The following is a 72,089-nucleotide window of genomic DNA, read 5'->3' as shown; positions in this document are numbered from 1 at the left end:
ACATCTAACTATATAAGGTCCCACAGTTAACAGTGCATGTCAGAGCAAGAACCAAGCCATGTGGTCGAAGGAATTGTCTGTAGATCTCCGAGACAGGATTCTGTCGAGGAACAGATCTGGGGAAGGGTACCAAAACATTTCTGCAGCATTGAAGGTCCCCAAGAACATGGTGGCCTCCATTATTCTTTAATGGAAGGAGTTTGGAACCACCAAGACTCTTCCTAGAGATGGCCGCCCGGCCAAACTGAGTAATCGGGGAGAAGGGCCTTGGTCAGGGAGGTGACCAAGAACCCAATGGTCACTCTGACAGAGTTTTTGTGGAGAATGGAGAACCTTCCAGAAGTACAACCATCTCTGCAGCACTCCACCAATCAGGCCTCTATGGTAGAGTGGCCAGATGGAAGCCACTCCTCAGTAAAAAGCACATGACAGCACTCTTGGAGTTCGCCAAAAGGCACCTAAAGACTCTCAGACCATGATAAACAAGATTCTCTGGTCGGATGAAACCAAGATTGAAATCTTTGTCCTGAATTCCAAGCGTCACGTCTGGAGGAAACCTGTCACCATCCCTGCGGTGAACCATGGTGGTGGCAGCATTATGCTGTGGGGATGTTTTTTAGTTGCAGGGACTGGGAGACTAGTCAGGATCGAGGCAAAGCTGAACGGAGCAAAGTACAGTAAGATCCTTGATGAAAACCTGCTCTAGAGCACTCAGGACCTCCGTTTGGGGAATATGTTTACCTTCCAACAGGACAACGACCATAAGCACACAGCCAAGACATCCTTGGTCTGCTTGGTCCCGGGGTGGCGATGGAGTGAGTTGCCCTTTCGTATTTTTTAGCATGACACCTGGATACAGCAAAGACTGTTTTTACTGAAAAGGGCAGTGTTACACACTGTAAAATGGAACAGTGCTTGGTGGTGACTGGCAATTTGCCTCCCTGTCCCGGCTGCTTGAACAAAATCCGGGAGTAGAGCCGTGATACGGAGGGCACACAGGGTTGAATTCCCTCAGTCTTCCTTGAGAGCGAACACATGGAAATGGATCGCTGCACAAAAGGAAGCATTCTAGGAGAATAGATGTGCCTCTGTGATGGGGGGTGAGAAGTCTGTGCTCGACCCGAGAGGTGGTAGGCCAGAACACGGGGTGAATTGTTGGCCACAGGGGGCGTACCCCTAGGTCAGGCACCCCTTCCACGTAGAGGAATCAGCTGGTCGGGACCTTGATGTGGCTGCAGTTAAGGACCGTTTTCACCACTTTTGGCCCGTTTGGGGATGTGAACAGCGGGGTTGATGCCTGCAGCATCTTTGAGGGCTTCGCATGGAAGGCCCTGGTGCCAGAAAATTGCCCTCGCCCTGCCATGAAGCCATGTAGAGGGGTAGGCCGGGTAGCCACGGTTCCCGGGTCTACGGGGCAGGCAGAAGTTAAAGGCTTCGTCCTTCTTCTTTCAAAGTTTGCACTTCTGTCTCATGGCGGTGACAGCCGGCCCAAACAGTTCCTTTCGGCTCAACAGGAGAGTCAAGGAAATCTGCTTTCTCAGAGCCACAAGGCTCTCTCCTCCACCATTGCAAGGCTCATGGCACGGCCACAGCCTTGAATGGCGCCTCTGGAGGCTCGAAGGTTGAGGTGTGTCACGACAGACACCAGAGATACCGATAGCTAGGAGATTATGCATCTCCAGCATCAAATCGGCCTGGTACGCCAGCAGTATGGATGTACCATTCAAGGCCTGTACAGAATGTCTGGTGGACACGTAGACCTTTCGGTAGATGGACGCAGAAAAGAGGTCAGTCTTACCAGGGAGGGAAGTGCCTTTCAGCCATGAGGCACTGGCATCGAGGTGGCTGGTGGCTTGCCGAGGCCCAGCTCCTCCATATCCTTGACATTCATGTTGGCAAAATTCCGGTATGGACTTTGCTGATCAAGGGTTTGTCCCAGTTACGTTTAGCTTCCGACACGCAAGCTGGGACGGCTGAGAGGAGTTGCTTGCCTGGGAAGGTGCGAGAGGAGAGCATCCTCCCATCATACCAGTCCCTCTCTGAGCTGCTACCCCCTCCAATTCAGGTCACTCAATGCTGAGTCTGGCCAATGCCTGTTCGCAGATATCGATGAGTTAGTTAGATAGTTAGCACAGTGCTAGTCAGAGAAAGCTATTCCTTTAACAATGTGAACGTGGCTAGCTGAGCTAGATAGCACAATGTTATCCACGGGAAGCTAGCGCTTTATTCGTCTTGGGGAAAAACAAAAACATGGCTCTCGACCGATAAGCAGTGAAGCTAGGACGGTTCATCTGGTCAACGTGGCGCAGTAGTGGGTTGAGCTAAACAAGAGCGTGAGCTAGAATTTCTACACTTCTAGGTAGAAAAGCTAGTCAGTAGGATAGCTAGCCTTGCAGCGAGCTAGCCAGGTTCGCTAAGCCTTACAGCTAAGCTAGCAAAGTCTCAGTAGCTAGCCATGTGACACTAGTAGTCAAAGTCAAAGTGAAGAAAAAGCTAATTCTTACCCGCAGCTCACCTCATTCGACACTCATTCTGTCTCTGACAGACGTGTGTGATAGGTTCTTCGAGCTTCTGAGATTCCAGTGATATCGAACCGAATAACAACTCCGTTGACCTCAATGGTATGATTACAAAATATTGACAGCAGGTTCCGACAACAGTAGCTTACTTTAATAAGTAATATTTCTGACAGAATCCTATATGAATAATTCAAACCATGCCATAGGCTATCACCGCTTACAGGGTAAGGTTAGTGAAAGGGTTAGCTAAAATGCTACAGTTGTACCCAACGCGACTCCAACACACAACTTTTGGATTGCTAGACGGTCATGGTATACACTCACCTATACTCCCTGACCAACCTCCTGACTTTAGTTTATGTCTTAAGTCACCAGAACACTATTCCATTTGTAACATTACATCAAACTAAATGAAGGGACCCAAATGTATACAACATATCCTACGTCTGTTTAATGTTGTCAGGCTAGTTAAGAAAGTCATTATGCCAAACAATGATACAATCATTAAATCTATAGAAAATCTATTTAGACTTTTAAAAAATGACCTCACAATGTGTCTGTATGCATTACCACAGGAAAAAAAAATTGGCCTACTGTTTTGTTTGCTTGGCAGTCTCCCCTCAGTAAAAAAACACAAATAGTTTGGGTTAGGCTATAGGCTACTGGCATTAAAGGTAGACTCAGCGATATGACTTAGATGTAAAATGTAAACAGCATAGTACAGTGGTCACCAACCGGTCGATCGATCAACAAACATTTCTGTAGAAAAGCCCACGATAAAGGCTTGCACTCTTTTTTTTCATGTTGTGCTGTTGGCGGTAGGTGCACTTGATGCTAAAGCCCTGCGCACCGGGTAGGCAAAGTGCTCCCATCTTTAACCATTTTATTTGTCTGCCTACCGGGCAGACTGGTAAATCTGTGGCTAAATCAAGTGTGTGTACTATGCTGGCCAATCGGATAGCTCAAATCACTGTGCCTACAACTTCCACAACCCTGACCACAGCAAGGTTTGATACTAGCTTATGTGAGATTTTATAACTTTTCAAAACATTACCAGACAGACTCAAAGAATACAGTAAATAGATTGTTTTTATGAGTGAGTGCATGTCAACATTTTTTTTAAATGTAACACTATTACCAAACATAAAATGGCTTGTCCCTACTTCCACTCATGCTGCAATGAATTAGCAGTAGCAGATCGTCATCTCTATTTTAATACCAAGGAATATTAAACTTTCTCTGGTCATAGGAACAAAATGAATTTGGGCATGAGGCAGATGCTGTGCGACTCGAGTTTCGCCATCAGGTGGAAGAGTGGAAGAAGGTGTCCACTCTCCCTGACCAGGCTCACCGGAGGAAAGAAAAGAGAGAGCAGGGACCGTGACACGTGGACCCTCTACCACTCTTTCCCTCCCTCTGCTGAGACTAATACCTTGTTCAAAACAACTGGAAACTCTGAAATTTCGGACTACTGACTTCAGTGAGCTCAAGACAACTGGGAACTTGGGAAAAAAATTAGATCCGACTGGGAAAAATCTTTTGAACAGTCATCCAACTCGGGATTCCAAGTCGTAAACTAGGTCATCTTTCCAGCGCTACAATTTTCCGACCTGAAGATCACTGACGTCATTTTTTTTTTTAAAGTCCCAGCTGTCTTAAAAGCACCATAACCATCAGATGCAGGTTTCATCCGTCCAGTAAAATAAAAAGGCAAATTATTAGCAAATTATTTAAATGCATGCTCAGCTGTGCTGCCTGGCAAGTGATACACCAAATTATCTATTTTGTTATCAAAGCTTTTTAAACTCTTTTTTTTAAAGATTCTGAGCGGTAGACCTCGGCTTGCTTTTTGACTACGAAAGTGATCTTGACTCGGAAAAGGTTGGTGACCACTGGCATAAGGGGTCAATTTGAGGGTCAACTTCTGCTGTTTTGGTGCCCTGGCTACCATGCTGTGAACAGCAAACCCGTGCACATGTGCAGACACTGTTTGTGACTGTGTGAGAGCCTTGCATGTTGCTCATCTCAATGCACGTATTCAAGAGGATCAAAACTGTAATGTATCATAGGTAAATTGATCTACAAATAATACCGAGTTGTTATTTATGATGCAAGGTTCTTTGCAGATCAGTCAGTTGGCAGTCGCCTGCACCATCGGCTGCAATGTTGAACGAGACCAATATCTGTGGTGCTGCCTGTGGCAACGTAATTTCACTGAGTCTACCTTTAAGCATTCAACAATTGCCAAAGGTTTGAACTCCTCATGCAATAGACCTACTAGTATAAAACGTTATATAGCTTATCCTAATAATGTTAGCCTAGAGTTTTAAAAGTCCGATATGAAACGCTACATAGGCTAACTGCATATTGATAAATAATCAATACATGTAGCCTTCACTGAGAGGCTTTGATTAATGTTATATCATCATATATTTATATATACACTGAACAAAAATAGATGCAACAATTTCAAAGATTTTACTGAGTTACAGTTCATATAAGGAAATCAGTCAATTGAAATACAGTTGAAGTCAGAAGTTTACATACACTTAGGTTGGAGTCATTAAAACTCGTTTTTCAACCACTCCACAAATTTCTTGTTAACAAACTATAGTTTTGGCAAGTCGGTTAGGACATCTACTTTGTGCATGACACAAGTCTTTTTTCCAACAATTGTTTACAGACAGATTATTTCACTTATATTTCACTGTATGAAAAATCCAGTGGGTCAGAAGTTCACATACACTAAGTTGACTGTGCCTTTATACAGCTTGGAAAATTCCAGAAAATTATGTCATGACTTTAGAAGCTTCTGATAGGCTAATTGACATACTTTGAGTCAATTGGAGGTGTACTTTTGGATGTATTTCAAGGCCTACTTTCAAACTCAGAGCCTCTTTGCTTGACATCATGGGAAAATCAAAAGAAATCAGAAAAAAATGTAGACCTCCACAAGTCTGGTTCATCATTGGGAGCAATTTCCAAATGCCTAAAGGTACCACATTCATCTGTACAAACAATAGTACACAAGTATAAACACCATGGGACCACACAGCCGTCATACCGCTCAGGAAGGAGACGCATTCTGTCTCCTAGAGATGAATGTACTTTGGTGTGAAAAGTGCAAATCAATCCCAGAACAACAGCAAAGGACCTTGTGAAGTTGCTGGAGGAAACTGGTACAAAAGTATCTATATTCACAGTAAAACGAGTCCTATATCGACTTAACCTGAAAGGCCGCTCAGCAATGAAGAAGCCACCGCTCCAAAACCACCATAAAAAAGCCAGACTATGGTTTACAACTGCACATGGGGACAAATATCGTACTTTTTGGAGAAATGTCCTCTGGTCTGATGAAACAAAAATAGAACTGTTTGGCCATAATGACCATCGTTATGTTTGGAGGAAAAAGGGGGCGGCTTGCAAGCCGAAGATCACCATCCCAACCGTGAAGCACGGGGGTGGCAGCATCATGTTGTGGGGGTGCTTTGCTACAGGAGGGACTGGTGCACATCACAAAATAGAAGGCTTCATGAGGCAGGAAAATGTGGATATATTGAAGCAACATCTCAAGACATCAGTCAGGAAGTTAAAGCTTGGTCACAAATGGGTCTTCCAAATGGACAATGATCCCAAGTATACTTCCAAAGTTGTGGCAAAATGGCTTAAGGACAACAAAGTCAAGGTATTGGAGTTGCCATCACAAAGCCCTGACCTCAATCCTATAGAAAATTTGTGGGCAGAACTGAAAAAGCGTGTGCGAGCAAGGAGGCCTACAAACCTGACTCAGTTACACCAGCTCTGTCAGGATTGTGGGAAGCTTGTGGAAGGCTACCCGAAACATTTGACCCTAGTTAAACAATTTAAAGGCAATGCTACCAAATACTAATTGAGTGTATGTAAACATCTGACCCACTGGGAATGTGATGAAAGAAATAAAAGCTCAAATAAATCTCTCTCTACTATTATTCTGACATTTCACATTCTTAAAATAAAGTGGTGATCCTAACTGACCTAAAACAGGGAATTTTTACTAGGATTAAATGTCAGGAATTGTGAAAAACTGAGATTAAATGTATTGGGCTAAGGTGTATGTAAACTTGCGACTTCAACTGTAAATTAATTTTGCTCTAATCTATGAATTTCACATGAATGGGCAGGGGTGCAGCCATGGTTGGGCCTGGGAGCCAGGCCCAGCAAATCAGAATGAGTTTTTCCCCACCAAAGGGCTTTATTACAGAGAGAAATACTCCCCCCTCTGACGATCCCACTGGTGTAGAAGCAGGATTCTCTAAAACGGCATTGGAGGCAGCGTATACTAGAGAAAAGAACATTCAATTATCTGGCAACAGCTCTGGTGGACATTCCTGCAGTCAGCATGCCAATTTCACGCTCCCTCAAAACTTGAGACATCGGTGGGTTTGTGCTGTGTAAGACAAATGCACATTTTAAAGTGGCCTTTTTTGTCCCAAGCACCTGTGTATTAATCATGCTGTTTAATCAGCTTCTTGATATGCCAAACCTGTCAGATGGATGGATTATCTTGGCATAGGAGAAATTATCAGTAAAAGGGATATAAACACATTTGTGCACAACATTTTAGAGACAAAAACTTTTTGTGAGTATGGAACATTTCTGCTAACGAAACATGGGACCAACACTTTACATATTGGGATTATATTTTAGTTCAGTGTATATATTAAATATTGCCCTATTCAAAATATGAAAGTGAAAGGCAGTGTATTTGTCGTGCTTCACGAATGATGCATATACTGTAGACTATGGCTGATCAAACCGACAGCATCATTGCGTACCATTTGCATCTATGCTGATACCTACACAACTATCCTGAACACATGTATCTACCATCTACCATACAATTCGATGCATATGTCGGATTTATACAATGTACTATACAATATGTACCACACAGAACGCACTGCAACTGCCTCTGCAATGTAATGCTGCAAGGCAAATGCAGAGTTCCACTGGAAATCAATGTAGCCCTACTTCAGGTGTATCAAAACGCAATGCTGCTGTTGGTCTGACAGGATGTCCCAAGGGGAAAATTGTCTTAGACACACAGTCATGCTGTATACAAAGTAAACACTGTACAGTACACACTCAACATAATACACACATGGTACGTAACCCTTATCATCATACACTTCTCATATAGTCAGATCAGTGGAGGCTGGTGCCGTTTAAGATGAGGGAGGACGAAGAATTTTTGATGAGCATGGCCTTATTTCTTTTACAGCATATTGGATGACTGTCATTAATATTCCATTAACCGAGCTCAAAGTAACATCGATAGGTTTAGGCTACTACATGATACTCAAATTTTCCCTATACCCATCACGAGGTTGCTACAACCTAGCCTATGAATGAAAGTTTACAACGTAGGTGCACAGGTAGGAATATTTTTTTTGTAATCAAGGTGACACACAGTGTCAATACCGCCTTGCATTCTTGCCTGCATCTAACTGATCTAGGGTGTAATCATTAGTCCAACAGTTGCAAAATAGAGTTTCTATTGGACAAATTCAGGTATGTTTATTTCCGTTTCGTTTGCTTCCGTGTAAGAAATGTTTGTCAACATAATCAGTAGAATGAATACACCCCTGATTAAAAGCAAACACAGTTCACTTTCAAAGCAGCCACATACAAACAGCATGATCACTTTGCTTGTTGTAATTCCTAACCGGCACAGACAGCCTACATCGATGTCACAATATTAGCTAGCTAACATCATAGTCAGCATAGCTAATAGAACTAAAATATTAGTAAACTAACACATTAGCAGTACAGTCAGCAATCAGTTTAGGAGTTACACTGGCGGGCCCCGGGTCAATAAATTAATAAAACCAAACGCTTACCTTGACTTGGAAAGGTTCCAGTGTTGGATAGCCATAGCCAGCTAGCTAACATAACGTCCCTCTCTGTTTGAGCCGGGTGTTTAAGTAGGCTAAACTAGCCAATTGCATTCGCTAGCTACCGTCTCTTATGACCGACATAACTTCTGGACATCATGACTGCGATTACTCACCACGTACTGGTAGAATCCTTTTTTTCCTTTAACGAGTCTGACAAGCGTGACGCAAACAATATACTGCTTTCTCGGGAACAGGAAGAGATCCCTGTGATTTGCGTGAAGAGGAGGCGGCAAAAAAGGGGCCGGAGAACGGGCTGCCTTCTGAGAATTCGTAGGCGATCGAATGAACCCCCACTTACTTCCATTCTGCTAGCAAATGTGCAATATTTGGAGAACAAAATAGATGACCTACGCAGAAGACTAAACTACCAACGGGACATTCAAAACTATAATATCTTATGCTCAAGGAGTCGTGGCTGAACGATGACACTATCAACACACAGCGGGCTGGTTATTCGCTGTACCTGCAGGATAGAACAGCGCCGTCTGGTAAGACAAGGGGCGGTGGAGTATGTATTTCTGTAACAGCTGGTACACGATAACTAAGGAAGTCTCAAGCTATTGCTCGCCTGAGGTAGAGTATCTCATGATAAGCTATAGACCACACTATCAACCTAGAGAGTTTTCATCTGTATTTTTTTGTGGCTGTTTTACATACCACCCCTGTCAGAGGCTTGCACTAAGACAGCATTGAATGAGCTGTATTCCGCCATAAGCAAACAAGAAAAGGCTCACCCAGACGTGGTGCTCCTTGTAGCCGGGGACTTTAAGGAAGGTAAACTTAAATCTGTTTTACCAAATTTCTATCAGCATGTTAAATGTGCAACCAGAGGAGAAAAAAAACTCTGGACCACCTTTACTCCACACACAAAGAAGCATACGACGCTCTCCCTAGCCCTCCATTTGGCAAATCTGACCATAATTATATCCTCCTGATCCCTGCTTACAAGCAGGGCGCACCAGTGACGAGATCAATAAAAAGTGGTCAGATGAAGCAGATGCTAAGCTACAGGACTGTTTGCTAGCACAGACTGGAATATGTTCCTGGATTCTTCCAATTTCATTGAGGAGTATACCACATCAGTCATTGGCTTCATCAATAAATGCATCGATGACGTCGTCCCCACAGTGACCGTACGTACATACCCCAACCAGAAGCCATGGATTACAGGCAACATCCTCACTGAGTTAAAGGCCAGAGCTGCGCTTTCAAGGATCAGGACTCTAACCCGGAAGCTTATAAGAAATCCCGCTATGCCCTCCGACGAACCATCAAACAGGCAAAGCGTCAATACAGGACTAAGATTGAATCGTACTACACCGGCTCTGACGCTCGTCGGATGTGGCAGAGCTTGCAAACCATTACAGACCTCAAAGGGAAGCACAGCCGAGAGCTGCCCAGTGACACAAGCCTAGACCCACTCCAATTTGCATACCACCCCAACAGCTCCACAGAGGATGCAATCTCTATTGCACTCCACACTGTCCTTTTCCACCTGGACAAAATGAACACCTATGTGAGAATGCTATTCATTGACTACAGCTCAGTATTCAACACCATAGTGCCCTCAAAGCTCATCAATAAGCTAAGGACCCTGGGACTAAACACCTCCCTCTGCAACTGGATCCTGGACTTCCTGACAGGCTGCCCCCATCCGCCACGCTGATCCTCAACACAGGGGCCCCTCGGGGGTGCGTGCTCAGTCCCCTCCTATACTCCCTCTTCACTCATGACTGCACGGCCAGGCACAACTCCAACAACATCATTAGGATTGCCGATGACACAAGAGTGGTAGGCCTGATCACCGACAACGACGGGACAGCCTGGCCGTGTGGTGCCAGGACAATAACCTCTCCCTCAACATGTTCAAGACAAAGGAGATGATTGTGGACTACAGGAAAAAGAGGACTGAGCATGCACCCATTCTCATCGACAGGCTGCAGTAGAGAAGGTTGAGAGCTTCAAGTTCCTTGGTGTCCACATCACTAACAAACTAACATGGTCCAAGCACACCTAGACAGTTGTGAAGAGGGCACGACAAAACCTATTCGCCTTCAGGAGACTGAAAAGATTTGGCATGGGTCCTCAGATCCTCAAACGGTTCTGCAGCTGCACAATCGAGAGCATCCTGACTGGTTGCATCACTGCCTGGTATGGCAACTGCTCGGCCTCCGACCGCAAGGCACTACAGAGGATAGTGCAAATGGCCCAGTACATCACTGGGGCCAAGCTTCCTGCCATTCAGGACCTCTTTACCATGCGGTGTCAGAGGAAGGCCCTAAAAATTGTCAAAGACTCCAGCCACTTTAGTCATAGACTGTTGTCTCTGCTACCGCATGTTAAGCGGTACTGGAGCGCCAAGTCTAGGTCCAAGAGGCTTCTAAACAGCTTCTACTCCCAAGCCATAAGACTCCTGAATACCTAATAAAATGACTACCCAGACCATTTACATTGCCCCCTACCCTCTTTTACACTGCTGATACTCTCGAAAATGTGTTTTGAAGTAAGTGAAAGTGAACACAAATATAATGAAATATAGCTAGCTATCACTCTCTCTCGCTTCTCCTTCATTTTTTAATAAACGTATTTGTTCCAAACGGTTCAACTATTGTCTTTCTCTTTGAGCCACCTACTCACCACATGTTATGCACTGCAGTGCTAGCTAGCTGTAGCTTATGATTTCAGTACTATTTTATTTTAATTTGCTTAGCATTTAGCCACTCTAGCATGGTGGTGGATAGTGGTGTTTCAAAAATAAAGTAGGCATATTTTCATTTTCATCGCCTTCTCTCCATTAAATAGAGTTGAGGAAATCGACACCTATGCAGTCCGAATGGAGAATGTTGTAGGTACGAATCGGTCCACGAGGGATACAAGTGTATTGCCGGCTGCATACAATGCATTTGGATGGCAAGATGACACGACTCAATATCGCCATCTATTGGCCTTTGGGGCTACATTTCCTCCAGGTCAGGAGTGACGCTCGAATTGTTACGAGCGAGTCGACTACAGGCAACATAAGTCACCTACCAATTCAGTTGCTGGTAAGCCTTCTCAAGGCTCAGATTCGGTCCGTACATATTCATTAAGAAAGTGTTTGTTTATTTGCAGCAGTGCTTTTGCGGTTTTGTTTAACGTTGCTGTTTTTTTTAAAGATACAGACTCACTCTTTAAACAGCCTTGAATTCTGAATAACGGTGGATTCGTCGCTTTGGTCCAAAATATGTGCTTTCATGCAAAATGCGGATATCAAGATCTTAAGTACAGCCTACTCAAAGAAAAGTATGCAAAAAAAATCAAGGAATGGCTGTTGATCCAGTAATCATTTTAAACGAATGCTCTTTACGCGCGACTCTGGGCATGCTGCAGTTTCGAGGAGAGTACAAATTAAGTTGTGAAAATGAGTAATGGACCACAAGATCTCTGACCCTTTACATAACCCACGAGTGCAATAGGAATTTTACTCTATAGTCAAGTGCAATTATTTTGACATGGACAATGGATAATATAAGAATTGCAGTAAATGGTGTTTCTTTTAACGAGACAGCCGAGATCTACAAACCACACGCTGATCCGTTCACTGGTCCAATAACACATCTTGCACCTTGGAATTTCGCAGTTTTGGCTACGTTGATGTTTGTTGTAACATCTCTGTCTCTCTTTGAAAATTTTACTGTTATGTTGGCCACTTACAAGTTCAAACAGCTGAGACAGCCCTTAAATTATATCATTGTTAATTTATCTGTCGCTGATTTCCTCGTGTCACTCACCGGTGGAACAATAAGTTTTCTAACAAATGCCAAAGGGTATTTTTTTCTTGGAAATTGGGCTTGCATATTGGAAGGTTTTGCTGTCACCTATTTCGGTAAGTTCAGCATGGATCATGGTAATGTTTTTGAATAAGTAACCTGGGATGCTGGTGTAACCGCACAGTTGCTGCAGGTGTCAGTGTTGGAGCTGTTTAGATTCTGAAATGTAGCAAAATAATAGCGTTTGAAAGTCAGACTGATTGTTTGATTCATTTGGTTTCTTGGACAGTTTTTTTTAAAGACGGATAATACATTGCAGAAAGGAATCATCCATCTTTTGTAGTGCATTTGGCAGTTTTGTAGTGCATTTTGTGGTGCTGAAAAATGGACATAAAACTGATGGCAAAATTACACAGACAAATAGATATGATCGTAATTTTTTAAAATTATAATAACTGATCTAATTTAGGAAACAAATGGGGTTTTTTGCACACAAGGGTGTCGACATTTCTACAAATTAATTAAAAATGAAAAGCTGAAATGGCCTTAATAAGTTCAGGAATAAAAATGTGCTTAACAAGTCACAGGTTGCAGGGACTCACTGTGTGCAATAATGACTACCTCACTTCTGTACCCCACACATACAGTTATCTGTAAGGTCCCTCAGTCAAGCACTGAAATTCAAACACAGATTAAACCGCAAAAGCCATGGAAGTTTTCCAATGCCTTGCGAATAAGGGCACCTATTGTTAGATGGTTAAATTAAAAAGCATACATTGATTATCCCTTTGAGCATGGTGAGGTTATTAATTACATTTTGGATGGTGTATCAACACACCTTGTCACTACAAAGATACAGGCTTCCTTCCTAACTGGGTTGCGGTAGATTTCACCATGAGGTCAATGGTGACTTTAAAACAGTTACAGAATTGAATGACTGTGATAGGAGAAAACTGAGGACGGATCAACATTGTAATTACCCCACAATACTAACCTAATTGACAGAGTGAAAAGAAGGAAGCCTGTACAGAATATATTCCAAAACATGCATCATGTTTGCAACAAGGCAATAAAGTAATACTGCAAAAAAATTGGCAAAGCAATTTAACTTGTTGTTCTGAAAACAAAATGTTTGGGGCAAATGCAATACAACACATTACTGAGTACCACTCCATATTTTCAAGCATAGTGGTGGCTGCATCATGTTATGAGTATCTTGTAATTGTTTAAGGACTGGGGAGTTCTTTAGGATAAAATATAAACTGAATGGAGCTAAGCACAGCCAAAATTCTAAAGGAAAACCTGGTTCAGTCCGCTTTCCTCCAGACACTGAGAGATTAATTCACCTTTCAGCAGGACAATATCCTAAAACAGTGGCAGAGTTTTGACTTAAACCTACTTAAAAATATATGGCAAGACCTGAAAATGGTTGTCTAGCAATGATCAACCAATTTGACAGAGCGTGAAGAATTTTGAAAATAATAATGGGCACATGTTGCACAATCCAGGTGGGGAAAGCTCTTGGAGACTTATCCAAAGACTTACAGGTGTAATCGCTGCCAAAGGTTGAATTCTTATCTAATCAACATATTCGTTTTTTTATTTTTTACAAATGTCCGAATTTTTCTCCCGCTTTGACAGAGTATTTTGTTTTGTTTTACAATTTAAGAAATTTTAATCCCACTAACAGTACAAAATGTGGAAAAAGTCAAGTGGTGTGACTACTTTCTGTACATACTCTTAGAAAAAAAAGGTCTACCTAGAACAAAGTGTTCTTCCGCTGTCCCTGTAGTAAAACCAAACCCTTTTTGGTTCCAGGTATAACCTTTTCACCAAAGGGTACTTTGAGTGTTCTACCTGGAACCTGACAGGGACAGCCAAATATAATTTTATGGTTGTGAAAAGGACCATTAAAATAGAACTCCGGTGCTGATTTCCAGGCTGGTAGTAAGTAGCCACTACAGCAATGTCCATCCAGAACAACGAGACAGTATTTCTAGTTAAGGGGTTTTTAATGGACAGAAAGGATCCACACAGACACACTCACGCCACCCTTGAAACTGACAGATTCTGGTTCTGTAAGGGATGTAATATAAATGTAGGCATATTTTCCTTCTGCAGGGCTAGTTTCTACTAAACAGGCTAGTGGAACTGTACATTAACAACAGCAATACAGGAAAGTCTACATAATACCAACACCAGAGCATGAGCGATTTACATATACAAAGGAAATAGCCTATCACCTCAAATGACAAATGCTAACAAACGGCTAAAGCTACTAGGCATGCTAACATACACTACTAATGCATTCTTTGTGTAAATGCTAGCGGCAGCGCGAGCTAGCCAGCAAACTCAACATATATGGAAAAATACAACAGACAATACTTAGCAACAAAACCAACGGAACATAAAAGATCTTAAAACACTTATGTTTTAGACGCACGCACAGTAAAATGTCAGACACCAAGGATATTGTACACAAGAGGAAAAGGGTAGTTCTTCAGGATGGAAAGCAATGTTATCTGATTTCTGCGCTGACAGGGCAGGGGTCCTACACGAATGAACCTGAAGTCTCAGGAATATAGGCTGCTGATTGGCTAATATAAGACCGTCTTGCGTGACCTTGGCCAATAAGGACACTAAATGTGGTTTATGGTCTGAAGAATAGGAGACTAAAACACCGTTTCCACTGGGATTTAAAATTAGGGGGCAGATTTCAGCTAGTCCAGCAAATCAACCTAAATCCGGCCTAGGTTGACTTCAAAGTGTCATTGGAAACGGGGCTTCAACTGCCTGACTAAACAAACCAGAAGGAAGTGCTAGACAACTGCAGTTTTTACAATGGTTCTTAGGTAAGCCATTTTAGGTAGAGTGAAGTGTAGAATAGTAGTGTTTAGCATATTTTATGAAACGGGTTGTTTCGATCATAGATGCTGATTGGACGAGCAGCATTCCAAGCGGTGCTGTATTCACCAACAGGCACACCTATGCCTGCTAACAGGTCCATCTGAATTATTTGTCACCCTCCATAAGAATATAATCATTTTCAGGTTGCTGTCCGAATCATCTCTTGCATTTATCTGATTTTACACACTATTTCCCCTTGCTTCTAGCCTTGCATTTAGTTTGGTAAAGCGGGGTTAATATAAGCGTGACTGAGTTTGCTGAAGTTGTCTAGCTAGCTAGCGACAACAACTATAGTCTGCATAGCAACCATTTTTGTTAACGGACGACCAGTCATTTTACGTAGCAACTATGCAAACATGATTTACGCATGGTGCGTGTCTGTGGAAACATGACCAAAATAACTAACACAGATTTTTTTTGTCCGGATTATATATTCTGGTGGAAGAATGAAAATGTATGAATTTACTTATCAAGATAATGTTTTTAATGAAGATATGTAATTCATTGTTATTTTAATGAATATAGTCACAGCCAAATGGGTAGACATGTTTCTTCTGGGCCCTACAGACTGTCTGTGCCTCCTCTTAGGGATTGTGGCTCTGTGGTCCCTGGCAGTCCTGTCATTCGAGCGTTTCTTTGTGATCTGCCGGCCTCTGGGGAATGTTCGTCTTAGGGGGAAGCATGCGGCAATGGGCCTGCTGTTTGTCTGGACCTTCTCCTTCATCTGGACGATCCCTCCTGTGTTCGGCTGGTGCAGCTACACGGTCAGCAAGATCGGCACCACCTGCGAGCCAAACTGGTGAGAGGCAGCAACTTCGACCTCCTGTTTGTATCATAAACGCACGCACGCACAACCAGGTCATTTTTGAATTGCGGTGGCATTTGGGCATGGCATTTTGTATTTATTTAAATGCATTTGGGTAAGTCTGCCCATTCTTAATCAACTAATATGACAGTTTAATGACTTTAAATCATTTTTACTATAATGATAACATTGTAATTTACCAACAGTAGCCGTAGGAACACCAATGACACATTTTAGGTAATTTTGGATTTTCTTAAATGGAATTCATCAACCCATAAAAAAATAATTGACAAACGTATTATCATAATAATTTTGCTCACATTGTAATTTCCCTTCATTTAAATCAAGTAACACCAATACCATTTTTAAAACAAGTATACACACAAAATTATCAATGGAATCCTCAAATTCATGACATACTAAAATTGTGTGATTAGCAAATTATTTTACTTCAGCATCACTCTGTAGCATTCATACAGCACCGTTCAGTGCATAGGAAGTAATGCCAAACTTGCACCAGTGTCCGCGCACTCTCAAATGTTGTTTTTTGCCATCATTGAAAGCCTGCCACACAAACACACACACACTATACGATACATTTATTAAACATAAGAATGAGTGTGAGTTTGTCACAACCCAGCTCCTGGGAAGTGACAAAGAGCTTTTTATAGGACCAGTGCACATATAATAATAATAATAAATAATTTTGCTCTTCAACCATCTTACATATAAAACCTTTATTTGTTCATTGAAAATTGTGAATAACTCACCACAGGTTAATTAGAAATGTGTGCTTGAAAGGATGCACATAACTCTGCAATGTTGGGTTGTATTGGAGAGCGTTTCAGTCTTAAATAATTTTCCACATACAGTCTGTGCCTGTATTTAGTTTTCATGCTAGTGAGGGCTGAGAATCCACTCTCACATAGGTTCGTGGTTGCAAAGGGAATCAGTGTCTTAACAGTGCGATTTGCCAAGGCAGGATGCTCTAAGCGCACCCCCAATCCAGAAATCTGGCAGTGGCTTCTGATTAAATTACATTTTCACAGAACCGCTTGTTGCAATTTCGGTGAGGCTCCCTTGTTCAGATATCGGTAAGTGGACTGGACGCAGGGCATGAAAGGGATAACGAATCCAGTTGTTTGTGTCATCCGTTTCGTGAAAGTACCTGCGTAATTGCACACCCAACTCACTCAGGTGCTTCGCTATATCACATTTGACATTGTCCGTAAGCTTTAGTTCATTTGTACACACAAAAGAAAAATCATACAATGATGGAAAGACCTGTGTGTTGTCCTCGTTAATGTAGGATGAAACTTCTTAATAGATTGATTATAGTTGCAGAGAGTCCCTGTAATCCTAGATTCAAATCATTCAGGTGAGAAAAAAACGTCACCCAGGCTAGTCGTGTGAGAAACTCGTCATCATGCAAGCGGTCAGACAAGTGAAAATGATGGTCAGTAAACTAAACTCTAAGCTAATCTCTCAATGAAAAAAAATGTGTCAATACTTTGCCTCTTGATAACCAGCACTTCTGTATGTCGTAAAAGCATTACATGGCCGCTGCCCATATCATTGCATGGTGCAGTTACTTTAACAAAGTCCAAAACGTCGTTCAAGCTCTCAGGCGTTCCCTTGGCAGCAAGAGCCTCTCGGTGGATGCTGCAGTGTACTCGAGTGGCGTCGGGAGCAACTGCTTGCACGCGCGTTACCACTCCACTATGTCTCCCTGTCATGGCTTTTTCGCCACCAGTACAGATACCAACATGAGCTGCAGCTACGTTTGGCTACATTGTGAAATTCCCGCGAGAGAGTAACGGTTAATGTGAATGGATGTTCAGTATTTGACTAGGCTACCTGTATTTGACATTGTGTTGTTATTTCACTGAACACTAGATGGTTTAATTTTATTTTTGGCAGTGAAATGAGGCCAACCAGGAGAGAATGAAACCTCACCCGAATGCATAGCCCAGTTGGAAAATATAAATGGACTGTTTGAAAATGTGAAGATAATAATATATATATATATATATATATATATATTTTTTTTTAAATGTGAATCACATTTTTATTTGGCGTACCCCCCCGATGGCATTGTGCGTGCACCCCAGTTTGGGAATACCTGCTCTATACAATATATTACATACATTAGTACTTTAAACAATGCCTTCAGGTAAAAGTTTTGCAGTATGAAGGAGTTGCAATACTGTGTAAAATAAAATATGAATGATGTGTAACTATTTGTCATTTTAAAGTGTTTTTCATGGTTGCAAAGCCAAGGGATGCAAATGCCACCACAATTCAAGAATGACTGTAATCCTCGCAAGGTGAGCTATTGAAAGGTATTGAAAACAGGGGTGTCAATAATTCTGATCCCTACCTTTTTGAGAATTAAATAGTTTTCAGTGCAATGGTATTAGTATAACATAACATACTTTTCAAATGTTTAATACAATAATGCTCAATATTTAAAATTATTTATTTAATATATTATTTTTCTCTCATATTTTTGGACCCCACTGTATAGCATTTTGCAAATTAAAAGATTGTCTCTCTGAAATGAAACCATCAAGTGATATGCACTGTTCAAAAAAATAAAGGGAACACTTAAACAAAACAATGTAACTCCAAGTCAATCACACTTCTGTGAAATCAAACTGTCCACTTAGGAAGCAACACTGATTGACAAATTTCACATGCTGTTGTGCAAATGGAATAGACAACAGGTGAAAATTATAGGCATTTAGCAAGACACCCCCAATAAAGGAGTGGTTCTGCAGGTGGGGACCACAGACCACTTCTCAGTTCCTATGCTTCCTGGCTGATGTTTTGGTCACTTTTGAATGCTGGCGGTGCTTTCACTCTAGTGGTAGCATGAGACGGAGTCTACAACCCACACAAGTGGCTCAGGTAGTGCAGGATGGCACATCAATGCGAGATGTGGCAAGAAGGTTTGCTGTGTCTGTCAGCGTAGTGTCCAGAGCATGGAGGCGCTACCAGGAGACAGGCCAGTACATCAGGAGACGTGGAGGAGGCCGTAGGAGGGCAAAAACCCAGCAGCAGGACCGCTACCTCCGCCTTTGTGCAAGGAGGAGCACTGCCAGAGCCCTGCAAAATGACCTCCAGCAGGCCACAAATGTGCATGTGTCTGCTCAAACGGTCAGAAACAGACTCCATGAGGGTGGTATGAGGGTCCGACATCCACATGTGGGGGTTGTGCTTACAGCCCAACACCGTGCAGGACGTTTGGCATTTGCCAGAGAACACCAAGATTGGCAAATTCGCCACTGGCGCCCTGTGCTCTTCACAGATGAAAGCAGGTTCACACTGAGCACATGTGACAGACGTGACAGTCTGGAGACGCCATGGAGAACGTTCTGCTGCCTGCAACATCCTCCAGCATGACTGGTTTGGCGGTGGGTCAGTCATGGTGTGGGGCGGCATTTCTTTGGGGGGGCCACACAGCCCTCCATGTGCTCGCCAGAGGTAGCCTGACTGCCATTAGGTACCGAGATGAGACCCCTTGTGAGACCATATGCTGGTGTGGTTGGCCCTGGGTTCCTCCTACTGTAAGACAATGCTAGACCTCATGTGGCTGGAGTGTGTCAGCAGTTCCTGCAAGAGGAAGGCATTGATGCTCTGGACTGGCCCGCCTGTTTCCCAGACCTGAATCCAATTGAGCACATCTGGGACATCATGTCTCGCTCCATCCACCAACGCCATGTTGCACCACAGACTGTCCAGGAGTTGGCGGATGCTTTAGTCCAGGTCTGGGAGGAGATCCCTCAGGAGACCATCCGCCACCTCATCAGGAGCATGCCCAGGCGTTGTAGGGAGGTCATACAGGCACATGGAGGCCACACACACTACTGAGCCTCATTTTGACTTGTTTTAAGGACATTACATCAAAGTTGGATCAGCCTGTAGTGTGGTTTTCCTCTTTGATTTTGAGTGTGACTCCAAATCCAGACCTCCATGGGTTGATAAATTTGATTTCCATTGATAATTTGTGTGATTTTGTTGTCAGCACATTCAACTATGTAAAGAAAAAAGTATTTAATAAGAATTTCATTCATTCAGATCTAGGATGTGTTATTTTAGTGTTCCCTTTTATTTTTTTTGAGCAGTGTATTTTAAACCAACACGTCTGTCATCGACAACCCCATGCCCTGATTAGACAGTGAAAAAAACAGACCAACCTCTTATAATTTCTTTCAATAATAAAAGCTAATTTACCAACATTTCTGAAAGTGGATTTATAGCATTTTGGAATTAAACTCTTCATATAACTACTAGCTTAAGGTTAAGACTAAGCCTTGTGTATGTAATTTAGTTGATGGCACCTTGCAAAAAATATCTCACCTTTACAATGGAAAAACACTTTCAAGTCAAGGAGCCAAGCTAATTTGGCCCTACGGGGTACCCTCCTAGAGATCATGGTAATGATGTTAAGCATTGCTAATCAAAGGGAGGCAGGTAGGGGGGCTGATGAGCACTGCCTTTGGTCCATTGAGAGAGCCAACGCTAAGGCAGTGAAATACAGTCAACAATGCAATTATTAGCCACATTCAAGGATGTACATAATATATCCGTGTCCTAACTTGTCCCTCTGCAAATACACAGCTTGTGTTCTGTCAGAAAACATTTGGGTCATGTTGACTTCCCAGCAGGGACTGAGGAAACACAGATCTAGGGGTCCACATGCATCCACTCATTTATTTATTCAACCCAAGTAGCATTAGAATGCACACTATTCACATGATTCAGAAGATTAAAAAGAGGTAAACTTTTCAATTCTAGGCATTGTGAAAGTTATGAATTTTATGAAAAATTATGCTGATTAGAGCGTACAGTATGTTATGTTGACCCGTGATGGAACACTGAAAGCAATTCTACCTTACAACGCAGTATTGCATTGACTTCCATTCAAATCCTTAAAACCTATGGGCTGTGACAGGCCGATAAGGCATGTGTTAGGCTGGGAATCTAAACTAGTAGGGCGCCTGGAGGACTGTGGGTGGGGACATTTTAGTTAGGTGCACCTCCCTAAACTCTGATTTAGACTTTGTCTCTGGTTCTGTGTGAATGAATCCCCAGCTTGTCACCTTTGGTATCGGTAACAGGTATTTATAATGGAAATGACACAATTAGTCTTCCATCAACTGGCCCCTGGGACCCCAATTTTTTCCCATAGATTTGCTTCAGCTGTAGAATTCCCACTTTAATTTAATCTCAAATGAGGTACAAAGCAGAATAAGCCTATCTGAACGGTCCAATACGACCCTCCGCCTCTGTCAACATTATGTCACACTCCTTTACGGTGTCCTTAAAGGCTGAATCTAAGGTTGAAACAATAATAAAGAGACACCCCGCCTATGTTTTGGTAAAAGGCTGAGGCATTGGCCTGAATAAATGTAGCCACTCTCAGATTAATACACAGAGCTATGGATGCAAGGACTGACCATCCATGATATCAAAATTATTGTTTTAACCATGTTTTGAGGCTAAACAGTGTTTGTTTACATTTACAATGTTTACAAACATTGGAGAAAAACAAGCTTATATGTTGGGTTCTCATGGGGTGTGACAGTTGAACTAAGCTCATGAGGCATTTATAAGTTAATAATGGGTATACACTGAGTGTACAAAACATTAAGGACTCTTTCCATGACATAGACTGACCAGGTGCATCCAAGTGAAAGCTATGATCCCTTATTGATGTCAGGAAGGTGTCCTTAATGTTTTGTACACTCAGTTCAAAAATGGATGCAACAACTACAGATGGCCCCTTCTTAAAGTAGCAGTTAACTTGAAAAAAAATATTTAGTTTATTTTTGACATTCCTGGGGTGTTTTTACAAAGCATTTTATACATTTCTTGTCTGGCTCAAAAAATGCTATATACTGGACATTGCTATATAAAAACAGTTTGAAAATCAACTTGAGCTTAATAAGAGGGAACTATCACTTTAAATACAGACTCAGCCATAAGACCAGGCCATGTAGCAAATGCTGGAAATGTCATTCAAATGTTTATGTTCTACTTTCCTCAGGTACTCCAACAACATTTCAAATCACATCTACATAATCACCTTCTTTGTGACCTGCTTCATAATGCCCCTGGGGGTGATCATCTACTGCTATGGGAAGCTCCTACAGAAGCTGAGAAAGGTCAGTTCCCATTTATAAAATACTGGAACTATTGGGAGTGGATGCAACTGAACCAAAGTAGTAATTGGCCAATCCTTGGCTTGTAATGTCTAGTCTTTATGTCCTGGTGTATTCAAGCCTTTCAGTTAAGTTCTTATAAGTCTTTAAATAAACTCACACGGCAGACTTTCTAGCTCAATAACTGAAGGTGTTTGTTTTCACGTAACCCTCAGGTGTCCCATGGCAGGCTGGGTAACGCCAAGAAACCGGAGCGTCAGGTGACACGTATGGTGGTGGTGATGATTGTGGCTTTCATGGTGGGCTGGACACCCTACGCAGCCTTCTCCATCATTGTCACAGCCTGTCCCACCATCTACCTGGACCCCAGACTTGCTGCTGCACCCGCTTTCTTCTCCAAGACGGCCGCAGTCTACAACCCAGTCATCTACGTCTTCATGAACAAACAGGTATCTCACTCTTTTCCTCCTGAACACATTGCTACTGAAGATATTCTCTGGTTTATTCATTTCACTGGAAAATAAACAGAGTATGGATATGCTATATTTCTGCTATTGTTGTCCAATGGTTTAGACAGCCATTCCCAGGTGTACTGGGAATAAGGCCAGGATACAATCAGATCAGCAGTAACACGGGTTAGCCGACAAACACATTGTTTGTCATTGCTTTTGTTTGGCCAGTGTCGGAGGTGTAACTGTGTTAGAGCTGTCAAATCCACAAGCGGTTCCTGGTGTTAGCGATCGTGGACATGCCATTGGATGCACTTAATTGAAGCCACGTTACAATGGAGCCATGTTACAAGTTCGAATATTGGAATGTGTGATGTAATCTACACCTTGATTAGGCTGATATAAATCCCTATTATTTTGTTTATTGAAATTGCATTTGAGTTTCATTATTTCGATGTAGCCTACACTTTCTTGTTTGGAACTTCTAACATGGGTCAGATTTAAGGACGGGTGTGGTTTCATTACAACTATCACAAGAACAGCCGCTTACTGATTGGACAGCTTTAACGCAATTACACGGCTGACACCGCCCAAACAAAAGCAATGATAAGCTATGCGTTTGTCGGCGAAGACTCAATACAATTTGGCACTGTTCAGCAGGAGAAATGCCCACCAGTTCTCTGACAAGTTGTGAGGAGTCTCACTCAACTGACACATAGCTTAGAGGCATCACGAAATCACATTTTATTTGTCACATCCGCTGAATACAACAGGTGTAGCCTTTAATGTCAAATGCTTGCTTATTAGCCCTTCCCAATGATGCAGAGATTTTTTAAAAATGGGTACTGGATATTTGAGGTAGAAATGTACATAAAAGCAGGGTAAAGTGATTAGGCATTAGGATATATAATAATAAGAGTAAAATAAAGAACAGAGTAGCAGCAGCATATGATGAGTGTGAAAGTGTGTGTGTGTAGCATCGGTACGCATATAAGTACAGTGGGGCAAAAAAGTATTTAGTCAGCCACCAATTGTGCAAGTTCTCCCACTTAAAAATATGAGAGGCCTGTAATTTCCATCATAGGTACACTTCAACTATGACAGACAAAATGAGAGAGAAAAAATCCAGAAAATCACATTGTAGAATTTTTATTGAATTGATTTGCTAATTATGGTGAAAAATACATATTTGGTCACCTACAAACAAGCAAGATTTCTGGCTCTCACAGACCTGTAACTTCTTCTTTAAGAGGCTCCTCTGTCCTCCACTCGTTACCTGTATTAATGGCATCTGTTTGAACTTGTTATCAGTATAAAAGACACCTGTCCACAACCTCAAACAGTCACACTCCAAACTCCACTATGGCCAAGACCAAAGAGCTGTCAAAGGACACCAGAAACAACATTGTAGACCTGCACCAGGCTGGGAAGACTGAATCTGCAATAGGTAAGCAGCTTGGTTTGAAGAAATCAACTGTGGGAGCAATTATTAGGAAATGGAAGACATACAAGACCACTGATAATCTTCCTCGATCTGGGGCTCCACACAAGATCTCACCCTGTGGGGTTAAAATGATCACAAGAACTGTGATCAAAAATCCCAGAACCACACGGGGGGACCTAGTGAATGACCTGCAGAGAGCTGGGACCAAAGTAACAAAGCCTACCATCAGTAACACACTATGATGAAAATTACAGGCCTCTCTCATCTTTTTAAGTGGGAGAACTTGCACAATTGGTGGCTGACTAAGAACTTTTTTGCCCCACTGTATGTATGTAGTAGTTTTGAGGCTACATGTGAATGTGTCTGGGTTTGTGTGAGAGTGTAAGTGTAGTGTGAATGTATATATAGTGTAAATATAGTCTTGTAAGGGTGCACAGAGTCATTGCAAGATAGTGTCAATGCAGATAGCTAATTAAATGGTTACCCAGACTATTTAGCAGTCTCATGGCTTGACAGAGAAGCTGTTCTGGAGCCTTTTTGTTCGAGAACCGATGCTTTGGTACCATTTGCCGGACGTTAGCAGAGTGAATAGTCTATGGCTTCGGTGGCTGAAGTCTTTGGTAATTTTTCAGGCCTTCTTCCTCTGACACCGCCTGATATAGAGGACCTCGATGGCTGGGAGCTCAGCCTCAGTGATGTACTTGGCCGTCCACACCAACCTCTGTAGCATTTTGTGGTCAATGGCGGTGCATTTACCATACCAAGCGGTGATGCAGTCAGTCAAGATGCGCTAGATGGTGCAGCGGTATAACTTTTTGAGGATCCAAGGGCCCATGCCCAAATCTTTTCAGCCTCCTGAGGGGGATGAGGCACTTTTATTCCCTCTTCCCAACTGTGCGGGTGTGTGGACCATGTTAAGTCCTTAGGGATGTGGACACCAAGGAACTTTTAGCTCTCGAACCGCTCCACTACAGCCCCGTCGATTTGGTTGGGGCCATGTTTTCCCCCCTTTTTCCTGTATACCAGATCAGTTACTTGGTCCTTGGCACCACACTGCCAGGTCTCTGACCTCCTCCCTGTAGGCTGTCTCATCACTGTCTGTGATCAGGCCTACTACCGTTGTGTCTTCAGCACACTTGATGATGGTTTTGGAGTTGTGTGTGGCCATGCAGTCGTGGGTGAACAGGGAGTACAGGAGGGGACTAAGCACACATCTCTGAGGGGACTCGTGTTGAGGGTCAGCGTTGCGGAGGTGTTGTTGCCTACCCTCACCACCTGGGGCCAGCCCGTCAGGAAGACCAGGATCCAGTTGCAGAGGGAGGTGTTCAGTCCCAGGGACCTGAGCTTGTTGATGAGCTTGGAGGGGACTATGCCTGTCCTTATACACTGCTCAAAAAAATAAAGGGACCACTAAAATAACACATCCTAGATCTGAATGAATTAAATATTCTTATTAAATACTTTTTTCTTTATATAGTTGAATGTGCTGACAACAAAATCACACAAATGATCAATGGAAATCAAATTTATCAACCCACGGAGGTCTGGATTTGGAGTCACACTCAAAATTAAAGTGGAAAACCACTACAGGCTGATCCAACTTTGATGTAATGTCCTTAAAACAAGTCTAAATGAGGCTCAGTAGTGTGTGTGGCCTCCATGTGCCTGTATGACCTCCCTACAACGTCTGGGCATGCTCCTGATGAGGTGGCGGATGGTCTCCTGAGGGATCTCCTCCCAGACCTGGACTAAAGCATCCGCCAACTCCTGCACAGTTGGCGTTGGTGGATGGAGCGCGACATGATGTGCTCAATTGGATTCAGGTCTGGGGAACGGGCGGGCCAGTCCATAGCTTCAATGCCTTCCTCTTGCAGGAACTGCTGACACACTCCAGCCACATGAGGTCTAGCATTGTGTTGCATTAGGAGGAACCCAGGGCCAACCGCACCAGCATATGGTCTCACAAGGGGTCTGAGGATCTCATCTCGGTACCTAATGGCAGTCAGGCTACTTCTGGCGAGCACATGGAGGGCTGTGCGGCCCCCCAAAGAAATGCCACCCCACACCATGACTGACCCACCGCCAAACCGGTCATGCTGGAGGATGTTGCAGGCAGCAGAACATTCTCCACTGCGTCTCCAGACTCTGTCACATGTGCTCAGTGTGAACCTGCTTTCATCTGTGAAGAGCACAGGGCGCCAGAGGTGAATTTGCCAATCTTGGTGTTCTCTGGCAAATGCCAAACGTCCTGCACGGTGTTGGGCTGTAAGCACAACCCCCACCTGTGGACGTCGGGCCCTCATACCACCCTCATGGAGTCTGTTTCTGACCGTTTGAGCAGACACATGCACATTTGTGGCCTGCTGGAGGTCATTTTGCAGGGCTCTGGCAGTGCTCCTCCTGCTCCTCCTTGCACAAAGGCGGAGGTAGCGGTCCTGCTGCTGGGTTGTTGCCCTCCTTCGGCCTCTTCCACGTCTCCTGATGTACTGGCCTGTCTCCTGGTAGCGCCTCCATGCTCTGGACACTACGCTGACAGACACAGCAAACCTTCTTGCCACAGCTCGCATTGATGTGCCATCCTGGATGAGCTGCACTACCTGAGCCACTTGTGTGGGTTGTAGACTCCGTCTCATGCTACCACTAGAGTGAAAGCACCGCCTGCATTCAAAAGTGACCAAAACATCAGCCAGGAAGCATAGGAACTGAGAAGTGGTCTGTGGTCACCACTTGCAGAACCACTCCTTTTATTGGGGGTGTCTTGCTAATTGCCACCTGTTGTCTATTCCATTTGCACAACAGCATGTGAAATTTATTGTCAATCAGCGTTGCTTCCTAAGTGGACAGTTTGATTTCACAGAAGTGTGATTGACTTGGAGTTACATTGCGTTGTTTAAGTGTTCCCTTTTTTTTGAGCAGTGTATATTGTATGGTGTATGAATAAATGGCTGCTTTAAAAATGCATTCGCTCCTTGATACGCAGGCAAGTACCAGTTCGTTTTGCAATTACAAAAAGGTATCCTGCGCATTGATTGTGGGTAATGCTCTCTACAATTTAATGAATTATTATCACAGCGGTTCTTGATTTCTCTGGCTCATCTGCTCATTGAAAGAGAGATATATAAATGTAATTTTACCGGGGATCATTGTCAAAGCTTGTCAAGTCAGTAAAACAGATGTGAGTATAGAAAACTGTGATTATATGTGTAGCTTAGAAGTGTTCAATCAAATACTTTACTCATCCATTCTAATTGACTCCAGACAAAATCTCAGGGCTTTAATCAATCAAAACCACTTACAGTTTGAGCGATATGTTTAAAACAACGTTAAGATGCTGTTTATTTTGGTTTCACACTGTAAGCGTTGGTTTGTCAACCATTAACATTAGTATTTTCTTTTAGCAAAATAATCATGTTTGAGTTATTCTGCAAATTTGAATATGGTCCTCAGTTAAAGATAGGACTGGCAAAAACCTCTTGATAGCTGTTAACTCACTGAATGAGAGTGAGAATATGAAATGTAAGATTTCTGCCAAACTAGAGGATGTAATCAAGGTCAATTTACCCAGCTACAGTCAGTCACAGAAGACCAGAGCCTACTTTTGAAGTTTGAAAATTATATAGAAAAATATACTAGAGATGAATAATCACCTTAAAAGTCAGTGAGCCAGCCTTGAAGAAACACTGAAAGCAGAGGTAAACATGCAACAGATACAAGTATTATTACAGTTTGTCACTAAACTGTGTGATGAGGAAAATAACAAATTCACTTTTGGTGCATGCTAAAGTAAAAAAGAATTCAGGCACCCAAAGTTGCCAAGAGTAGCTAAGAATGGGAAACCAGATGCTTTCAGTGAAAATATAATTTCAAATAACACTCACAGATATATTAACAAAAAAACAAAACAATTCCAAGGTCTATGCACTTTCTCACTTGGCTTTTGCAAACAAGGCTATCAGTCGAACTAACCCTGGTATGCATTTCTGTAGGCATATTGATTAAATTAGGTTACTCCTTGAAAGCACCAACCTGTGTATGAAGGCAGTTACTAATCCACCATTAATACATTTACACTGGTCATATTCAGCGGGTGTTGCGCGTTCGTAAATTCATCCATTATTATGCGCTCTGGCACACTCAGATGAGTACTCTGAAATCGTAGTAGATAGCCAGAGGGAATTTACAAATGCAAGAGATATGCTAACCGGATAACAGTCGTTCAAGTTCAGCATAGCTAACTAGCTAGCTAGCAAAGCGATTAGATATTTCTTTACACCTGCATTGCATCTAGCTGTAGCCACTGAAAAAACAATATGAGGGGGAAAAGTCAGTCACTCACCCATTCTTCTAATCACATGACATCTTCCCAGCAGCTAGCTAGCTAACATTAGGCTCCAGGTTTTTAGGTTGCTAAATAAAGGGCTACATAAAAAGATGCGCTAGCCTATTAGCCACGTTATGACTGACTTGTGATCATTGCCCTTGCTAGTTTGATTTTATTGACATTCGCAGCCTTCGTCCGTTTTTGTCCAAAATATTGAGTCATCGAAACTGACAACAGTGCATCCTGAATGAGTGGAGACAGAAAACAATGTACGAGGCCAGCTGTGATTGACAACCTCATAGCAGAAAATTTTGGACTACCAAGAAATGTATTGGTGAATTATATTGATCTGCATCCATCTATTCTGCCAACAATGCCTTGCTGTATGTCATGGAATTTTGAGTCAAGTATAACCTATTTTTAAAATCTCTTTTATGAAGTTGGTTTTGTAGCATAAAATGGGAGTTTGATATTTATGATTGTCTGTTTGTTTCATATCTGCAAAGCAGTTAAAACACTGTCAGTCCCACTTTTTTAAAATTATGCACCAATTTATGCACCAATTTTCAATAAGAATAAAGTTGGTTGAAGTGTCAAAATTCTGCATTTTAACATGTCCCTCCATGCACCCAAGGTGACTTCTATGAAGATTTTAACCCACTAACCCACAAAAATACTCCATTATTTCAACATTATTGTAAAGCACTAGTTATTTTGTTGTTTTGACAGTTATTTCTGAACATTATTATTTATTGCATGTGATTAGTATTTCATTTTCTCTTACAAATGAAATACTAGTGTAATGAAATAATAGCGTAAATGCAGGTGAGCCGGTTCATTTTTGGGGGTGTTTTGTGGTGTAAAACTGAGTGGGACACGTCAACCCTGTTATCCATAGATAGACAGGATAGAAATGTCAACAATACAACAAAAGAAATATGAATCTTGCATTAAATTGCCCCCCATGGCTGATTTAAAGACACACTCCTGTACTTTGGTGATTAATCTTTTTTTAACTCTCTCTTTAGGCTGGATGTGTCAATGTGTAGTTCATACATACATCATCTATGAGTGGAATTACCTTAATTAGCCACAAAATCCCTAGTTTGAAAGCGACTTGCTGTGAGGTTCCATTTTCCCTATATACTCCCCAGGTAGCAATTCGAGTTTCAGCCAATGAGCTTCAGCCCCTCAACATTTGAGTGACAGCTAGGAAGACGCACTATGGGGGGAATTCCAACCGAGTTAAGTGCACCTAAATGGAATGTAATTCACTTTTTATGCTATTTTCAACATTTTTATGTTCTTTTCTCTCTGACCTTGAACTTAAGCATGAGAATAGTATGCTATTCACCCGCTATTCGTTCGGGATGGGGATCTAAGAAAACAAGGTGTGGTGGTGGTGGTGTGTCTACAGATACACCGTATTCTGACCTTGACTTAATTCTCTCACAATTACACCACCTTTACGTGTGATGAAATCATGAATAATGTTGATCGAACTTGCCGGTTCCAAGTGGAAAAATAATCTACTTTCTCTTTTCTAATAGAAATAACAGCATTCGCCATGCACTGTAATGTATAAGTTGATAAGATCTATTGATAAGAGGGAGGTATTTGAGTAGGGTTGTGGCAGTCACAAAATTTTGTCAGCCGGTGATTGTCAAACAAATAACTGTCGGTCTCACTGTAATTAACCGTTAATTAACATAAACACATTTAGCATCTCCTGGCTTCCACGCATAGACTACAAGCCACTGATGCAGACCTTAACCCTCACAATAAATCCATTATTTATTTTAGATAATAAGACCGATGCTGGCACTAAGACCGCACTGAATGAGCTGTATTCCGCCCTAAGCAAACAGGAAAATGCTCATCCAGAGGCGGCGCTCTTAATGGCCGGGGACTTTAAAGCAGAGAAACTTAAATCCGTTTTACCAAATTTCTATCAACATGTTAAATGTGCAACCAGAGGGAAAAAAACTCTAGACCACCTTTACTCCACACACAGAGACGCGTACAAAGCTCTCCCTCACCCTCCATTAGGCAAATCTGACCATAATTCTATCCTCCTGATTCCTGCTTACAAGCAAAAATGTAAAGCAGGAAGCACCAGCAGATGCTAAGCTACTGGACTGTTTTGCTAGCACAGACTGAAATATGTTCCGGGATTCTTCCGATTTCATTGAAGAGTACACCACATCAGTCATTGGCTTCATCAATAAGTGCATCGATGACGTCGTCCCTACAGTTACCGTACGTATAGAAGCCATGGATTACAGGCAACATCCGCACTGAGCTAAAGGCTAGAGCTTCCACTTTCAAGGAGCAGGACTCTAACCCGGAAACTTATAAGAAATCTCGCTATGCCCTCCGACGAACCATAAAACAAGCAAAGCGTCAGTACAGGACTAAGATCGAATCGTACTACACCGGCTCCAACGCTCGTCGGATGTGGCAGGGCTTGCAAAACATTACAGACCACAAAGGGAAGCACAGCCGAGAGCTACCCAGTGACATGAGCCTACCAGACGAGCTAACCGACTTCTATGCTCGCTTCGATGCAAATAACACTGAAACCTGCATGAGAGCACCAACTGTTCCAGACGACTGTGTGATCACACTCTCCGCAGGCGATTTGAGTAGGCCTTTAAACATTCACAAGGCCGCAGGGCCAGACGAATTACCAGGATGTGTACTGCAAGCATGCTCTGACCAACTGGCAAGTGTCTTCACTGACATTTTCAACCTCTCAATGTCCGAGTCTGTAATACCAACATGTTGTAAGTAGACCACCATAGTCCCTGTGCCCAAGAGCACTAAGGTAACCTGCCTAAATGACTACCGACCCGTAGCACTCACGTCTGTAGCCATGAAGTGCTTTGAAAGGCTGGTCATGGCTCACATCAACACCATTATCCCAGAAACCCGAGACCCACTCCAATTTGCATACCGCCCTAACAGATCCACAGATGATGCAATCTCTATTACACTCCACACTGCCCTTTCACACATGGACAAAAGGAAACCTATGTGAGAATGCTATTCATTGACTACAGCTCAGCGTTCAACACCATAGTGCCCTCAAAGCTAATCAATAAGCTAAGGACCCTGGGACTAAACACCTCCCTCTGCAACTGGATCCTGGACTTCCTGACGGGCCGCCCCTATGTGGTAAGGGTAGGTAACAACATCCGCCACTCTGATCCTCAACACAGGGGCCCCTCAGGGGTGCGTGCTCAGTCCCCTCCTGTACTCCCTGCTTACTCATGACTGCACGGCCAGGCACGACTCCAACACCATCACTAAGTTTGGCCGATGACACAACAGTGGTAGGCCTGATCACCGACAACGACGAGACAGCCTATAGGGAGGAGGTCAGAGACCTGGCCGTGTGGTGCCAGTACAACAACCTCTCTCTCAACGTGATCAACACAACGTAGATGATTGTGGACTACAGGAAAAGGTGGACTGAGCACGACCCCATTCTCATCGACGGGGCTGTAGTGGAGCAGGTTGAGAGCTTCATGTTCCTTGGTGTCCACATCACCAACAAACTAACATGGTCCAAGCACACCAAGACAGTTGTGAAGAGGGCACAACAACATCTATTCCCCCTCAGGGGACTGAAAAGTTTTGGCATGGATCCTCAGATCCTCAAAAGGTTCCACAGCTGCACCATCGAGAGCATCCTGACTGGTTGCATCACTGCCTGGTATGGCAACTGCTCGGTCTCCGACTGCAAGGCACTACAGAGGGGTGTGCGTACAGCCCAGTACATCACTGGGGCTAAGCTTCCTGCCATCCAGGACCTCTATACCCTAGTCATAGACTGTTCTCTCTGCTACCGCACGGCAAGCGGTACCGGAGCGCCAAGTCTAGGTCCAAGAGGTTTCTAAACAGCTTTTATCCCCAATCCATTAAAAAATATATAAAAAATATTTAACCTTTATTTAACCACGTAGGCAAGTTGAGAATAAGGTTCTCATTTACAATTGCGACCTAGCCAAGATAAAGCAAAGCAGTTCGACACATATAACAACACAGAGTTACACATGGAGTAAAACAAACATACAGTCAATAATACAGTAGAAAAATAAGTCTATATTCAATTTGAGCAAATGAGGTGAGATAAGGGAGGTAAAGGCAAAAAAAGGCCATGGTGGTGATGTAAATACAATATAGCAAGTAAATCACTGGAATGGTAGATTTGCAGTCAAAGAATGTGCAAAGTAGAGATAGAAATAATGGGGTGCAAAGGAGCAAAATAAATCAATAAATACACTATGGGGAGAGGTCGTTGTTTGGGCTAAATTATAGATGGGCTATGTACAGGTGCAGTAGTCTGTGAGCTGCTCTGACAGCTGGTTCTTAAAGCTAGTGAGGGAGATAAGTGTTTCTAGTTTCAGAGATTTTTGTAATTCGTTCCAGTCATTGGCAGCAGAGAACTGGAAGGAGAGGCGGCCAAAGGAAGAATTGGTTTTGGGGGTGACCAGAGAGATATACCTGCTGGAGCGCGTGCTACAGGTGGGTGATGCTATGGTGACCAGCGAGCTGAGATAAGGGGGGACTTTACCTAGCAGGGTCTCGTAGATGACCTGGAGCCAGTGGGTTTGGCGACGAGTATGAAGCGAGGGCCAGCCAATGAGAGCATACAGGTCGCAGCGGTGGGTAGTATATGGGGCTTTGGTGACAAAATTGATGGCACTGTGATAGACTGCATCCAATTTATTGAGTAGGGTATTGGAGGCTATTTTGTAAATGACATCGCCGAAGTCGAGGATCGGTAGGATGGTCAGTTTTACAAGGGTATGTTTGGCAGCATGAGTGAAGGATGCTTTGTTGCAAAATAGGAAGCCAATTCTAGATTTAACTTTGGATTGGAGATGTTTGATGTGAGTCTGGAAGGAGAGTTCACAGTCTAACCAGACACCTAGGTATTTGTAGTTGTCCACATATTCATGGTCAGAACCGTCCAGAGTAGTGATGTTGGACGGGCGGGCAGGTGCAGGCAACGATCGGTTGAAGAGCATGCATTTAGTTTTACTTGTATTTAAGAGCAATTGGAGGCCACGGAAGGAGAGTTGTATGGCATTGAAGCTTGCCTGGAGGGTTGTTAACAGTGTCCAAAGAAGGGCCAGAAGTATACAGAATGGTGTCATCTGCGTAGAGGTGGATCAGAGACTCACTAGCAGCAAAAGCGACATCATTTATGTTTACAGAGAAGAGAGTTTGTCCAATAATTGAACCCTGTGGCACCCCCATAGAGACTGCCAGAGGCACGGACAACAGGCCCTCCAATTTGACACACTGAACTCTATCAGAGAAGTAGTTGGTGAACCAGGTGGTGAACCATAAGACTCCTGAACATCTAATCAAATGGCTACCCAGACTATTTGTATTGCCCCTCTCTTTTACGCCGCTGCTACTCTATGTTATTTTCTATGCATAGTCACTTTTATAAATCTACCTACATGTACATATTACCACAATAACCTCGACACCGGTGCCCCGCACATTGACTCTGTACCTGTACCCCCTGTATATAGTCTCGCTATTGATATTTTACTGCTGCTCTTTAATTACTTGTTCCTTTTTTTTCTTATTCTTATTCATATTTTTTTTACTTAAACTTTTTTTAATCCTCTCCAAGATGTCATAGCAGTTCAGATTTCTTTTGTCCTCGTCTTGTCGTGTCCCGTATATATATATATATATATATATATATTTACAACTTTCTTCGCATACATTTTTATATATTTTATTTTCCATAAACTCATCTTCAAAACACTCTCCTGCAACCCGCTTCAGCAATTTATATTTTTAAAAAGAAAAAGAAAATATTATTTACCTCAAATCTGTAATCCTCCATAGAAGCTAGCCAGAAGCTAATCCAGAAGCTAGCCGGAAGCTCATCCAGAAGCTAATCAGAAGCTAGTTAGCTTCTTTAGTGGCTAATCGTTAGTTTTCAGCTAACCACGGTTTGTGGTCATCAGCTATCCTTTAGCTCGAAAATCTATCGCCAGTTTTGTACGGCGTGGCTCGGACCGGAACATACCGGATTTCAACCACTAACTCTGGACATTTATACCTGGATCTCGCAGCTAGCTAGCTGCTATCCGTGTGACTATCGGCTTTCGTCGATTCCGGGGGCAAACATAAATTATTCCGAAGCTAGCCAGCTGAAGAGTTCCATCAGTCACTCCTGGGCTACAATCACCTATCCGGACCCGTTTTACTGCCAACGTGGAGCCCCACCGGGCCTTCACAACTGGACTACCGACGTTATCTACCCGAGGGCGTTATCCGTCGCGACGTTACCTGAACGCCCATCTGCGGTCCGCTAACCGTTAGCTATCTTATCAGCTGCTATCTGAATAGACCTATCGGACAATTTATTATTATTATTATTATTTTTCATTTTTTTATTTTCTTGGGCCTCTATAACTATATCTATTTTTTAAATATTTTTTTTGCGAATTGGATTCATCTCCCCTCTACCACACGGAACCCCACTAATCCTACCGACGGAAAAGCACGAGGTGGCTAACAGACCTCCATCCTATGCTAGCTTGCTACCGATGGCCCGGCTAGCTGTCTAGCTGGGCCCTTTTGATCACTCGACTAAGCATGCCTCTTCTTAATGTCAATATGCCTTGTCCATTGCTTTTCTGGTTAGTGTTTGGCTTATTGGCCATTTATTATTGGCCGCTTATTGGCTTATTTCACTGTAGAGCCTCTAGTCCTGCTCACTATACCTTATGCAACCTATTAGTTCCACCACCCACACATGCAATGACATCTCCTGGTTTCAATGATGTTTCTAGAGACAATATCTCTCTCATCACTCAATACCTAGGTTTACCTCCACTGTATTCACATCCTACCATACCTTTGTCTGTACATTATACCTTGAATCTATTTTATCGCCCCCAGAAACCTCCTTTTACTCTCTGTTCTAGACGACCAATTCTTATTGCTTTTAGCCGTACCCTTATCCTACTCCTCCTCTGTTCCTCTGGCAATTTAGAGTTGAATCCAGGCCCTGCAGTGCCTAGCTCCCCTCCTATTCCCCAGGCGCTCTCTTTTGATGACTTCTGTAACCGTAATAGCCTTGGTTTCATGCATGTTAACATTAGAAGCCTCCTCCCTAAGTTTGTTTTACTCACTGCTTTAGCACACTCTGGCAACCCGGATGTTCTAGCTGTGTCTGAATCCTGGCTTAGGAAGACCACCAAAAATTCTGAAATTTTCATCCCTAACTACAACATTTTCAGACAAGATAGAACTGCCAAAGGGGGGCGGTGTTGCAATCTACTGCAAAGATAGCCTGCAGAGTTCTGTCCTACTATCCAGGTCTGTACCCAAACAATTTGAACTTCTACTTTTAAAAATCCACCTCTCTAAAAACAAGTCTCTCACCGTTGCCGCCTGCTATAGACCACCCTCTGCCCCCAGCTGTGCTCTGGACACCATATGTGAACTGATTGCCCACCCATCTATCTTCAGAGCTCATGCTGCTAGGCGACCTAAACTGGAACATTCTTAACACCCCAGCCATCCTACAATCTAAGCTTGATGCCCTCAATCTCGCACAAATTATCAATGAACCTACCAGGTACCTCCCCAAAGCCTTAAACACGGGCACCCTCATAGATATCATCCTAACCAACTTGCCCTCTAAATACACCTCTGCGGTCTTCAACCAAGATCTCAGCGATCACTGCCTCATTGCCTGCATCCGTAATGGGTCAGCAGTCAAACGACCTCCACTCATCACTGTCAAACGCTCCCTGAAACACTTCAGCGAGCAGGCCTTTCTAGTCGAGCTGGCCGGGGTATCCTGGAAGGATATTGATCTCATACCGTCAGTAGAGAATGCCTGGTTATTTTTTTTAAATGCCTTCCTAACCATCTTAAATAAGCATGCCCCATTCAAGAAATGTAGAACCAGGAACAGATATAGCCCTTGGTTCTCCCCAGACCTGACTGCCCTTAACCAACACAAAAACATCCTATGGCGTTCTGCATTAGCATCGAACAGCCCCCGTGATATGCAGCTGTTCAGGGAAGCTAGAAACCATTATACACAGGCAGTTAGAAAAGTCAAGGCTGGCTTTTTCAAGCAGACATTTGCTTCCTGCAACACTAACTCAAAAAAGTTCTGGGACACTGTAAAGTCCATGGAGAATAAGAACACCTTCTCCCAGCTGCCCACTGCACTGAAGATAGGAAACACTGTCAACACTGATAAATCCACTATAATTGAGAATTTCAATAAGCATTTTTCTACGGCTGGCCATGCTTTCCACCTGGCTACTCCTACCCCTGTCAACAGCACTGCAACCCCCCACAGCAACTCGCCCAAGCCTTCCCCATTTCTCCTTCTCCCAAATCCAGTCAGCTGATGTTCTGAAAGAGCGTCGTCTGAGATTCCCAAAGATTGGAAAGCAGCTGCGGTCATCCCCCTCTTCAAAGGGGGAGACACTCTTGACCCAAACTGCTACAGACCTATATCTATCCTACCCTGCCTTTCTAAGGTCTTCGAAAGCCAAGTCAACAAACAGATTACCGACCATTTCGAATCTCACCATACCTTCTCTGCTATGCAATCTGGTTTCAGAGCTGGTCATGGGTGCACCTCAGCCACGCTCAAGGTCCTAAATGATATCTTAACCGCCATCGATAAGAAACATTACTGTGCAGCCGTATTCATTGATCTGGCCAAGGCTTTCGACTCTGTCAATCACCACATCCTCATCGGCAGACTCGACAGCCTTGGTTTCTCAAATGATTGCCTCGCCTGGTTCACCAACTACTTCTCTGATAGAGTTCAGTGTGTCAAATCGGAGGGTCTGCTGTCCGGACCTCTGGCAGTCTCTATGGGTGAGCCACAGGGTTCAATTCTTGGACCGACTCTCTTCTCTGTATACATCAATGATGTCGCTCTTGCTGCTGGTGAGTCTCTGATCCACCTCTACGCAGACGACACCATTCTGTATACTTCTGGCCCTTCTTTGGACACTGTGTTAACAACCCTCCAGGAAAGCTTCAATGCCATACAACTCTCCTTCCGTGGCCTCCAATTGCTCTTAAATACAAGTAAAACTAAATGCATGCTCTTCAACCGATCGCTGCCTGCACCTGCCCGCCTGTCAAACATCACTACTCTGGACGGCTCTGACTTAGAATACGTGGACTACAAATACCTAGGTGTCTGGTTAGACTGTAAACTCTCCTTCCAGACCCACATCAAACATCTCCAATCCAAAGTTAAATCTAGAATTGGCTTCCTATTTCGCAACAAAGCATCCTTCACTCATGCTGCCAAACATACCCTTGTAAAACGGACCATCCTACCGATCCTCGACTTCGGCAATGTCATTTACAAAATAGCCTCCAATACCCTACTCAACAAATTGGATGCAGTCTATCACAGTGCAATCCGTTTTGTCACCAAAGCCCCATATACTACCCACCATTGCGACCTGTACGCTCTCGTTGGCTGGCCCTCGCTTCATACTCGTCGCCAAACCCACTGGCTCCATGTCATCTACAAGACCCTGCTAGGTAAAGTCCCCCCTTATCTCAGCTCGCTGGTCACCATAGCATCTCCCACCTGTAGCACACGCTCCAGCAGGTATATCTCTCTAGTCACCCCCAAAACCAATTCTTTCTTTGGCCGCCTCTCCTTCCAGTTCTCTGCTGCCAATGACTGGAACGAACTACAAAAATCTCTGAAACTTGAAACACTTATCTCCCTCACTAGCTTTAAGCACCAACTGTCAGAGCAGCTCACAGATTACTGCACCTGTACATAGCCCACCTATAATTTAGCCCAAACAACTACCTCTTTCCCTACTGTATTTATTTTATTTATTTATTTTGCTCCTTTGCACCCCATTATTTTATTTCTACTTTGCACATTCTTCCACTGCAAATCTACCATTCCAGTGTTTTACTTGCTATATTGTACTTACTTTGCCACCATGGCCTTTTTTTGCCTTTACCTCCCTTGTCTCACCTCATTTGCTCACATCGTATATAGACTTGTTTATACTGTATTATTGACTGTATGTTTGTTTTACTCCATGTGTAACACTGTGTCGTTGTATGTGTCGAACTGCTTTGCTTTATCTTGGCCAGGTCGCAATTGTAAATGAGAACTTGTTCTCAACTTGCCTACCTGGTTAAATAAAGGTGAAATAAATAAATAAAACTGCATTGTTGGTTAGGTGCTTGTAAATAAGCATTTCACTGTAAAGTCTACACTTATTGTATTCGGCGCATGTGACTAATACAATTTGATGTGATTTGAATTACCAGTTGGTGGGCCATTTAAGTAAATTTTTCCTAGATGATGTAAATTCCTGCTCCACCACTGTAGAGCTGTATAATTGGAGGCACAAGACCGAGACCTACACTTTAACATATAGTTGAGCGTTGTACAATGTATAGTTTGTGTTTAAATCGATAAAAACGCAAATAATAAATAATATAAAAATAAGGGTACGGTTAGGGTACAGTATTGCTCCCTGGGTACAAAAAGATTAAGGGCTCTATTCAATCAGATCTGCTTTAGTCGACATCCGCTTAGTGGTTGTTTTGGCGGTGTCAGAGGTGAAACTGCATTAGAGCTGTCAAATCCACAAGTGCTGCTGGCATTATGTTGTCCCAGTTAAAGTGGTCTATGGTAGAGGTACATTTTTGTCACTTACTAAGAACATTATGGCTTTGTCATTTTTGTGGTTCCCTATAAGGGCAAATTGTAACTTTTCTAAAAGCATAATTTTGTACCTTCTGGACAATATGTAAGAAAGGTACTGAGGTATGAACTGGGGTACAATTATGTACCTATAACTAAATGTACAAAGGATTACCTTACAGGGTACCACCTCAATGACAAACAGTTGTACCTCCTTTAAGAACAAATCTGTAGTGTAGTGTACTTCCCGATCTTTTAGCAAAGATGCAAATGTATCTACATGTATTTGGAATAGATTTTATGTGACGTTAAATATATTGAATATATACAGTACCAGTCAAACGTTTGGACACCTACATTCTCATTCAAGGATTCTACGTTGTAGAATAATAGTGAAGACATCAAAACTATGAAATAACACATATGGAATCATGTATTAACATTATTTTCTCCAAAAAAGTGTTAAACAAATCAAAATATATTTTAGACTTGAGATTCTTCAAAGTAGCCACCCTTTGCCTTGATGACAACTTTGCACACTCTTGGCATTCTCTCAACCAGCTTGTGGTATACAGAAGAAAGCCCTATTTGGTAAAAGACCAAGTCGATATTATGTCATGAACAGCTCAAATAAGCAAAGAGAAATGACAGTCCATCAGTACTTTAAGACATGAAGGTAGTCAATCTGGAACATTTCAAGAACTTTAAAAGTTTCTTCGAGTGCAGTCGTAAAAGCCATCAAGCGCTATGATGAAACTGGCTCTCATGAGGACCGCCACAGGAAAGGAAGACCCAGAGTTTCCTCTGCTGCAGAGGACAAGTTCATTAGAGTTAACTGCACCTCAGATTGCAGCCCAAATAAATGCTGCACAGAGTTCAAGTAACATACACATCTCAACATCAACTGTTCAGAGACTGCATGAATCAGGCCTTCCTGGTCAAATTGATGCAAAGAAACTACTACTAAAGGACACCAATAAGAAGAAGAGACTTGCTTGGACCATGATACACAAGTAATGGACATTAGAATGGTGGAAATCTGTCCTTGGGTCTGATGAGTTCAAATTTGAGAGGTTTGGTTCCAACCGCTGTGTCTTTGTGAGGCGCAGAGTAGGTGAACGGATGATCTCCACATGTGGTTCCCAGGTGTGATGGTGTGCGGGTGCTTTGCTGGTGACACGGTCAGTGATTTGTATATAATTCAAGGCACACTTAACCAGTATGGCTACCACAGCATTCTGCAGCGATATGCCATCTGGTTTGCGCTTAGTGGGACTATCGTTTTGAGATGGTTTGTGAAGAGTTGGACTGCAGAGTGAAGGAAAAGCAGCCAACAAGTGCTCAGCATATGTGGGAACTCCTTTAAGACTGTTGGAAAAGCATTCCAGGTGAAGCTGGTTGAGAGAATGCTAAAAGTGTGGCTGCTTTGAAGAAACTCAAAAACAAAATATATTTTGATTTGTTTTAACACTTTGTTTGGTATTTTTTTTATTTTGAATACATGATTCCATATGTGTTATTTCATAGTTAATGTCTTCACTATTATTCCACAATGTAGAAAATAGTAAAGAAAGAAAGAAAGATAAACCCTTGAATGAGTAGGTTTGTCCAAACCTTTGACTAACTGGTACTGTGTATGTATATGTATATTTTTTGATGGGACCAAATAATCATTCAGAGTTTTTTTTTTTTTTTTCTCTCACACTTTTAGACAAAATTGGCTATGAAGCTTGTGTTCTTTTATCTAGGACCGCATTGACAGGCTATTGATTTTTGTCCTTCAGTCGTGGGATGGTGGTCAGTACTTAAACCTTTCTGCCTTTTTAAACAAATAGCAAAAATCTAATCAAAATAAATTACATTTTATTAGTCAAATGCGCCGAGTACAACAGGTGTATTCACCTTCCAGTGAAATGCTACTTATAAGCCCTTAACCAACAATGCTTTAAGAAGTTTTATGACAAAAATAAAAACAAGTGTTAAGTAAAAAATAGAAAATAAAAGTTACAAATAATTAAACAGCAGTAAAATAACAAGCGAGGCTATATACAGGGGGTACCGGTATAGAGTCAATGTGCGGGGGAACCGGTTAGTCGAGGTAATTGAGGTAACATGTACATGTAGGTACAGTTATAGTGACTATGCATAGATTATAAACCGAGAGTAACAGCAGCGTAAAATAGGGGTCTGGGTAGCCCTTTGATTAGCTGTTCAGGGGTCTTATGGCTTGGAGGTAGAAGCTGTTAAACCTTTTGGACCTGGACTTGGTACTCCGGTACCGCTTGCCGTGCGGTAGCAGAGAGAACAGTCTATGACTAGGGTGGCTGGAGACTTTGACCATTTTTAGGGCCTTCCTCTGACACCGCCTGGTATAGAGGTCAAGGATGGCCCCAGTAATATACTGGGCCGTAAGCACTACTCTTTATAGTGCCTTGCGGTCGGAGGTTGAGCAGTTGCCATACCAGGCAGTGATGCAACCAGTCCGGATACTCTAGATGGTGCAACAGTCTCCTGAGTGGAGCTATGGCAGTGTTGCAGTTACGTGCTGGGCATCTCTTGATAAGTATGATAAATATCTCCTACCTGCACAGCCAGGTAACAATGTCTGCCGCGTATCTGCTTCTTTTTAAGAGGAGCTAAAGTATCCTGACAGTTCAGATATCCACTTATTGCTTGGCAGTGTGATATCACCTGGGTCCTGTTCAGAAGCCACCAAACAGAAGACTACACATTAAGAAACAAAGAATGTGCTTTTTGAACTTGTCCAAACTAACGTTTATTTCATTGCCAATGCCTTCACTGCCTGTCTTGTATTTTCCTTTTCGGTTGGCTGTTCTAATGCCCTTTGACCTTTTTTCCAGTTCAGGAAGTGCCTGATTCAGCTCTTTACCGGCAAGCCTGCGCCAGAGAACATGAATGCAACGTCGGAGCGACTGGGAATGACGGGGGAGAGCTGCACGGGGGGCGAGATGTCAGCCATAGCAGCACGCATCCCGGTCTGCGGCAACACCCAGCCTAAGAATGAGGAGGCATCCCCCAGCAAGTGCAGCTCCTTCGTCCAGCTGCCAATCCCAGAGAACAAAGTCTGCCCCATGTAGACCAACAGAAGACTATCCCACCCCTGAACTCTCCTCCAGTCCTCACTGCCTTTTCATCCTCCCCTTCCATTGCTATGCAGATGCGTCTTCTCTTATCCACCAACTTCTTGTGGTATGTGTTAGTTTAAAGATGCCAGGTGTAACCACAAGGGTTCCCTGGTTGACTTGTTATGTATTAGTAGACATGGAGGGAAACCGTAACACAAAAGAGGGACATAATGCTTTCATGTATGGCAAGCAGCCAGATCACCCTGACTGCATCTATCTGCTGAAAGTCATCTGAGGCTAAGCAGGGTCAGGCCTGATTGATCTCTGGGGTAGGAGACCAGATGCTGTTGGAAATTGTGTTAGAGTGCCAGTAGGGGGCATTCTTCCCTCCTCAATACCTTAGTCCATCCTTTCTGTGGACACTGCTCCACAAAGGATTCCCTTATCCCTCATACCACCAATATATTTCACAGACATGGATTACCAACTGGGGTAATTTTGACCCCAAGAAGAAACTATTGGAAAAAGCAACAATCATAGCAAAATATCAAATTAATTATTATCAAAACATCATTAGATATGTAAATAAAATAAATACTTATTTTCACATAATTACAGGTAATTTGCATATTCTAGAAAACAAGAATATACATTTCACAATAATGTGCAGCTCTTTTCCAAAATACAATCCACAAGTACTATTAAGCCAATTTACCGTCATTTGATTGTGTTATCATTTCGTTTTTAGAATGTTGATGTAAATATACATTTAGTCTTATTTGGTAAAAATGACTGGCATTTTAAAGGGGCAGTACACCAACATTTGAAATATTCTTAATTTTAAAAAGTGATTAATCCATTGAACCTGTGAGACAATGACCAACAATATGGCTTCTTTTTCTTTATTTTCTTACCCCAAAGCCAGCATGAGCATCGTTGCTAGTGAAACAATGGCAGTGGTAGGGCCTATGGCTGTAGGCTTCAGAAAGCATGCCCAAATCTTCAGTCACTTCAAACCAAATGTTATAGCAACCCAAATACCATAACAAGTTGCACATCTAGAATATTGGAGGATTTTATAGGAATTCATGTATTTATATAACACTTCCCGTAGAATTACTATTTTTCAAAGAACACACAGCAATACAACACTATATGTACATTTAGAGGGTAGCTGGTTTCTGTATTACAGTTCTACAAAGTATTCATTCTGACGTACTTTCAATGAGCTGTTTTGACTGCAACTAAGCATATACAGTGGGGCAAAAAAGTATTTAGTCAGCCACCAATTGTGCAAGTTCTCCAACTTAAAAAGATGAGAGAGGCCTGTAAATGTTCATCATAGGTACACTTCAACTATGACAGACAAAATGAGAAGAAAAAAATCCAGAAAATCACATAGTAGTTCGTTTATATTCTGGTTAGAGCCAGTTTGCTCTGTTCTGTGAAGGGAGTAGTACACAGCGTTATACGAGATCTTCAGTTTCTTGGCAATTTCTCGCATGGAATAGCCTTAATTTCTCAGAACAAGAATAGACTGACGAGTTTCAGAAGAAAGGTCTTTGTTTCTGGCATTTAGAGCCTGTAATCGAACCCACAAATGCCGACGCTCCAGATACTCAACTAGTCTAAAGAAGGCCAGTTTTATTGCTTCTTTATCCAGAACAAGAGTTTTCAGCTGGGCTAACATAATTGCAAAGGGTTTTCTAATGACCAATTAGCCTTTTAAAATTATAAACTTGGATTAACTAACACAACGTGCCATTAGAACACAGGGGTGATGGTTACTGATAATGGGCCTCTGTTTACCTATGTAGATATTCCATAAAGAATCTGACGTTTCTAGCTACAATAGTCATTTACAACATTAACAATGTCTACACTGTATTTCTGATCAATTTGATTTTTTTTTAATGGTGAAAAAAAAGTGAACCCAAACAATTGAACAGTAGTGTATGTTGACCATAAGATGCTTAAAGGCACAATCTGTAAGATTTCCTGCTGTTCATACTCATTGATTATTGAGATGTATAACTTATGCACTGTCAAATCTTATACTACATTGTTCATGTTTTTGTTGTCATTGAGTCTCTGTACACAAACAGTGTATAGCTTCAAAATATGTTTACAACTACCACATCAATCTCATGGACTACAGCATTTGCATCTACAGCTCAATCTCAGTGGAGGCTGCTGAGGAGAACGGCTCATAATAATTGCCGGAACGGAGCAAATGGAATGGCATCACAAACACCTGGAAACCATGTGTTTTGATACTGTATATTTGATACCATTCCACTTATTCTGCCCCAGTCATTACCACGAGCCCATTCTCCCCAATTAGAATTATGTCACTCTTGCCCTGACTATCATGCTCCTGCAACAGTGTGTGTTGTATTGTACTTACCATGGCATGTTGAGAGTTGTTCTGCTGTTTTTAATGCAACTATTTTGTCTTCAGTTATTTACAAGAGTTCAAGGTCATGAACACTAGTTATTAGGAAAAAAATGTCTGTATTGGATTAAAATATATTTTTTAAAAGCAATGATTGGTTGTGTTGCTGTCTAGATTTATGAATCATGAATCAAGAACAGAAACAACTCAACAAGCACCATCCTTTGTAAGATAACATATACCATAGTACATACACAGACAATAACAAGGAAAACATTTACAATTGTGCTTATGGTATACAACATTTCTACCAAAGTCTAGAGTCTTCCATCTTAAACTTGTTTGGGATAGGGGGCAGCATTTTCACTTTTGGATGAATAGCGTGCCCACAGTGAACTGCCTCCTACTCAGTCCCAGATGCTAATATATGCATATTATTATTAGTATTGGATAGAAAACACGCTGATGTTTCTAAGACTGTTTGAATGATGTCTGTGAGTATAACAGAACTCATATGGCAGGCAAAAACCGGAAAAAATTCAAACAGGAAGTGGGAAATCTGAGGTTTGTAGTTTTTGAACTCACCCCTATCGAATACACAGTGGGATATGGATTATATTTCACTTCCCAAGGCTTCCACTAGATGTCAACCGTCTTTAGAACGTGGTTTCAGGCTGCTCATGTGAAGGGGGGCCGGATGGGAGATGTTTTACTAAGGGGTCTGCCTACAGCCTCGTTCTCAGTCACGTGCTTTCACTTGAGAGGTTGCTCTCGTTCTGGTGCAATTCTACAGACAATGGAATTCTCTGGCTGGAACATTATTGAACTTTTATGATAAAAACATCCTAAAGATTGATTCTATACTTAGTTTGACAAGTTTCTTCGACCTGTAATATAACTTTTTGAACGTTTAGTCCGAATGGACCAGATCGCGCTTTTGGATTGTTCACCAACCTCCCTAACAAAATAAGCTATTGGACATAAATAGACATTATTGAACAAAACAAGCATTTATTGTGGAACTGCGATTCCTGGGAGTGCATTCTGATGATCATCAAAGGTAAGTGAATATTTATAATGCTTTTTATGAATAATGTTAACTACCCAACATGGCGGATATTTCTCTGGCTGGTTTGGGCTCTGAGCGCGGTTCTCAGATTATGCTTTTTCCGTAAAGTTTTTTTGAAATCTGACACAGCGGTTGTATTAAGGAGAAGTGTATCTAAAGTTTCATGTATAATAGCTGTATTTTCCATCAACATTTATTATGAGTATTTCTGTGAATTCATGTGGCTCTCTGCAATATCACGGCATGTTTTGGAACTACTGAATCTAACACGCCAATGTAAAAATACGATTTTTTTTTATATAAATATGAACTTTACTGAACAAAACATACATGTGTTGTGTGACATGAAGTCCTATGAGTGTCATCTGATGAAGATCATCAAAGGTTAGTGATTCATTTGATCTCTATTTGTGCTTTTTGTGATTCCTCTCTTTGGCTGGAAAAATGGCTGGGCTTTTCTTTGAGTTGGTGGTGACCTAACATAATCGTTTGTGGAGCTTTCGCTGTAAAGCATTTTTGAAATCAGACACGGTGGCTGGATTAATGAGAATTGTATCTTTAAAATGGTGCCGAATACTTGTATGTTTGATAAATTTGATTTTTGAGATTTCTGTTGATTTGTATTTGGCGCCCTGCAATTCTATTGGCTGTTGGCGAGGGGTTCCGCTCAGTCCTAGACAGGTTAATCCTGTCTCTATTCTTTCTTATTGCATACACTTTCAAAAGAAAATGTCCTTTGTTGTGCATGTTGATATGTGTGAGTACATTTCTCCATGCATGTCGTCTCTGTGAGCCGATCCCATCTCCATTAACCCGGGTTACATTGAACTAGCTATTATGGACAATATGGGATCACGCATGGTGCCATTACCTCCTTCATTATGACGATATTACAGAGCGTGTCCCCTATGCCATATTGCATTTATGCTTTAACTTGACACTTTGGACAAATTGCTGTGGATTAAAGTGGCCTGAATAGCCATCAGGGACACCTGGGTCACACTAGACCTTGATGAATTAGATTCTCTGAAAGGGTAGAGAGAGGGAGACAGCGAGAGAGTCAACCCCCCCCCTCCCCCCCTCCACTCCTGCAACATATCTCCCTCTTTCCCTCTCGGCTCTCACTTCTCTCAAGTTACTGTGAACCAGAGGGGAGGGGAGCCAGACTGCCATGGTCAACGTCACTTTCAATCTCTGCACCAGTTCAATGGAACATGGTCTCGATCAGCTCTCCACTGCTGTTCACCAGAGACACAGCAACAAGTGTGGGATCAAGTGGAGTGTAAACTCCCCACGAAATACTGCAAACAGTATTTCAACAACGAGTCCCCAGGCCACAACAACTATTATTGATTTAGATTGAATGCTAGCCTTGTTTAGTAGTGACTCATTCAAGACAACTGCTTGGACAAATGTTGCTTTAAGGAAGACATTTTAACATTAGGTCACTGTTCTGGGTCACATGAAAGAAGCTGTGTAGTGGGAGGAGGTGACACACTGATACAGTAGATCAATAAGGGATGTCAGGGAACAATACCAACATTAATACATGCTAAGAAATAATACACCCATTACATTAGACACAGACTTTATTCTGTTCTTACTTATATAGTCCTTTACACCTTGCACTGAGACAAATGGGGCTTGCAATAGCTACAACATGATCCAGACAGACAGAGGCGGGTTTGACAACAATGCTGATTATATCTACAGTTCCAGTCAAAAGTTTGGAAACGCCTACTCATTCCAGGGTTTTTCTTTATTTTTACTCTTTTCTACATTGTAGAATAATAGTGGAGACATCAAAACTATGAAATAACACATATGGAATCATGTAGTAAACAGAAAAGTGTTAAACACATCAAAATATATTTTATTTTTGAGATTCTTCAAAGTAACCACCCTTTGCCTTGATGACATCTTTGCAAACTCTTCTCATTATCTCAACCAGCTTCATGAGGTAGTCACCTGGAATGCATTTCAATTAACAGGTGTGCCTTGTTAAGTTAAATAGTGGACTTTCATTCCTTAATGCATTTAAGCCAATCAGTTGTGTTGTGACAAGGTAGGGGTGGTATACAGAAGATTTGGTAAAATGGACTTGGTAAAAGACCAAGTCCATATTATTGCAAGAACAGCTCAAATAAGCAAAGAGAAATGACAGTCCATCATTACTTTAAGACATGAAGGTCAGTCAATACGCAAAAACCATCAAGCGCTACGATGAAACTGGCTCTCATGAGTACTGCCAAAGGAAAGGAAAACCCAGAGTTACCTCTGGTGCAGAGGATAAGTTCATTAGAGTTAACTGCATCTCAGAAATTGCAGCCCAAATAAATGCTTCACAGAGTTCAAGGAACAGACGCATCTCAACATGAACTGTTCAGAGGAGACTGCGTGAATCAGGCCTTCATGATCTAATTTATTTTTATTTAACCTTTATTTAAGTCAGTTAATGTAATGCGTCTGTGTGTAGCTGGTGTAGAGGAGTCAGACGCAGGACAGCAGATATGAGTAATGTACTCAATTTTACTCCACAATTAACACAATACATGTCAAATGAATAGAAGGCCACAATAACGGACCGCAATACAATAAACAATCACTCACAAACAAACATGGGGGAACAGAGGGTTAAATAATGAACAAGTAATTGGGGGATTGAAACCAGGTGTGTAAGACAAGGACAAAACAAATGGAAAATGAAAAGTGGATTGGCGATGGCTAGAAGGCTGACGCCGCCCGAACAAGGAGAGGGACTGACTTCGGCAGAAGTCGTGACAGTTAAGAACAAATTCTTATTTACAATGACGGCCTACCAAAAGGCAAAAGGTATTCTGTGGGGACGGGGGCCTGGGATAAAAATAAATAAATAATACAATATAAATATAGGACAAAACACACATCACAACAAGAGAGACAACACAACACTACATAAAGAGAGACCTAAGACAACAAATAGCAAGGCAGCAACACATTGTTGCAAAGAAACCACTATTAAAGGACACCGATAAGAATAAGAGACTTGCTTGGGCCAAGAAACACGAGCAATGGACATTAGACCGGTCTGATGAGTCCAAATTTGAGATTTTTGGTTCCAACCACTGTGTATTTGTGAGATGCAGAGTAGATGAACGGATGATCTCTGCATGTGTGGCTCCCACCGTGAAGCATGGAGGAGGAGGTGTGATGGTGTGTGGGTGCTTTGCTGTTGACACCGATTCATTTAGAATTCAAGGCACACTTAACCAGCATGGCTACCACAGCATTCTGCAGCAATACGCCATCCCATCTGGTTTGCGCTTAGTAGGACTTTCATTTGTTTTCAATAGGACAATGACCCAACACACCTCCAGACTGTGTAAGAGCTATTTGACCAAGAAGGAGAGTGATTGAGTGCTGGATCAGATGACCTGGCCTCCACAATCACCAAACCCAATTGAGATGGTTTGGGATGAGTTGGACCCAGAGTGAAGGAAAGCAGCAAACAAGTGCTCAGCATACGTAGGAGCTCCTTCAAGACTGTTGGAAAAGCATTCCAAGTGAATATGGTTGAGAGAATGCCAGAGTGTGCAAAGCTGTCATCAAGGCAAAGGGTGGCTACTTTGAAGAATCTTAAATCTCAAATATATGTTGATTTGTTTAACACTTTTTTCGTTACTACATGATTCCATATGTATTATTTCATAGTTTTGATGTCTTCACTATTATTCTACAATGTAGAAAAGAAAAACCCTTGAATGAGTAGGTGTGTTAAAACATTTGACTGGTACTGTATGTGTTTCTTTTGTCAGCCCTGTACATACGGTCAATGATGCAGCAAAACAAAACAGCCCCCCCGTTCGACTCCCATTTAATAATTAACTGAAGGATCTTTATTGACCTTCCATAAATCATCAGAGGGGTCCGTACTCTTATTTAGTCCAAACACTGACAGGTACTCTCCATCATCCGTTCTGCTTATTGTGTCCAGGTGCGGTAAGGCTGAGGGTGAGGGACAAACAACACAGATTCAGATGAACCGGGTGAATCTCAGTGTGGATTTGGACATCAGTCATCTTTAGAAAATAAGGCTGATCACACAAACACAATGTTCACACGACACAGAGAATAGAGAATACAGGTCACCTTCTCCCAATCATGACCTGACCTCATCCTTTTGAGAATATTACAGTTGCAGTATCTATATAGGGTGAGTGGAGAATAGACTCGCTAACAAGCTGTTAGCTCAGAACTTTTTGGTCAGAAGAGTGTCTGAGTTTTCACTGTCTTATGTGCTCACCTTAGATGAACCACTGAACCATAGTACTGGAGTATTCTCACAAGCTACAAGCATGTCTGTCCTCTGAGCTACAAGCCTGTCTGTACTCTACTTGCTAAGCTACCAGTCAGATTAAAATGTTGGTTCAAAATCCTAACTATATTTGTAAGTACGATGTCCAGTAGAAATCGGTGTTTGAAAGAGGCTTTCAATTTAAGAAAGCACCGGAACCACGGCGAAACCAGTGGGATCTCGCTTTTTTGCAGCACACGATTTGAAAAAGCTTGTGATGAAACGAAGCTTCAGATATCATTGATGAGATATTTCTGATAAAGTGATACACACATCGGCACACTGCTTCGAAGTTAGCTGCTTAGAGATTTCGACGTGTGCCTCGGAGCTGACTTGCAGGTCTTGTGTAGCCAAGATTTTCAGACCACAATGTTGAGGATAACAAGGCCATAACTAAAGGCCTTATGAAATGTATAATGCATGGTCATGAAGGATTTACTTAAGTGATAATGCCAGAGAAGTCGGTGTTGGAAGGGGAAAATTGGCATTGGATTTGCAAACCGTGTCAATATATCCTCCAAACACCGGCTTCGAGGGCATTATCACTTTTATACAACATATTCAAAAATGATTTACATATTTCATTACAAACATTATTTCAACTATTCCCTCAAGGCTGCTCTGATGTCCAAAAGATTTCAAATCAAAATGTTGTGATATGTCAAAGGGTAACTTGAGTGTATTTGAAATGACTTTTTAATTATGTCATGGAAATAAATGTATTTCCTGTTACCAAGTCATTTACGGTTTCTATGCCTTTAGTTTTCCCATGTGGACCAATTTATCTGTGAATTCTGAAAAGCTATCTAAGGATTGTTCCAGAGGGTTGAGTTTTTAGGAAGAGATATTGGTTCTTGTAAAATACGTTTCATTTTCTTCCATATTGTTATCGTGTTCTTAACTATGAAGTTCTTCATGTTCTTAGCTTTATTCTTTGAAAACAGGATTCTGGGGATGAGCATGCACATCTTAAATATGTACATATTGTTTCTCTTTAGTGCATTTAACTATATGTCGGAAGTACTGTAAAAGTTCAAACCAACCTTCAACCATCCTTCAACAATATTCTATGAATTGTATTTGCCCATATAAAGTCAGTTATGACAGAGTATACTTTTTTAAAGAATGAACTTTTGCAGCCATGTCAGTCTAAATAGGTTTATTCTACCTGTAAGATTTTTGGTATTGATTTTACCATTTAATTAGATCTGTTTACATGTTGTTGAGTATTGGAATGAAGTTATATTTATATATTTTTTGTTTGTTGTCATTTATTAAGCATCCTAAGTTTTAATATATTTTTTGTGGTCCACTTAAAGGATTTCTGTAGATCGTGTGATATTTTTCTATTTCGTATTTTCCACGTTACTTTTGAGTATTCTGAAAATATTTTTAGCAAAGGGGCATTGAGTTTTCAATATTGGTCAGGGATATCAGGAGATAATCTGCAAATAAGTTTATTTTCTATTAATGTTACCAATACTAATACCCGTTGCACTTTGGGTCCTGTCTAATTATTTGTGCAAGCGATTCAATCGGCAGTGCAAACAGGAGGAGGAAGAGGAGACATCCCTGTCTTGTGCCCCTTTCTAAAGCAATTTCATCAGATCATGTATTATTTGTGTATATTTTTGTTGTAGGACATTAATACAACATTTTTATAAAATGTATTATTTCAGCTGGATAGTTGAAGGCTTCCAACGTTTTGAATAGAACAGGTAATTTAAGATGGTTGAAAGCCTTTTTGGCATCGACAGCAATTATTGATGAATGTATATCTTATTTTTTTTGCATATTGTATTAAACTAAAACATGTTCTTGTATTTGTTTGTGTCTATTTTTAATAAACCCTGTTTGATTGATATGTATAAAACCTGATAAGACTTTTACCATTCTATTGCTTTTAAGCGTTGTTATTATATTATATTACATTGTATATACAGTGTACATACATTTGATGAAAGACTGCCACTGTGGTTGGTTTGTATTAACTTATTAATTACATTAAAGTATAGTGGCTGGTGGGGGTCTACTTGGGGTGTGTGGGTCCTCCGAGAGACTGAAATGGGATGAGTGGAGGCCCCACACACACCTCAGTGTCAGGTTGTGCGCTACTGGTATAGAAGTCAGGTGCAGGAGAGCAGAGAGTTGTGATCGGGCGCACACTTTATTTGGCAGAAGCAACAACAGACGGACGCAACTGCGTCAAAAAACCTCCAGCCAATGGCAAAAGTGAAAAGCGCAACAACAGTCACAATAATGCAATGTTAAACATACTTTGGGTTAAACACGGAACCTGGGGAAAAACCAGCCTGGCGCGTCACACAAAACACATAACTAAACAATTCCACACAAAGACATGGTGGGGAACAGAGGGAATATATATGTAGTGTGATTAGAGAATGTAAACCAGGTGTGCGGTGAAAAAAGAAAAAAGAAATGGAACAATGAAAAGTGGAGCGGCGATGGCTAGAAGACCGGTGACGTCGACCCCCGAACGCCGCCTGAACAAGGAGAGGAGCCGACTTTGGCGGAAGTTGTGACACTCAGAGAAGTGTCTGATGCCCTCCCAGTCACCCCATCCAAATCCCTTGGATATACTGTAATCCCTATCCATTCTCACCAATAACCCCCATTAAAATCATAAACTCAGCAAAATAGAAATGTCCCTTTTTCAGGACCCTGTCTTTCAAAGATAATTCGTAAAAATCCAAATAACTTCACAACTCTTCATTGGAAAGGGTTTAAACATTGTTTCCCATGCTTGTTCAATGAACCATAAACAATTCATGAACATGCACCTGTGGAAGGTTGTTAAGACACTAACAGCTTACAGACGGTAGGCAATTAAGGTCACAGTTATGAACACGTAGGACACTAAATAGGCCTTTCTACTGACTCTGAACAACACCAAAAGAAAGATGCCAAGGGTCCCTGCTCATCTGTGTGAATGTGCCTAAGGCATGCTGCAAGGAGGCATGAGGACTGCAGATGTGGCCAGGGCAATAAATTGCAATGTCCATACTGTGTGACGCCTAAGACAGCGCTACAGGGAGACAGGACGGACAGCTGATCATCCTCGCAGTAGCAGTCCACATGTAACAACACCTGCACAGGATTGGTACATCCGAACATCACACCTGCGCGGGACAGGTACAGGATGGCAACAACTGCCCGAGGTACACCAGGAACGCACAATCCCTCCATCAGTGCTCAGACTGTCCACAATAGGCTGAGAGAGGCTGGACTGAGGGCTTGTAGGCCTGTTGTAAGGCGGGTCCTCACCAGACATCACTGGCAACAATGTCGCCTATGGGCACAAACCCACCATCGCTGGACCAGACAGGACTGGCAAAAAGTGATCTTCACTGACGAGTCGCAGTTTTGTCTCACCAGGGGTGATGGTCGGATTTACGTTTATCGTCTAAGGAATGAGCGTTACACCGAGGCCTGTACTCTGGAGCAGGATCAACTTGGAGGTGGAGGGTCCATCATGGTCTGGGGTGTTGTGTCACAGCATCATCAGACTGAGCTTGTTGTCATTGCAGGCAATCTCAATGCTGTGCGTTACAGGGAAAACATCCTCCTCCCTCATTTGGTACCCTTCCTGCAGGCTCATCCTGGCATGACCCTCCAGCATGACTATGCCAACAGCCATACTGCTTGTTCTGTGTGTGATTTCCTGCAAGACAGCAATGTCAGTATTCTGCCATGGCCAGCAAAGAGCCCATATCTCAATCCTATTGAGCACGTCTGGGACCTGTTGGATCGGAGGGTGAGGGCTAGGGCCATTCCCCTCAGAAATATCCGGGAACTTGCAGGTGCCTTGGTGGAAGAGTGGGGTAACATCTCACAGCAAGAATTGGCAAATCTGGTGCAGTCCATGAGGAGATGCACTGCAGTACTTAATGCAGCTGGTGGCCACACCAGATACTGACTGTTACTTTTGATTTTGACCCCCGTTTGTTCAGGGACACATTATTTTATTTCTGTTAGTCACATGTCTGTGGAACTTGTTAAGTGTATGTCTCAGTTGTTGAATCTTGTTATGTTCATACAAATATTTACACATGTTAAGTTTGCTGAAAATGAACGCAGTTGACAGTGAGAGAATGTTTATTTTTTTGATGAGTTTAGTTGTAATGGTAAACAAGGAATGATAATGATTCAACATCCTTTCCTAATCTGTCTAGAACTCTTACTCATTTTACAATGGGGCAAGTCATAAAAAATGAAATGCAATTGCATTGTAGTATAATTAAGTCCTTCCTTATTTCTCTCCACCACCCCCACCCTGTTCTCCACCCTTTACAATGCCCAAGCCAAGCTTATCCTCACCTCCCATCTTTACCCCCCCAAACCAAGCTTATCAAAACCTCCCTCTTTGCCCTCCCTTACTCATCCAGGCCAAGTTCCTCCCAACCTTTGTCTTTCCCCCCTCCCTTTCTCTCAAACACATTTACACCCCTCTAAGCATCTACTTACTCATCCATTCTCCTTCATTCACACTCAACTTATACCCTAAGCCTCCGTAAACCCATTCACTCCTGCCTTCCTACATATATTCATAATCACTCTCCCATTCATATGTACAGACACATACCCACACATAGACCCACTCACACCCTCTCGCCCACATCCATATGACAATTATTGACTTTTATATTGTCTTTTCAGTGTCCATGTATCTCATTGGCATTGGCTAATTCTATCGCTACTTCCTAGTGAAGGACAGTTACTTGGGGACAATAGAGTCTAGATTGTATTGGGGGTAGAGGGAAGGAATAATGTCTCAGTTTATGATAAACTGGCCTTGGGCATCACTGTATGTAGCCCAGTGTGCTTATCTGTTTTTCTGCTTCTGCCTCTGCTTGTGGTACTGGGCTCTCTTTCACCTGGAAAGGTTTCCTGCTGCCTGTTCAGGGCTTCATCAGCGCTTGTGAACTCCATTCTCTGTGTTCCCTTCCATACCCACAGTACTGCCGGGAATCAGAGTTGAGACACTATTTCCTTTTTTAGTAGGTCTTTGTAGGTAGAAGGTGCTCTTTTGTAAAAGGGGTTAATTGGTCATCAAAAAGAAAGCAGGACCAAGGCACTCTTGATATGATGAATTAAAATGCTTTTATTTGTATGGCATGTTTAATGGAACCAAAATGTTAAAAATCTTACGGGTTTCGGCTGCATGGCCTTCATCAGGGAGTACACAGATACGTGTATATGGTGGCGGCACTATATTATATTATATATGGGGAATACAACAATCTCAGCTCTGTAGATTTTGTTGCGAAGAGACATAATAAATAGATCACTTATTCTGGTATTGCCCCTATGTAGCTTGAATCTGGTCACAGGTTCAGGAATGGTTAAAAAATCACAACGTGCACTTAAAATTAACCTTACAAATAGCAGTGTTGGGCGATCTGGAAAGCCATGGCCAATCAATAATAAATATAATAATACTCATAGGAAAGGTTTCATCTTCAGCTCATAATCTGTGGATAATATAAAATGATGTAAAACATCACAGCACAATTGAAAAATATATGGCACATGGAAACCAAACAAGGGCGGTCCATGGTGATCGGTGGGATGGGTTGAGAGTGGCTGAGGGTTGGGATTAAAGAGTTTGTTTGGTAATGTATTGTTGTTATATATAAAAGTACCATGTATGTAAAATGTATGCATATGTATCAAAAAAGCTGTAAAAAAAAATGAAGATATTTGTCCTCCGAAGAGGGGTGGTGGTGGAGGGGTTAAAAAGAAAAAAAGAAAAAAATACTTGGCTACAACACAAACCCAGGGGTTCTTTCAAATGCAACCAGTGCAATTATTGCAGAAATATTGCACAGAAAAAGTGTTTTGTTGACACAGCTTCTCTAACACAGAGTATCAAGTCAAGCATTTCATTAACAGTAAAACCAATCATGTCGTCTACAGATTGGAATGTCCACAGTGCAAGGTATTTTACATTGGACAGGCAAAGAGACGCCTTTAGGACAGTTTAGCGAACACAAGTATGCAATATGGGCAGGCAATGAAGACGACCCCATGACAAGGAACTACAAGTCCTTACATCATGCCATCCCTGAATCCCTAAAAGATATGGGTCTTGACCATGTTCCAGCCTCAATTAGAAAAGGGGACCGCCTTAAACAGCTAAACCAAAGGGAAAGTTTTGGAATTACCAAACTACAGGCCACTAAGTACCCTGGTTTAAATGAAGATATGGATTTCTCACCATTCCTGTGGGGTCTTAGTGGTTCCTTTGCTGTCATCTAGTGGACATATTGCCCTCTGCTATTTTTTTGACTACTGTGGTTCATGTTTGCTTCCATAGTACACTAGACTACTCTCGCCATTTTGGCCACTCCTATTCAAGGCTAAAACGACTTTGTATTTTCTAATAGTTCTAATACTTCTAACTTTAATATGCATTTTGAAAACATACACTATATTTACAAAAGTATGTGGACAACCCTTCATAATAGTGGATTTGGTTATTTCAGCAACACCAGTTGCTGAGAACACAGCCATGCAATCTCCATAGACAAACACTGACAGTAAAACGGCCTTACTGATGAGCTCAGTGACTTTCAACGTGGCACCGTTATAGGATGTCACCTTTCCAACAAGTCACTTCTGCCCTGCTAGAGCTTCCTCGGTCAACTCTAAGTGCTGTTATTGTGAAGTGGAAATGTTCAGCCGCAAAGTGATAGGCCACACAAGGTCACAGAACGGGACAGGCGAGTGCTGAAGCGCGTAGCACGTAAAAATCGTCTGTCCTAGGTTGCAACACTTACAACCGAGTTTCAAACTGCCTCTGGAAACAACATCAGCACAATAACTGCCGGGAGCATCGTGAAAGGGGTTTCCATGGCAAAGCACACAAGCCTATGTTTACCATGCGCAATGCCAAGCGTCGGCTTGAGTGGTGTAAAGCTCGCCGCCATTGGACTCTGTATTTTTTTATAATCCTCAACGACTCATCTTTCAAAATATTTAGAGCGAGAGAGAGCAAGAGCAAGAGAGAGAGAGAGAGAGAGAGAGAGAGAGAGAGAGAGAGAGAGAAGAAAAAAACTAGGCCAGCTGTGACTAAAGACTGTTACTTAGTGGTAGTCTGCACACAGCCCACTTCAATCAAATGTGGCCTATGTACTTCAAACTCTAATTAGAAACACAACATTTACGCTGTATCTGCTTCCTGCCACACACACACACAGATTGCTCAGGAGAGTGTTGTTCAAGTGCTCAATTAAAGTACTGTTCCATTGACAATTATAATGATACCTGTTAAACTCAATCCAAAGGACCCTGCAATTAACTCTTTACACTCATGGAAATTGGCAAGGGCTAAATGTAATTGTTTCTTACATATGAAATATGAATTCAAAGGGAACAGTTTTGATATTATGATCATGTATTAGACTAAAGGCGAGGTCACAACAGTTCACCTGGCACAAGACTGAAGAGTTTGAGTGAGAGGACTAACTGGTGTCTCCAAGTAGCCACACCTCTCTAAAGTGTGCACAGTTCCATTATAAATCACAATCTGGGTCGGTTGGGAATCATTTGAAAGCCTTTTCTATTGCCAACATGACTAGCTAAGTTATAAAATATGATATTACCGTGTTAGGCTTTCACAATACCATTCAAGGAAATAGATAATAGTTTTGGTGGTATAGAAAGGAGTCATAAGTGCATTCAGGTGCGTGTGCCGAGGTAAATGTTCTTCACAATAGACAAACACAGGCTCCTTCTGTTCAGAACAACCAGGGGTATGACGCCATGTCATCTTGTAACTGTACCTCAACCATAGTGATCATAAATGTTGACACTATATGACATGAGTTTTATGATATGGAAATGTAAAGTGCACATTTGGACCTGCAGGTATTTGGCTTGCTTGTATGACATCAAAGCAGTATTTATTATAATCGTCAATGTCTCATTTTTCAAAATATTTAGTCCTCAACAGAAAATGGTGCAAAAGTTGCCCAATTAGCGGGAGGGACGGGGGCAACTTCTTGTCGCTCGAGGTGCTCAAGTTCAGAACGGCTGTCAGTCAAAACCCATACAGCGCTGTGAAGCTCAGAGCCAGAGCTCTGATGTCATGTCTTTGCACCTACACTCTCAAAAAAGGTTCTTGAGGGTTTCTTTGTCAGGGGTGATATGTGTAACCATTTTTTAGGTTGGGTTCTTTACCACTCAGGAGTTTTTTAAAACTCCTGTAATGGTTTACTCCTGTAATGGTTGTGAAGAACAATCGTGTTCTTTCCCTTTCCATGATGTTTTCCTTTATGCCACGAAATGCTACACTTAAAAAGTTGAACATGGCCAAGATGTTCAAATGTTTCATAAATGACCAGCATGGTCAAATAATAGTTATCACAGTGAACAGGTCACGGTTCCATAGCCGCAGGCAGAACAGTTGAAACTGGAGCAGCAGCACGGCCAGGTGGACTGGGGACAACAAGGAGTCATCATGCCAGGTAGTCCTGAGGCATGGTCCTAGGGCTCAGGTCCTCCGAGAGAGAGAAAAAGAAAGAAAGAGAGAAAGAGAGAATTAGAGAGAGCATACTTAAATTCACACAGGACACCAGATAAGACAGGAGAAATAGTCCTGATATAACAGACTGACCCTAGCCCCCCGACACATAAACTACTGCAGCATAAATACTGGAGGCTGAGACAGGAGAGGTCAGGAGACACTGTGGCCCCATCCGATGATATCCCCGGACAGGGCCAAACAGGCAGGATATAACCCCACCAACTTTGCCAAAGCACAGCCCCCACACCAATAGAGGGATATCTTCAACCACCAACTTGCCATCCTGAGACTACTGTTAAGTGTCAGCACAACGTGTTTACATTCATGGCCTATGCTTGTCTGGATTTTTCTCCATTTCAAAATATGTTAATTTCACATGTTGAAGATATAGATCATGAATATTCAGCTTTTAATAGCCTACAAAGATCTCCGCCACGGCACAACCCGAGGGGGGGCACCAGCCCAGACAGGAAGACCACGTCAGTGACTCAACCCACTCAAGTAACACACCCCTCCTAGGGACGGCATGGAAGAGCACCAGTAAGCCAGTGACTCAGCCCCTGTAATAGGGTTAGAGGCAGAGAATCCAGTGGAGAGAGGGGAACGGCCAGGCAAAGACAGCAAGGGTGGTTCATTGCTCCAGTGCCTTTCCGTTCACCTTCACACTCCTGGGCCAGACTACACTCAATCATATGACCTACTGAAGAGATGAGTCTTCAATAAAGAATTAAAGGTTGAGACAGAGTCTGCGTCTCTCACATGGGTAGGCAAACCATTCCATAAAAATTGAGCTCTATAGGAGAAAGCCCTGCCTCCAGCTGTTTGCATAGAAATTTTAGGGACAATTAGTAGGCCTGCGCCTTGTGACTGTAGCATACGTGTAGGTATGGACGGCAGGACCAAATTGGAAAGATAGGTAGGAGCAAGCCCATGTAATGCTTTGTAAGTTAGCAGTAAAACATTGAAATCAGCCCTTGCCTTAACAGGAAGCCAGTGTAGGGAGGCTAGCACTGGAGTAATATGCAAAAAAAAATTGGTTCTAGTCAGGATTCTAGCAGCCATATTTAGCACTAACTGAAGTTTATTTAGTGCTTTATCCGGGTAGCCGGAAAGTAGAGCATTGCAGTAGTCTAACCTAGAAGTAACAAAAGCATGGATTAATTTTTCTGCATCATTTTTGGACAGAAAGTTTCTGATTTTTGCAATGTTACATAGATAGATAAAAAGCTGTCCTTGAAACAGTCTTGATATGTTCGTCAAAAGAGAGATCAGGGTCCAGAGTAACGCCGAGGTTCTTCACAGTTTTTTTTAGACGACTGTACAACCATCAAGATTAATTGTCAGATTCAACAGAATATCTCTTTGTTTCTTGGGACCTAGAAGAAGCATCTCTGTTTTGTCCAAGTTTAAAAGTAGAACATTTGCAGCCATCCACTTCCTTAGGTCTGAAACACAGGCTTCTAGCAAGGGCAATTTTGGGGCTTCACCATGTTTCATTGAAATGTACAGCTGTGTGTCACCCGCATAGCAGTGAAAGTTAACATTATGTTTTCAATTGACATCCCCAAGAGGTAAAATATATTGTGAAAACAATAGTGGCCCTAAAACAGAACCTTGAGGAACACCGAAATTTACAGTTGATTTGTCAGAGGACAAACCATTCACAGAGACAAACTGATGTTTTTCTGACAGATAAGATCTAAACCAGGCCAGAACTTGTCTGTGTAGACCAATTTGGGTTTCCAATCTCTCCAAAATAATGTGGTGATTAATGATATCAAAAGCAGCACTAAGGTCTAGGAGCATGAGAACAGATGCAGAGCCTAGGTATGACGCCATTAAAAGGTAATTTACCACCTTCACAAGTGCCGTCTCAGTGCTATGATGGGGTCTAATACCAGACTGAAGCATTTTGTATACATTGTTGTCTTCAGGAAGGCAGTGAATCAAACAGCCTACCAGATTATACAAAATGCTCATTGAAACAATTCAGCATTTCAGTTGTCATATACAGCAACAGAATCCTTCACTACACATGACGGTAATTTGTCTCTGTGGGGCGGCAGGGTAGCCTAGTGGTTAGAGCGTTGGACTAGTAACCGAAAAGTTTCTTTCAGTTGATATCCCTTTAAATGGAGCGAAGGCAGGCATTGGAACAGAGAGCTTTCAGGAAAAACAGCACTTCCGGGTTGGATTTTCCTCAGGTTTTTGCCTGCAATATCAGTTCTGTTATACTTACAGACAATATTTGGGCAGTTTTGAAAACTTGTGTTTTCTATCCTAATCTGACAATTATATGCATATTCTAGATTCTGGGCCTGAGAAATAGTCATTTGGGTACGTTTTTCAATCCAAACATCAAAATACTGCCCCCTACACTCAACAGGTTTAATTAGTACCCGCAAAATACCAGTCTTAACGTCAACAGTGAAGAGACGACACCGGGAGAGTGTCTGTGTTATTTTCCCTATCTTAATTTTTAATTTTTATTGGCCAGTCTGAGATATGGCATTTTCTTTGCAAATCTGCCTAGAAGGCCAGCATCCCAGAGTCGCCTCTTCACTGTTGGCGTTGAGACTGGTGTACATTTATGAAAAATACCAAAACCAGATCTATATTTAAAATCAGAGAGGGTTTGGAGACATTGCATATCAGGACCAGAGATAAGTTGCACGTTACCTGATAACAACAAAAGAACCTCTGTTTAATAACCTTGCACGGCTTCTCTTTTTTAAGAGACCTACTGCAAGCAAATTCTACAAGTGAGTTGCCAGAAAGTACAAAATAGACATTTAAAACCATTAGACTTTGGTAATGACACAAGTTCGTACTGTTCACATCATGCCACAAATGCATCAGCACTTGGACGAGTGGACAGAGTGAAAAAGAGCAAGTTCCCGCAGACAAACTGTCTAATAGACGGGAGAGCACATTGTCAGATGTACTCACTCAGTGACAATGTTCGTTTTCTCCAGAGTTCAGTAAAGTCAGTGCATAAAGCGATACCACGAAAATTGTCATTTTCTCTGAGAGATGTAAGAAATAGAGGCCAAGGAAAGGTAAGTTGAGAGAGGGATTGTGTGTATGCACGAGTCTCTATGTGAGTAGATTGGGTGTGGGGGATCGATTGAGAGAACGGGTTGGGGACTGTTGAGCTGCCTCTGACAGCCAGACCCCTTATTTTTTCAGATTTCCAAGGAGTTCAATCTTGATTTCATCCGACCAGAGAATCTTGTTTCTCATGGTCTGAGTCCTTTAGGTGCCGTTTGGCAAACTCCAAGCGGGCTGTCATGTGCCTTTTAGTGAGGAGTGGCTTCTGTCTGGCCACTCTACCATGAATGCCTGATTGGTGGAGTGCTACAGAGATGGTTGTCCTTCTGGAACGTTCTCTCATCTCCACAGAGGAACTCTGGAGCTCTGTCAGAGTGACAATCAGGTTCTTGGTCACCTCCCTGACCAAGGTCCTTCTGACACAAATCAAATCAAATAAAATGTTATTTGTCACATACACATGGTTAGCAGATGTTAATGCGAGTGTAGCGAAATGCTTGTGCTTCTAGTTCCGACAATGCAGTAATAAGTAATCTAACTAAGTAATCTACAAGTAATCTAACTAACAATTCCAAAACTACTGTCTTATACACAGTGTAAGGGGATAAAGAATATGTACATAAGGATATATGAATGAGTAATGGTACAGAGCAGCATAGGCAAGATACAGTAGATGGTATCGAGTACAGTATATACATATGAGATGAGTATGTAAACAAAGTGGCATAGTTAAAGTGGCTAGTGATACATGTATTACATAAGGATACAGTCGATGATATATAGTACAGTATATACGTATGCATATGAGACGAATAATGTAGGGTAAGTAACATTATATAAGGTAGCATTGTTTAAAGTGGCTAGTGATATATTTACATCATTTCCCATCAATTCCCATTATTAAAGTGGCTGGAGTTGAGTCAGTGTCAGTGTGTTGGCAGCAGCCACTCAATTTTAGTGGTGGCTGTTTAACAGTCTGATGGCCTTGAGATAGAAGCTGTTTTTCAGTCTCTCGGTCCCAGCTTTGATGCACCTGTACTGACCTCGCCTTCTGGATGATAGCGGGGTGAACAGGCAGTGGCTCGGGTGGTTGATGTCCTTGATGATCTTTATGGCCTTCCTGTAACATCTGGTGGTGTAGGTGTCCTGGAGGGCAGGTAGTTTGCCCCGGTGATGCGTTGTGCAGACCTCACTACCCTCTGGAGAGCCTTACGATTGAGGGCGGAGCAGTTGCCGTACCAGGCGGTGATACAGCCCGCCAGGATGCTCTCGGTTGTGCATCTGTAGAAGTTTGTGAGTGCTTTTGGTGACAAGCCGAATTTCTTCAGCCTCCTGAGGTTGAAGAGGCGCTGCTGCGCCTTCTTCACGATGCTGTCTGTGTGAGTGGACCAATTCAGTTTGTCTGTGATGTGTATGCCGAGGAACTTAAAACTTGCTACCCTCTCCACTACTGTTCCATCGATGTGGATAGGGGGTGTTCCTCTGCTGCTGTCCACAATCATCTCCCTGAGTGTGAGGTTATTTTCCTGACACCAATCATCTCCTCCCATCCCGTTGTTGGTAATGCCTACCACTGTTGTGTCGCCCAAACTTGATGATTGAGTTGAGGATGAACAGGGAGTACAGGAGAGGGAGGCACCCTTGTGGGGCCCCAGTGTTGAGGATCAGCGGGGAGGAGATGTTGTTGCCTACCCTCACCACCTGGGGGCGGCCCGTCAGGAAGTCCAGTACCCAGTTGCACAGGGCGGGGTCGAGACCCAGGGTCTCGAGCTTGATGACGAGCTTGGAGGGTACTATGGTGTTGAATGCCGAGCTGTAGTCGATGAACAGCATTCTCACATAGGTATTCCTCTTGTCCAGATGGGATAGGGCAGTGTGCAGTGTGGTTGAGATTGCATCGTCTGTGGACCTATTTGGGCAGTAAGCAAATTGGAGTGGGTCTAGGGTGTCAGGTAGGGTGGAGGTGATATGGTCCTTGACTAGTCTCTCAAAGCACTTCATGATGACGGATGTGAGTGCTACGGGGCGGTAGTCGTTTAGCTCAGTTACCTTAGCTTTCTTGGGAACAGGAACAATGGTGGCCCTCTTGAAGCATGTGGGAACAGCAGACTGGTATAGGGATTGATTGAATATGTCCGTAAACACACCGGCCAGCTGGTCTGCGCATGCTCTGAGGGCGCGGCTGGGGATGCCGTCTGGGCCTGCAGCCTTGCGAGGGTTAACACGTTTAAATGTCTTACTCACCTCGGCTGCAGTGAAGGAGAGACCGCATGTTTTCATTGCAGGCCGTGTCAGTGGCACTGTATTGTCCTCAAAGCGGGCAAAAAAGTTATTTAGTCTGCCTTGGAGCAAGACATCCTGGTCCGTGACTGGGCTGGATTTCTTCCTGTAGTCCGTGATTGACTGTAGACCCTGCCACATGCCTCTTGTGTCTGAGCCGTTGAATTGAGATTCTACTTTGTCTCTGTACTGACACTTAGCTTGTTTAATAGCCTTGCGGAGGGAATAGCTGCACTGTTTGTATTCAGTCATGTTACCAGACACCTTGCCCTGATTAAAAGCAGTGGTTCGCGCTTTCAGTTTCACACGAATGCTGCCATTAATCCACGGTTTCTGGTTAGGGAATGTTTTAATCGTTGCTATGGGAACGACATCTTCAACGCACGTTCTAATGAACTCGCACACCGAATCAGCGTATTCGTCAATGTTGTTATCTGACGCAATACGAAACATCTCCCAGTCCACGTGATGGAAGCAGTCTTGGAGTGTGGAGTCAGCTTGGTCAGACCAGCGTTGAACAGACCTCAGCGTGGGAGCCTCTTGTTTTAGTTTCTGTCTGTAGGCAGGGATCAACAAAATGGAGTCGTGGTCAGCTTTTCTGAAATGACGGCGGGGCAGGGCCTTATATGCGTCGCGGAAGTTAGAGTAACAATGATCCAAGGTCTTTCCACCCCTGGTTGCGCAATCGATATGCTGATAAAATTTAGGGAGTCTTGTTTTCAGATTAGCCTTGTTAAAATCCCCAGCTACAATGAATGCAGCCTCCGGATAAAGCGTTTCCAGTTTGCAGAGAGTTAAATAAAGTTTGTTCAGAGCCATCGATGTGTCTGCTTGGGGGATATATACGGCTGTGATTATAATCGAAGAGAATTCTCTTGGTAGATAATGCGGTCTACATTTGATTGTGAGGAATTCTAAATCAGGTGAACAGAAGGATTTGAGTTCCTGTATGTTTCTTTCATCACACCATGTCACGTTAGTCATAAGGCATACGCCCCGCCCCTCTTCTTACCAGAAAGATGTTTGTTTCTGTCGGCGCGATGCGTGGAGAAACCCGTTGGCTGCACCGCCTCGGATAGCGTCTCTCCAGTGAGCCATGTTTCCGTGAAGCAAAGAACGTTACAGTCTCTGATGTCCCTCTGGAATGCTACCCTTGCTCGGATTTCATCAACCTTGTTGTCAAGAGGCTGGACATTGGCAAGAAGAATGCTAGGGGGTGGTGCACGGTGTGCCCGTCTCCGGAGTCTGACCAGAAGACCGCCTCGTTTCCCTCTTTTTCGGAGTCGTTTTTTTGGGTCGCTGCATGGGATCCACTCCGTTGTCCTGTTTGTAAGGCAGAACACAGGATCCGCGTCGCGAAAAACATATTCTTGGTCGTACTGATGGTAAAGTGACGCTGATCTTATATTCAGTAGTTCTTCTCGACTGTATGTAATGAAACCTAAGATGACCTGGGGTACTAATGTAAGAAATAACACGTAAAAAAAACAAAAAACAGCATAGTTTCCTAGGAACGCGAAGCGAGGCGGCCATCTCTGTTGGCGCCGGAAGAGCTGCTCAGTTTGGATGGGTGGCCAGCTCTAGGAAGAATCAAAACAAAATGTAAGAATGATGGAGGCCACTGTGTTCTTGGGGACCTTCAATACTGCAGAAAAGTTGTGGTACCCTTACCCAGATCTGTGCCTTGACACAATCCTGTCTCGGAGCTCTATGAAAAATTCTATAACCTCATGGCTTGTTTTTGCTCTGACATGCACTGTCAACTGTGGGACCTTATATAGACAATTGAATTTACCACAGGTGGACTCCAATCAAGTTGTAGAAACATCAAGGATGATAAATGAAAACAGGACGCACCTGATGTTACGGTTCTCTTGTGGTGAAGGAGAGTCGGACCAAAATGCAGCGTGTAGATTGCGATCCATGTTTAATGAACAAACGTAAAACACGAATCAATAACAAACACTACAAAACAAAGAACTAAACGAAAACCGAAACAGCCTATACTTGTGTAAACTAACACTGAGACAGGAACAACGACACATAGGACAATCACCCACGACAAACTCAAAGAATATGGCTGCCTAAATATGTTTCCCAATCAGAGACAACGATAAACACCTGCCTCTGATTGAGAACCACTCCAGACAGCCATAGACTTTGCTAGATAACCCCACTAGCTACAATCCCAATACATACACACCAAAGCCCCAAGACAAAACACACCACAATACAAAAACCCCATGCCACACCCTGGCCTGACCCAATACATGAAGAAAAACACAAAATACTTAGACCAGGGCGTGACACCTGAGCTCAATTTCGAGTCTCATAGCAAAGGGTGAATACTTATGTTTCTGTTTTCTATTTGAATAAAATTTGCAAAAATGTCTAAAAACCTGTTTTTGCTTTGTCATTATGGGGTATGGTGTGTAGATTGAACAATTAAATCCATTTTAGAATATGGCTGTAACGTAACAAAATGTGGAAAAAGTCAAGGGGTCTGAATACTTTCCGTATGCGCTGTATAAGAAAGCTCAGGAAATATTTTGTTCCTTTTTGGACATATTTTAACCCCTTTTTTGTTGGCACAAAACAACTTCCATTCATTTTTAAATTAAACCGGTACCGGGTTACCTTCAGACGAGTCTTGTGACAATTGTGGTGGTTGTAGAGCAAAATTAAGAATCTCCCCTTTCTTTAGTGGGACCACATTAGTTTGTAGCCCAAACGGTTCGGAAGCCACAGACAAAAGTTAACACGTCGACGGTACCGACTTTAGAAGGGTTTGTGGGGTTAGCAAAACGTAGAGCACTATCGTGAGACTTTTCGTAGTTGTGAGAGGTAGGGGTGCTGAGGATACTGCAGCACCCCCTGATAAATCCCAATTAAAAATGTATTAATATGCACTAGGCATATTTTACTCTTGTATGAGCGGAGAAAAATACTTCAACACTTTTTTTCCCTCAGCGCTGTGTGCGTTTTGACTGACAGCCGTTCTGAACTTGAGCACCTCAAGCTACAAGAAGTTGCCCCCATCCCTCCCACTTATTGGGCAACTTTTGCACATTTTCTGTGTGAGGGAAATTCTGTAATTAAGAGGACTTTAAATATTTTGATGATGAGGATTATAATAAATACCACTTTGATGTCATACAAGCAAGCCAAACACCCGTGAGTCCAAATATGCACTTACATATCATAAAACTCATGTAATTTAGTGTCAACATTAAAAATCACTATGGTTGAGGTATAGTTACAAGATGACATGGCGTCAGTGGTGGAAAAAGTACCTAATTGTCATGCTTGAGTAAAAGTATAGATACATTAAAAGAAAGTTACTCGTGAAAAAATGAAAGTCACCCAGTAAAATACTACTTGAGTAAAAGTCTAAAATGATTTGGCTCTAAATATACTTAAGTATAAAAACTAAATGTAATTGCTAACATCAATAGTACAAGTAAAAGTATAAATCATCTCAAATTCCTTATATTAAGCAAAGCAGATAGCACCATTTTCTTGTTTTTTAAATTTACGGATAGCCAGAGGTACACTCAAACATTCAGACATAATTTACAAATGATGCATTAGCGAGTCTGCCAGATCAAATACTTTAAAGTATTTTCACTTAAGTACTTTGCACCACTGCATGGCATCATGTCCTTGGTTGTTCTGAACAGAATGGGCTTTTGTTTGTTTATTGTGAAGAAAATAGTACAGTAAATGTAAAATTCACAGAAAATCAACAGTGTAATATTTGGATTCAGTCTTGTGTCAGGTAAACTGTTGTCCTCACCTTTGGTCTAATAATTTCTCATAATCTCAAATATTCTCTCTCTCTCTCTCTCTCTCTCTCTCTCTCATTGTCATTCGAACACAATGAATTACATCTAAGCATTGTCTTTCATATAATATTAGTCTGGTAAATATATGTTTATCAAAAGAGATTTTACAATTTAAATTGTTCCTAACCATAATCTCCATTGCTATAGATTTTTTTAAGGTATATTTAATCTGGAAAATTATGAATTTGGAGACCATGGTGATTCATGTGCAGGAATTAATGAACATTTTCATTCGTTTTTCTTCTGTCCAGGTCCTGATGATTGGATGTGCATACAGTACATGTTTCCGTTTTCTACTGATTCATGTTGAGAACCCATCCTCGCGCTTCCTGCGGTGTGATATCACAGGAAGAGGCATCTACATCTTGGCCCCGCCCTCTTACCTCTGTATCTATAACAGACACCAAAGAAGAAGACATCTCATAGACAACCTGGTTTTGAAGTAACTAAGGTTCAATCATGGCCTGTTACTGTCAGGTTTCCAGGTGTTCAGCAGCACATCTTAAATTAGCTTTTGTTCATTTGTTCTACTTCAGTCATAAAACCAGGTGAGTAATATTTAGAGAAAGTTGCAGATTAGCTTTGGAGTGAAAAGGATCAACAAACAAGAAGGGAAGTATGGGAAACCCTGACCGGGATGCAAATTACATAATTTTGTTGAGTCAGAGATGGCCGTGACCCAAGTGAACATGAGAATGATTTGTCAGCCTGGGTACTCTTTACAGGTCCAATCTATTTGCACAGTGTATAAATATTCCACATCAGTCTTTTTTTGCCGGATGAAAGAGGACATTACACGTTCTATTTCCCCTGCACTTTGAAGCACATCATTAATTGATAAGATGGCATCATTTTGTCAGGCCTTCCGGTTTAATATTTAATTTTGGCAAAAGAGAGATTGAAAATGGTGGATGCTGATAAAATTATGTGGTTGGTTCATTCTTCTGAGCTGGTCATTGATACATTTTGTAGAATAAGGTATGACATACTACACTGAACAAAAAAATAAATGCAACATGCAAAAATGTCAAGTATTTTACTCAGTTACAGTTCATATAAGGAAATCAGTCAATTGAAATACATTCATACGGCCTTAATCTATGGATTTCAAATGACTGGTAATACAGATATGCATCTGTTGGTCACTGATACCTTAAAAAAAGGTAGGGGTCTGTATCTGGTGTGACCACCATTTGTCTCATTTAGCGCGACATCTCCTTCACATAGAGTTGATCAGGCTGTTGATTGTGACCTGTAGAATGTTGTCCCACTCCTCTTCGATGGCTGTGGGAATTTGCTGGACATTGGCTGGAACTGGAACACGCTGTCATACACATTGATCCAGAGCATCCCAAACATGCTCAACGGGTGACATGTCTGGTGAGTATGCAGGCCCTGGAAGAACTGGGACATTTTCAGCTTCCAGGAATTGTGTACAGATCCTTGCGACATGGGGATGTGCATTATTATGCTGAAACATGAGGTGATGGCAGCAGATGAATGGCACGACAATGGGCCTCAGGATCTCGTCATGATGTCTTTGTGCATTCAAATTGTCGTTGATAAAATGCAATTGTGTTTGTTGTCCGTAGCTCATGCCTGCCCATACAATAACCCCACCGCCATGATGGGGCACTCTGTTCACAACATTGACATCAGCAAATCGTTCGCCCACACAACGTCGTACTGCCTGGTACAGTTGAAACCATGATTAATCTGTGAAGTGCACACTTCTCCAGCATGCTAGTGGACATCGAAGGTGAGCATTTGCACACTGAAGTTGGTTACGACGCCGAACAGCAGTCAGGTCAAGACCCTGGTGAGGACGAGGAGCACACAGATGAGCTTCCCTGAAACAATTTCTGACGGCTTGTGCAGAAATTCTTTGGTTATGCAAAACCACAGTTTCATCAGTTGTCTGGGTGGCTGGTCTGAGACGATCCCACGGTGAATAAGCCGGATGTTGAGATGGGCTGGCGTGGTTACACATGGTCTGCGGTTGTGAGGCCGGTTGGACGCACTGCCAATTTCTCTAAAACGGCTTATGTTAGAGAAATAAATGCTCAATTCTCTGTTAACAGCTCTGGTGGACATCCCTGCAGTCAGCATGCCAATTGCACTCTCCCTCTAAACTTGAGACATCTGTGGCACTGTGTTGTGTGTCAAAGCTGCACATTTTAGAGTGGCCTGTAATTGTCCCCAGCATAAGGTTCACCTGTGTAATAATAATCATGCTGTTTAATCAGCTTCTTGACGTGCCACACCTGTCAGGTGGATGGATTATCTTGGCAAAGGAGAAATGCTCACTAACAGGGATGTAAATACATTTGTGCAAATATTTGAGAGAAAGAAGCTTCTTCTGTGTTAGGAATATTTCTGGGATATTTTATTTCAGCTCATGAAACATGGGACCAACACTTTACATGTTGCCTTTATATTTATGTTCAGTGTAAATAACGTTCTTCAGTTATTAGTCTTTAGGGATAATGCTTGAATGGAATAATTGACCTGTAATAACAGGTACTGTCACGTTCTGACCCTAGTTCTTGTATTTGTTTGTTTTAGTTGGTCAGGATGTGAGTTGGGTGGGCATTCTATGTTTTGTGTTTCTAGGTTGGTTTTCTGTGTTCGGCCTAGTATTGTTCTCAATCAGAGGCAGGTGTCGTTATTTGTCTCTGATTGAGAATCATACTTAGGTAGCCTGGGTTTCACTGTTGTTTTGTGGGTGATTGTTTCCGTGTCTGTTCGCCACACGGTACTGTTTCAGTTTTGTTCACATTTATTGTTTTGTATTCATTGAGTGTTCAGTTTATGTTTTTAAATAAACAACCATGGACATTTACCACGCTGCACATTGGTCCTCCGATCCTTCTTGCTTCTCCTCCTCAGACGAAGAGGAGGAGGAAAACCCTTACAGGTACATTTCATAGGTAAAAAAACTATGTTCCTTTGGGTTCTCAAGCTCTCAACTACAGTGGATTTTTAGGGTGCCATGATGCCTTGGGCCAGTTAAGAAAAACATGCTGTGTCCTGGAAAAAGCTTTTATCTTGGGCAATGCAGACCCAGAGTAGACAAGGGAGGCGATAGGTGAGAATAAGGATGACTCATGGTTGTTGAAAAACAGTACTTGAATTTATAAAGGGGCTCAGAAAAGGGTTTGGTGCTATAGGTTCCAGCAGAAAGACAAGAATTATAAAAAGAAGTATGAACCATTTCTAAAGCTGTGTTTTCAGCAAGCATGCTTATTACATATTTAGCCATGTACACTTTTAAAGGAGCATGTAGAATTTTTCATTCTAATTTAGGAAATGTTGATAATATCTGTAGTAGAAGTGGAATGATAGTGTTTCACAATTTTTCACAAAAATATTATTTCGGGCCTGTAAAATATGGCATTCTGATAATGCCGCCTTCCTATTTGACAGCAAAAGACGGTCTGTCCTCTGTCAAATTAGAAGCTGCACTCTCCCTCTTTTCCTTAAATGTCACTCAGAGGCGTAGTTGAGCGCTTCAAGTTCCTTGGTGTCCACATCACCAACAAACTATCATGGTCCGAACACACCAAGACAGTCGTGAAGAGGGCACGACAATGCCTATTCCCCCTCAGGAGACTGAAAAGTTTTGTCATGGGTCCTCAGATCCTCAAAATGTTCTACAGCTGCACCAGAAAGCATCCTGACTGGTTGCATCACTGGCTGGTTGGGCAACTGCTTGGCCTCTGACCGCAAGGCACTACAGATTGTAGTGCGTATGGCCCAGTACATCACCCGGGCCAAGCTTCCTGCCATCCAGGACCTCCTACCAGACGGTGTCAGTGGAAGGCCCCAAAAATTGCCAAAGACTCCAGCCACCCTAGTCATAGACTGTTCTCTCTGCTACCACACGGCAAGTGGTATCGGAGCTCCAAGTCTAGGTCCAAGAGGCTTCTAAACAGCTTCTTCCCCCCAAGCCATAAGACTCATGAATGGCTAATAAAATGGCTTCCTGGACTATTTGTGCTGCCCTCCCTCATTTTTATGCTGCTGCTACTATCTGTTTATTATGGATGCATAGCAGTGGAGGCTCCTACGAGGAGTAAGGGGAGGACTATCCTCCTCAGTGAAATTTCATTGTTAAGGTTTTCTTCCGTCGAAAGAGAGGAGGACCAAAATGCAGCGTGGTTACTTGTATACATCTTTAATAAAGATGAAACCACGAACAATACAAAACAACAAACGTAAAAACCTAAACAGCCTATCTGGTGCAAACAAACACAGAGACAGGAACAATCACCCACGAAACACAAAAAAAAAATATGGCTGCCTAAATATGGTTCCCAATCAGAGACAATGATAAACACCTGCCTCTGATTGAGAATCACTTCAGGCAACCATAGACTTTTCTAGATAACCCCACTATACCACAATCCCAATACCTACAAAAAAAAACAAGACAAAACACACCACATAATTAACCCATGTAACACCCTGGCCTGAC

The 72,089-nt window shown here is 42.3% G+C and overlaps 1 protein-coding gene across 2 annotated transcripts; it reads left to right on the top strand.

The window, feature by feature from the left end:
* The first annotated feature begins 11,520 nt into the window (after positions 1–11,520).
* Positions 11,521–43,447, top strand: valopa (vertebrate ancient long opsin a). Of its 2 annotated transcripts, none has more exons than XM_024424905.2 (5): positions 11,521–12,320; positions 15,700–15,910; positions 21,969–22,086; positions 22,299–22,532; positions 41,867–43,447. In XM_024424905.2, the coding sequence occupies exons 1-5, from the start codon at positions 11,954–11,956 to the stop codon at positions 42,101–42,103; spliced, it is 1,167 nt and encodes a 388-aa protein (XP_024280673.1). In that variant the 5' UTR covers positions 11,521–11,953; the 3' UTR covers positions 42,104–43,447. The 2 variants fall into 2 exon arrangements, with proteins under 2 accessions (XP_024280673.1, XP_042178986.1); XM_042323052.1 differs by lacking the exon at positions 11,521–12,320 and adding an exon at positions 14,700–15,056.
* The last annotated feature ends 28,642 nt before the right edge of the window (positions 43,448–72,089 follow it).

The sequence above is a fragment of the Oncorhynchus tshawytscha genome, linkage group LG01 (genome assembly GCF_018296145.1).
Source record: "Oncorhynchus tshawytscha isolate Ot180627B linkage group LG01, Otsh_v2.0, whole genome shotgun sequence".
NCBI lineage: Eukaryota > Metazoa > Chordata > Actinopteri > Salmoniformes > Salmonidae > Oncorhynchus > Oncorhynchus tshawytscha.
The sequence above is the reverse complement of the archived record's forward strand: the minus strand, read 5'-3'. Positions and strand labels throughout refer to the sequence as shown.

Coding starts and splice junctions, on each gene's coding strand:
- valopa (XM_024424905.2), top strand. CDS start 11,954: ATGGATAATATAAGAATTGCAGTAAATGGTGTTTCTTTTAACGAGACA. Junction 12,321..15,699: donor TTTTGCTGTCACCTATTTCG/GTAAGTTCAGCA, acceptor GCCTCCTCTTAG/GGATTGTGGCTCTGTGGTCC. Junction 22,533..41,866: donor ACGTCTTCATGAACAAACAG/GTATCTCACTCT, acceptor CCTTTTTTCCAG/TTCAGGAAGTGCCTGATTCA.